The 72,089-nt window shown below is 37.7% G+C and overlaps 1 protein-coding gene and 1 non-coding gene across 2 annotated transcripts; both read left to right on the top strand.

Annotated features, from left to right (window-relative positions):
• Window positions 1–36,654: 36,654 nt before the first annotated feature.
• Hmgn5 (high mobility group nucleosome binding domain 5) lies at window positions 36,655–44,815 on the top strand. Its single transcript, XM_059250180.1, has 6 exons — window positions 36,655–36,821; window positions 38,573–38,596; window positions 39,124–39,153; window positions 39,400–39,456; window positions 41,641–41,778; window positions 43,597–44,815. Exons 1-6 carry the CDS (start codon window positions 36,807–36,809, stop codon window positions 44,242–44,244), a joined length of 912 nt encoding a protein of 303 aa, XP_059106163.1. The 5' UTR covers window positions 36,655–36,806; the 3' UTR covers window positions 44,245–44,815.
• LOC131900329 (U1 spliceosomal RNA) lies at window positions 40,193–40,356 on the top strand. Its single transcript, XR_009376226.1, has one exon. It is a non-coding gene; the product is annotated as a U1 spliceosomal RNA (small nuclear RNA).
• Window positions 44,816–72,089: the final 27,274 nt, after the last annotated feature.

The raw sequence follows: 72,089 nt of genomic DNA, 5'->3' as shown, positions 1-72,089 counted from the left end.
TCCAACTAATCAATTACCTGATCAGTAGATAAACAGAGAAATGGAAAAGTGCTAGAAGACTCCCTCTAGGATTTGGTGATGACTTTGTAGAAATGGGACTGAATGAAGAATCCGTAAAAGAATTGATGAGCTGAGTATCATTTTAAAAGATCCTGTCAAGAGATAAAAAGAATCCATGGACCAGGAGAAAATATTTACAAAGGATGCACTTGTTAAAAGACTTTAACTGGAGATATATGAAAAAGCACTCAAAAGTGAGCAGTGAAGTACAGCAATCCGATTTAAAGATAAGCCAAAGACTCTACCAGATACTTTATGAAAGAAGACACACAGATATCAACTAAGTGTGTGAAAAATATGTCATCAGACAAAATTAAAACAACAGTGAGTCATCACGACACACCAGTTACAATGACCCAAATCCACAACAGCGACAAAGGCAAATAAAGGCGGTCATTTGTGCCAGCTTAAAGACTGGGCGGTGGTGGCACACGCCTTCAATCCCAGCACTCGGGAGGCAGAGGCATGTGGATCTCTGTGAGTTCGAGGCCAGCCTGGTCTAAAGCCTTGGCTTCCAGGACAGCCAGAGCTGTTACACAGAGAAACCCTGTTTCACAAAACAAAACAGAAAAAAAGAGAAAAAGACTGTCATTCATTGGGAGAATGCAGCACAGGCACTTAAGATGATTTGTTTCTTAGAAAACTAAGCATACTTATATCATATGATCCAGCAACTGTGTTCCTTGGTATTTACTGACATGTCCATCAAGACCTGCCCATGAATGTTTATAGCAGTTTTGTACATAATTTCTAGCATGAGAAAACAACTAAGATGTCCTTCAATTGGTTCATGGATTAATTATGGTTCATCTGAAAAATGGAACGTTATTCAATACCAAAAATAAATGAGCTAACAGGACATGAAAATACATGGAGAAACTTCAATATATCCCACTGCATGAAAGAAGCCAGCCTCAGAGGACTTAGTGTTAAGGACTGAGTCTAAGCGAGGCCAAGGGAAAGGAAGACGGGATATTAGAGGAATATATCTGAAAGAGCCATTGAAACCTTAGTCCTTCTTCTCGTGCGCTTTAGTTGCTGACTGCCATGAGATGAGCAATTTCTCTGTCCCCCATGTCACCCCATATTATACTATCGCACCACAGTACCAAAGGCAAACAGTGATGGACTGACACCTGCCAAACTGTGATGTAGAATAAACTGCTGTTCTTTAGAAATCGGTGGTCTCAGATATTTTGTCATGTGTGTTAAGGTAAACAACACAGTAGCAAATATCTAATAATATATCTGTGCACTCCTGGGGCCAATTTGGTAAAAATAATTCAAGCAATTAATCCAACTCTAATTAAACTCACTGAGTCAAAAATAGCAAAAGGAGACATGAAAGTAGGAGAGACTAGGAAATGGAATTCACCCCCCCCCCCCATCTGCCATGTGGCGGCCCTCCCACCTCCGCCCCTTGCTACCTGTGGCAGGCAAGAGAGCTGGTCCCAGGGTCACCAATGAGCATGAGAGAACTAGTCCTGCCCCACAACAGCTGCAGCACACAGGAGAGTGGGCCCTACACCCGAGTCTGGGCAGCACACTAGAGCTGACCCTGTCGTGGGAGGGGGGTGCGCAGGTGAGCCAGCCCTGAGGGGGTGAGAGCAGGAGAGCTGACCCCCACCCCCACTGCTCCCCTCCATATAACCTCTAAAGCAATCAGGAAAGAGGGCCCTGAACCTTGCTTGGGCAAAACAGTAGAGCCGGCCCTAGCAATGTGAGTGAGGGGGACCAGAATCTGAGGGCGAGAGCAGGAGAACAGCCCTGCTCCTTGCTGTAGGCAGCATTGGCTGAGATAGCCAAGGCAGTGTTGGAGAACTCACGGGCGTAATGACAAAGAGGGAAAGCCAGCAAACTGACCAACCCAGCTACCACCTAGGCCCAGAACCATGGCTAGGAGTTGGTCTACCTCAATATCCACCGCATCTATGAACTGTTGGAGCATGCGAAGGAAACAGAACTACAGAGCCAAATAGCAGGTCTCTGTGACAAAGGACAACAGGATATCCAACAGACAGGAGCCCCAGTGAGAGCCCATTATAGGTGCTTAACCAGATGCCTCAAGCCAGAGCAATGACTCCAGGCAATGAGCATTTGCAAGTAAAGACAAATGGACTAAAGGGTAAAGTGTGTGACTCACAGCCCACACTAACTACAGCTTCAATGGCAAGAGTCTTCTTTTTTATTTTTGTTTTGTTAAGTTCTAGCTTTTCTTTTAAATTTGGTTTTGTTTTGGGGGGTACATTACAAGGGCAGAGGGCAAATGCAAGAAGACAGAAGATAAGTGGGATCAGAATGCACAATGTGAAATCCACAAAGAATCAATAAAAGTGAGAGAGAGAGAGAGAGAGAGAGAGAGAGAGAGAGAGAGAGAGAGAGAGGAAGAAATCGGGGTTCGGGGGGTAAAGTAGGGAAATAGAGTAATTCCGGGTGCATATAATCACAGTACACGAAGGCAGATAGATAGACAGACAGACAGATGACGATGAAGTTGTCTAAGAAAACATCTTGAGATAGTATGTCACAAAGTTCAGGCTGGCCAAAAACTCACTACACAGATAAGGCTGGCCTTAAACTCCTGGTCCCCCTGCTTCCATCTCCCAAGTGCTAGAATTATGGACATGTACAGACTACCATGTCAGGCTAAAAGACATTTTATAATGAAAAAATGGTTGATATTAACTCTATACTAAGTCTGCCTACATCCATATGGAATGGGATCATGTGGCACACATCCTATGAAGATAAAAGATACTATTACGAAAAGGTACTTTATAGAAAATAAACTTCTAATTTCTGTAGTATGAGACTGAAAATACACAATTTTCACAATGTTTATGATTTTCCGGGCAATGCGTAGCACTTTGCATGTGCATTCATTATTTCATTTAGCTCTTCATGACCACCTATGAAGCAGTTATAACTGGCAGAGTTGACAAAGGCTAAAATTGAAGCCACCATGGGAATCACTCACTCAAGGTTATGTAAATAGTAAGGAGAGAAGCACTGCTCAGAAACGCCTTATTCATTTAACGTTATATCTTAACTATGGTAGTATACTGCTTCTCTAAAGATGAAGATCATATTGTTTGCCTAGATTTATTTATCTTTATTTTATGTGTGTGTTTCCCTAAATGTATGTCTGTACACCGCATGTGTGCTTGGTGCCTGTGGAGGCCAGAAGAACAGGCCAGAATCCCTGAAGCTAGAGGGACAGACAGTTGTGAGCTGCCATGAGAACGCTCAAAATCAAATCCAGGTCTTTAATCACAGCAGCGAGTGCTCCCAACTACTGAGCTCTCTCTCTCTAGCTTCATATTTTATTTCTTTTGTTCTCTCATTTTTCCCTTTAATTTTGTTTAGTGTGCATGGGTGTTTTGCCTGCCTATACGTCTATGCACCGCCTGTGTGCACTGTCCTTGGAAGCCAGAAAATGGAGCTGGATCTCCTGAGACTGGAGTTACAGATGGTTGTGAGCTGCCGTGTGGGTGCTGAGGATAGAACCCTCGTCCTCTGTGAGAGCAGCCAGTGCTCTTTGCCACTGAACCACCACTCTAGCCCACTTATTTTATGTCTTAGTATTTCAACATACCCAGAAGAGCAGTTGCTCAAAAGGTATTTTCTAAATGTGGGTCAGTGAGATAGATGGTCAGAAGGTAAAGATCTTTGCTTCAAAGCTGGATGACCTGAGTTCAGTTCCCAGAACCCATATGGTGGAAGAAGCAACCTCAGAGAGTTGTCTTCCAATTTTCATACTCTCACTGTGCATGTGCACCACCCCCACCCCCACCCCCACCCAAAACAAACAAATAAATGTGATTTTTTGTTGGATGAATACTTGTATAAATAGACACATTTCAGCTGGGTTAAATGACTTACATGCCTTCCAAGCGTTTATGTGTGCTATAAGAAAGTATCATTATCAGTCTTGGAACTTGATTTGTATTTATTACTGCCATTCTACCCTTGACAGTTTATGGAAGTCTGTATAAATACACTAATGTCTTTCAAAATTAATCCTTGAAACTCTGGAAAGTAAACAAAAGGAGCTTTTAAAAAATAGCCCAGCAGATTTCTACATGTCCTTGAGTAAACAACTGAAAGATATGTAATGAACAAATAAATAATTTTCCTCCAATGACAGTTTCTCATTCTATTAGAAAATTATCTTAGATATGACAGTACTGGCACCATTTCCTAACTGAGGAATAACTATGGAAAAATTATTTCTTGTTTTTCAAGGTCTCTCAGTTCACCATCTTAATTGAACACCTACTATATTTCCAGGGATTTACAACCTCTAAGACAAAAAGAAAATGCTAAGTACAAAATTGTACTACGTGAGAACAAAAACCTAACAAAATAGGATCAAGCCAAAGCTGTGGGTGGGCACTCATTAAGACAAGGAGCCTCTGAGAAAGCTCATTTATTCAAAACAGAAGTTACTGCACAACTGCCACATGCCAGGCACTGTGCTGCTCATGAGACCAGTGCAGATGTGTTAACACAGGGTTCCCACAACTAAGATGACCGTGCTGCTCATGAGACCAGTGCAGATGTGTTAACACAGGGTTTCCACAACTAAGATGATCGTGCTGCTCATGAGACCAGTGCAGATGTGTTAACACAGGGTTCCCACAACTAAGATGACCGTGCTGCTCATGAGACCAGTGCAGATGTGTTAACACAGGGTTCCCACAACTAAGATGACCGTGCTGCTCATGAGACCAGTGCAGATGTGTTAACACAGGGTTTCCACAACTAAGATGACCGTGCTGCTCATGAGACCAGTGCAGATGTGTTAACACAGGGTTCCCACAACTAAGATGACCAGAGCTTTGTGGGAGTAAGTAATGAGAAACGAAAACAGTGGACTTAGGGAGTGTTGGAAAATAACGTATATAAAACAGACTACCTAAAAGAGTATGATAGTACAATAAAGGAAGAGTTTAAATCTTGAGGGAAATGGAGTACTTTATCCATTTAAAATGTTATTGATATGGTTTTTGTTTATTCTTATTTTATGTGCACTGGTGTTTTGCCTGCATGTAAGCCTGTGTGAGGGTGTTCGATCCTGGAGTTATAGACAGTTGTGAGCTGCCATGTGGGTATTGGGATTTGAACTTGAGTCCTCTGAAAGAGTAGTCAGTGCTTCTTAACAGCTGAGTCATCTCTCCAGCTCCCTGGTTTTATTTTTAAAAAGGTAATCAAATTGGCATAACCAGGTTTAGCAAAGAAAAAAAGAGAAAAATTCTGTCCTTATGTCCTCTGTTGACTGCTCTGAATTAGTGAATACTAAGAATATTTCTTTACGTATTTTCAAGGAAACAAAGGCGGTGTCATTATTATTTACCTCCTTCCTTTATACAAAGGGGTATGACATACATACTGTTCCTTTTTTTGCTTTTTTCCCCATCCACCTTTATAGTGTGAGCTCTTCCTATGTCATTTATATAGAGAGACAGAGAGTCCTCATTCTTTATTATACAGATTCATACTTTGTTGGAAGGATAAGCCACAATTTAACCAGTTCTCTATTGAAAGAACCAATTATTTCCAATGTCTTTCTTCTTCAAACAGTACAATCACAAATAGGTTTGTATTTATATATAGGTATACCTGTAGACATAAATTTTCAGTATAGTTATTTAATCAAAGGAAGGAATAATTTGTATTTTTTAAAAATATTGCCAAATTACTTTCCATAAGGATTGCATCCACTAAAATATATGAGTGCTTGTTTTCTGAAGGTGACTGGCAAAAATTCTCTCATTGTGGTCTAGTGTGTATTTCATTGCAACTGAAATTGAACATTTTTTTTTTGCTGTGGAATAATCCTTCTGTACACTGTGTGAATATATGTTGCTATGATTGGTTTAATAAACAAGCTGACTGGCCAATAGCTGAACATGATAAAGTTAGGTAGGAAAGCCAAATTGAGAATGATGGGATGAGGAAGGGCAGAGTTAAGGGAGCTACCAGCCAGACAAAGAACAAGTCAGACACACATAATGGAATAGAGGTAAAAGCAGCAGATAGATTGATAGAAATGGGTTAAATTGTAAGAGCTAGTTAATAACAAGCCTGAGCTATTGGCTTATCATTTATAATTTATATTAAGTCTCCAAGTCAGCTGTTTGAGAAGCAATTTCTAGATCCTATTTACCTGTCAATACATCCATGCTTATGTTCTCTCTCTCTCTCTCTCTCTCTCTCTCTCTCTCTCTCTCTCTCTCTCTTCCTCCCTCTCTGGAAAAATCCAAAGAAGTAAAGCAAAAGGACAAAAGTTACCAAAACAAAATGAACAAACAACAAAAGCACACATAAAAAATAAAAAAGTGGAGTCCATTTTGTGTTGGCCAACTACTTCTGAGCATGAAGCCTGACTTAGAGTGTGGTTGATATTTCTTTATAAATTGTGAATATTAATTCTATATATCAATTCCAAATACTTTCTATAGTTTTCAGTTGCCATTAAAGAAAGGATCTGGGGAATCCAGTGGAAGAGGTGGGGGAAGAATTGTTGGAGCAAGAGTGGTCAAGGATTCCACAAGAAAACCCACAGAACCAACTAACCTGGGCTCATAGGAGCTCACAGAGTCTGAACTAACAACCAGGGAGCCTGCATGGGACTGACCTAGGTCCTCTGGATATATGTTACAGTTGTGTAGCTTGGTCTTCTTGTGGGGCTCCTAACAGTGGGAGCAGGAGCTGTCTCTGACCCTTTCCTCCTACTGGATGGGCTTGTCCAGCCTTAATAGAAGAGGAAGAGGTGCATAGTTCTACTGCAACTTGAAATACCATGGCTTGCTGATATCCACGGGAGGCCTGCTTGTATCTGAAGAGAAACAGTGGAGTAGGAGTAGATGGGGCGGGAGCAAGGTGAGGGGGGAGAGGAACTGTGAAGAGAGGAGGGAGAGGAAACTTTGGGATATAAAAACAAACAAAACCCAAATAAATAAACAAAATTAAGATTTTTGGTTTTCCTTTTATATGAATTTTTAAACTATGGTTAAAAAGTCTTTCCTAGCCATCTATCATAAAGAAATTTACTGATATTTTCTCTTTGTCCTTTTATAGATTTCTATATAAAATTAAGAATTCATTATGGGTGTTCAACGTACCTTGTGACAATCTCCTTACAATCTATTCCATCCTTTGATTTTTTTAAATAATATTTAAGTAAAATTCCAGGTATCATGTCAGTACTTCAGTGTATCTAACTAAAAGAATGTATTTTTCCACATAACTACCATGTCATTATGACACTAACAAAAATGGACAATTCCATACTCTGTCTAATGTCAATACTATGTTTAAGTTTCCTAATTATGTAAAAGGGTTTTTTTTTTACAAATTTCTTTTCATCATCTCATTTGGTTCCTTGTTATGCTTACTTTATTATTTACTTTTACATCTGCCATCTTTCCTCCTGTTGTATTTGTGCTCTTGGTGACAGAGAGAGGAGACTAAGAAAGGGCCAGTGTCAGTCTTTGAAACTGGATTTAGAGCACTCTAAAGTTCAAAGGAAAAACAAGAGTTAAATAACCAGCATTTAGCTTTGTTCAGAACATCAAGCATGGGATTCCTAGCAATACTTTGTTTTTCCTAAATCTGAACTTTATGGCACTAATCTAGGATTCTTCAAACAGTTCTTTGTGAACATACTTATCAGTTCTCAATTTATACACATTGTTCCATTTGAAATGCTTTCTAACTGGAGGACGAACTCATCTGGGGGATGGATTATGATATGGAACAGTACAATGACCTTGAGCTGATGCGCTTGGAGTGTGGTGGTCAAGGTTTGGAAGGATTTGAGATGAAATGCTAAAAGAAAAGCAGGTGGCAAAACAAGCAGGACTTTCTGGGCAGTTCAAGTTTCGGAATTTTCTACTCAGAACACAAGACATCAATGAAACTTTTAAATTACAATTGTATTCCTTCAACTCAGGACCCTTCTGAATATTGTATGTGTGATTAACTAGCCAACATAAAATCGTACAAGGAAATGTAAGATGTTTGGCTCTCATTCATGTTTATGTGAGACAAAGTTAGATGAATTAAAATTGTATCTACTAATATAACTTTCAAGAATTTAAATTTTTCTATTTGAAAGAATGTACGTTGTATTTGTGGAAAAAGAAAATTCATTGATTCATTATATTTTTAGATGTAACTCGGTGCCATTCATTTTACTTCCTGGTTACCTAAGTCCTGTTTTCTGTGATAAAATGAAAACTAGAATTTCACCACCAGTAGTTGGTGCATTTATCAAGTCCCACTCATATAAATCTCCAATATATATATATATATATAATATATATATATATATATATATATAACTTACCATCTACCAAATGAAATTTAAAATATTAGCAAAAGTGACTTAGATAACCACAGTCCCTCCACCTAAGTTGCAATAACAAGAGTGTGTTGGGACTGAGAATGCTGCATCCATTTTCCTTATGCATTTCTCCCTCTTAAAATTTTCCTTGTGGTTAAAAGTGCTTGTCACCAAGCCCAAAGACATGCATCCAATAAGACCTGATTCTTTTAAGTTGTTTTTGTCCTCCACATATGCGCCATAAATTTGGCCTACACACACACACACACACACACACACACACACACACACACACACAAGCACAAACACATAAACTTTCCTTTTTTAAAAAAAAGTCCTTCTTAGAAAGAAGCATATTGTAGTATCAGGACTGAAATCAATCCGAATAAAATGACGCAGGTCTAGTGTAGCTTTTTAGTGTACTTCCGAGCCGCAGGTTTTCTTGACCTCAGTATCTTTCATCTACAAACTGAAAAGAGCGGCATCCACAGTGCAGAGTTGTGGGTTGAGCGAGACAGCATATATGAAACACACACTCAATGGAATTGTGCCATTTCATTGTGATACTTAACACAGTGGTAAATTTGAGTAGTTTGAGATATATTTGCATTTTCAGTGAAGTACTAGTTGATAATTCTTAGTAGTAGCCTATAACTTCATCAATGTTGTGTCACGTTGAAAATTGACAGTTTTTGAAAGGTCATTGGTTTTATTCTTTATGCTTTTAATGGATTAACATTATGTCAGACAGTTCACATTATTAAAGTTTGTCTAATTTTACTTTGTGTTAATAGATTCACATATTTACATACTGAATTTTAACTAAAGAAGAAAGATAATCTTAAGTGATTTTCCTCTTCCAAGCTACATAATCTTGAATATAAACTACAGTTATGCTAACAATTATCTATTTGTATTACTCTGGGTATTTTTACTCTAAAAAAATTGAGTGCCTATTCTATTTCACACCACTCATGAACCCAGTACATCAAAAATAGGCTTAAGAGCTGAAGGGACATTTTCCAGATACCATATGAACCAGTTCTCTTGGATTCCACATAATGTCTCCAATTTTCTTCCTCTTCTTGCTGTAATATTGCCTTCTCTGTCAAAATAAGCTATGGAATCCACTGCCTCTTAAGGCACCACTTGTTACTAATGACTATTGATGGCTCTTTCTGTTATAGGTACTCTTGGACATTTTTAGATGGCAATTGCTGATGTCCTTATCTGAGAGGGTTATATGGACTGAAGGTGACATTTCACATCCAGGATTTCTGATATTAATGTTCCTGACATGTCAGTTTCAGGCTTAAACACTATATCATGAAAATATATATGAGACAGCTCATCACATTTGCTTCATTTTAAACTCTTTTTTTCTTTCCTGGTAACCCTTTAGTACTAAAATACAAGTAACTATGAAATAGCTGAGTCACTGACTGGCTAATGTACATCTATGCTGCAATTGGGTTCATCTTTTTTAATGGAACTGACCTATTTATCTTTGAACACATCCTGAATTCTGCATCATTTGCTTCCCTAAGATTTCATTTCCAGGAGGTTATTTGGCTCCTTGAGTAGTTAGGCTCCTGGTATACCCACCAATCCTTCTAGTGTGTTCACAGATGTTGACAACTCAAATGGAGTAGAACTTGAGAGCATATGGAGACACCCTGCACTCGCTGCCAATTTTCTCTTCCTTGTAAGACATCTTTATGTTCATGCTACATTCAGAATATCCATAACCTCACTAAGCAATCAATTTTTGTAAGAATGGGAAAATGAACACTTCACAGTTTCACATGCCAAATAGTCCTAGATTTTGTGACATCCTGCTCTGGCACAATGTCCAGACTGTGAATTAACCTCTGCTAGGAATTAGCACTCTTTTGCAAGACAAGAATTCTTCCTTCAGTTCCTACTCCTATCTAGAGAGAAACAGAAGCTCTGGGTCCTTTGATTTTTTCGAGAACTTCCCAATGATTTTAAAGTAGCCGCATGTTTAAAAACTTTGGTTCATTAATAAATCAATCTTACAGTGGCCTGATAAGGAATTGCTCTTTCTTCATTCTTATAAGGATGTATTCAAAAATAAAGATGCAGACAGTACAAGGCTTTTCATAAGGAAGGAAAAGGCCCACTTCCAAAGAATTGGCTTCAGAAATAATAAAATTATTTTATCCATGCTTTCATAGGTGTCATTATATTTATAAACTCTTAGACATAAACTCACTGTACAAGATATACTTCATTTCTGTCAAGTCTTTAAATATAGATGATCGCTTTAAATTATTGCCACATTAAATTGGATGCAAAAATGCACCTGTCATTTCTTTTCTACAAGACCAGGAGGCCTAAAGTCTGGAAGAGTACTCATCAACCATCTTGAAATTCCTGGAATTGTACTTGTGTACTGAAATGGTATTTCATCTGGGAGTTTCCTACAGTTTCTCATTTCATAAAATTACATGCTAGGTCAAGCTTATTGAATCTCTATTCTTAACACACCCCAGATTTAAGATATATAGATATCAAAGACTCCAGCCAAATACTAAAGAATGAAGGATTAAAAAAGGTTAGCCATGTCTTGTCTCAACACTTTTACTCGACGTCCTGCTACCTGTATACCATCAATGTCTAATCAAATCTTTTGTGATTTGAAAATTCTTAGAGTCATGAGAGTCTAGTTTTGAATTTGTGGTTTATACAGCCTAGAGGTTACCTAGAACACTTTGTTTAAACACTTAACTGGATAGAAAAAATATAGTTCTTCCTAAAAATCTAGGCAATGGCCGGGCAGTGATGGTGCACACCTTTAATCCCAGCACTCAGGAGGCAGAGCTAGGTGGATCTCTGTGAGTTCGAGGCCAGCCTGGTCTACAGAGCGAGATCCAGGACAGGCACCAAAACTACACAAAGAAACCCTGTCTTGAAAAACCAAAACGAAACAAACAAACAAACCTAGGCGATAGGGAAGATGAGCCTTTCACTTTGAGCATGGTAGGTGAGATAATCACTTACTTGTAGGTTCTTCCCACAAATCTGTTATCTGGTTTTTGAAACATGATGTATTTGTTCATTAACTCTGTGTTCTTGGTATTACAGATTGTTTTCAGATAGACTGCTGAATTTGGAGGTCCTTTGCAACATGCAGAAGTTTTACAGTAGATTTAATGACCTCAATCATCCTTGGCAAACAAAACAAAAGAAAATTAGTTCTAAGGTATTTCCTCTTCTAAAATACAACCACTGCTTGGCACTCACAAATAAGTACATACTGACATTCTCTGAAAAATCAAATGTGTAAAAATATCAGATTTTCTAGTTTCTTTGTGCAGGCCGATGAAAATCTTGACACAATACAGGACTTTTAGTAACAATACTTTTAAATTACATCATTCTTTCACTAAATTTTTTTTAACACTTATTGAAACTTTTTCATACAATATATTCTGATCACAGTTTCCCCCACCATAACTTCTCCCAGATACTACCTACCTTAATTAAAATCTTAATCACACTGGGAGGACATTATTTTGAACTATACATTATAAACTATGAAGATATCTTAGAGGGCTACAAATGGTGTTTTCATAAAATGAATTAAAATAACATAGTGTCTTTCATGGGATAGTTTCTTTTTCCTGTTTGTTGAAGACCTGAGATGACAGAAATGCATATATACATCTTTGCTACCACTCTTAGAACTATGACGTGGATTTAAGCCTATTAAAGACAGTCAGGATCATCTCTACCTATTTATTCCCAGAAACATGTAATTCTAAAAGTAGCATTCAGTTTCTACTCCAAGACAAGCAAGAAGTGAGAGACAGTGAAGACTATGTCAGGACACGGTGACCAAAGAGTTGTGCTGCCAATGGTAACTCCCATGGTTATTTGGGATCTTGATGGTCATGTATTTGGGCTGGCTGGGGCCTGGACTTTTCTGAGGCTTTTTGCATGAGTCCTTCTCGAAGAGCATACCATGAAACTACTATCTTTCTTTTGTGTGTGGGTGAGGGTTTTTTTTTTTTTGTTTTGTTTTGTTTTGTTATGTTTTTTGTTTTTATTTTAGACAAGGTCTTACATATCCAACAAAAGCTGGCCTCACATTTGTTATGTAGTTGAGGTTGACCTTGAACTCCTGATTCCCCTGCCTTGATCTCCCAAGTGCTGGGATAACAGGCACTTACAAGGTTTTACCCCGGGCCTTGTTTTATGCAGTACTGGAGAAAGAAAGTAGGGCCTCTTACATTGCAGGCAAGCACTCTGTTGACTGAGATACACACCTCAGCTCCAGAACTAGTACTTTTCTATAGCTCTTTTAAATTGGCTACAAGTTAGCCAGCGTCCTTATTTTTCTAGTGCTCTGATAAAAGTAATGCTTTTATTTAGCACTACTGATCTATTTAATGCAGGTATGTAACCTATTGCCTTTTCATTAGATGTTTTGGAAAAGCGAAAATGTGTTTTTTCTGTGAAGTGTCCTTTTAAACTAATAAAAGTAAATCATTATCTTCTTTAGTTAATGCAATTTGGAGACACATAACTAATAAATACAATGATTATTGGTTTTTTTTCCCATTCATGTTCCATCTGTTGATAGTAACAGAAAAAAAAACTAGGACATACCTCAAATTGAAAATAAAAAAAAGTTTAGAGATCTTAAATTTTGAATTGTATTAAGTGATGCTGGAGAAGAAGAAATAGAGATTGAGAATTGTTTGTATGTCTTCAGAACTTTGGGTAAGCTGGTGTATGTAAAACAATGAGAATTTTGTTAAGGATCTATTATCAGTCTGCAGCTGGAATAATACTCTAGTACTTTAAAAGGCAAAATTATCCATAATCAATGCTATACACACCACAGCAGGGTTGATTCAGCTCATCTCAATGGCTTATATGGGGGAAATATAATGAGTTCAATTTTGAATACGATGAGATTGAGATGTCTGTGACTCATTCAAGTAGAGATGTCAAGTAGGTAATTGTGAATATGTGGAACTGGAGTCAGAAATAGAGAGAACAGAGAATCAGATTCATCAGCTAATATATGGTAATTGAGGCATGGACATAAATGGAATCAGCCCAAGGGGGAGAAAAACAGAGATTTTAAAATATAATATGGTCCACACTGAAATCATTGGTAACTCCGATGTTCAATGTCTGATAAAGGATGAATCAAAATCCAGTGCCCTTGCTACTACATCAGGCTGTCTCCCAGACAGTAACTGTCTTGATTTTAGTATTTCAATAAAATTTTCAATGAAACACTTGTTATTTGTCAGACAATATTGTAGACACATCAGTAAACCAAACTGACAAGCTCCAAACAGTAGGAAAACTTGTAGTCTCGTGAATTTCTTTATAATGAAACATGGGCAGCATTTATTAGTTTGGCTGCTAGCAAAAAGGGCTATAGTGGCCACATTATGAAACAAGGGTTCTGGACATTTTTGCTAAAAGCCTCTGGACTTCAGTCGCCCCCATTTATTATTATAAAGAATTCCCGGATGGTATCTAATTGTCTCCTTTTCCACACTCTAGCTTCTCTGTTTAGTGTTGCATGTGATTTAACTTTTCTAAACATTTGGTAGTCATCTTGAAATAAATAATACCCCAGTCCAGAAGTTAGGGAGGCATTATTAACCTTGGGACGAAGTAGAGTAAAAGGGTGTCTCAGAAAACAGAATGTAAGGCATTCATAATGAAATATTTAATGTTATAGACCCAAATTCAGATAAGTAGACAAAGAATTCTCAGTTCTTAGATTGACAAGCTGTAACAAAGACGGTGTGGCCTTGATTTGATAAGACCAGCATGTGTCGTGAAAGGGAAAAATAACGGAGAAGGAAGTCAAACTCACACAATAGTCTTTTAGAGTCTATATCTTTTGTCTTGTTAACTCGGACTTAGTTTCTTTTTCCATCAGGTGATAAATCTATGGGAGTCAGACTACATAATAAATGCATTCAACTAAAATCTGGTGATAAAATTTTAGACTTCCTCAGTCAGCATTTTTGAGAGAAAGCGGATCACTAGTGGGAAGGGCTTAGGAACCCTTAAAGACAGCTTTTCTGATGTTGCTTAAGATGGTTTTAATTATGTATGGCTTCTGCTGCTTTTGTACATTCCTGACATTTTATACCAATGCAAAGACTGAATTTAAACAAATATGAAACTCCAGAGCTTTATGTAGCAATCCAATGGCACTTATAACATAATTTCAGTTCCCAATGATTGATTTCTTTAGTTGTTGCTGATATTCTTGGATGCTGAAAATTAGAAGCCTGCACAATGTACTGTCTCAGGTGTCAGAAGAATATTATTGTGTCAATCAGTGAATCTTGAATAAAGGTCCCATGAGAATATCAGAATTAGGTTTTTATTTTGAAATAAGAATACATCCTGCCTTTATGTCGAGTAATAAAACACAAATATGCATTAGAGTTTCAACACTTAGGTGTGTTAGAAAGGTTGAAAATGATAAACATGTTTAACATTTTTACTTTGTGCCACAGATATATCTAAACAAACTACCAGTAAAATCAATAGTGATTTTTTCATAATAGTATTATTTCCAAAATTAAAAAACAAACAAACAAACAAAAAACTTGGACTGGAGAGTTGTGCACACTTGTTGCTCTTACAGAGGGTCTGAGAATGGTTCCTAGCATCCACATGGCAACTCCCAACAGCCTATCAGTCCAGTTTCTAGGATTTCAACATCCTCTTCTGACCCTCACTCTCTCCTGCACACAAATGGTATGAATACACACACACACACACACACACACACACACACACACACACACACACACGAACATTAAATAAATAAATAAATAAATAAATAGATAGATAGATAAATAAATAAATATTTTTAAAAAGAATCTCCAAAAACCTGAATAAGAACCCTCAACCAAAGCCATTATACTTGACTAGAACTTGATTTAGAAATGGGGAATACTAAGAAGATCTAGTATAACAAGCTTAGAATCTTAGTGATTTCTTGGGGAGCTAAAGCATGAGAATAGGAAACTCAAGATGTGCTCCACATAAAATAAGTTCAAGACTAACCTAGGCAACTTAGTGAGAGCCAGCTACCAGTTAACAACAACAAGAAGAACAACAAAAAGCAGAGGTCTGGATATGTAGCGCAGTGGTAGACCCCTTGCTTAACATATGTAAGGTTCAGGTTCAATACACAGAGGCAGAAAGAAATGAGGGGAAGTTTTTCACAGGGTTACAAGATGCTATTCTGGTTACTATTCTACATAACCACTCAAATTTCCAACTCACTCATTATGTTTACAATTCTGAATTAGTGTGAGGAATCTGTAAAGGACAGAGCTGAGATGAAGTGTTTCTGCTCCAGTGTCTGGGGCCTCAGCTGGCATGACTCAATGGTTCAATCATCTGAAGCCCTACTAGCATGCATGGCAGTTGCCACTATCAGCTGTTCTTTCAGCTGGAATACAAGTTCAAAACTTTCTCAAGTAGCTCCTTGAATTTCATCACAGCCTGATCACTGGGTCCTAAAAGTACAAGCCTAGAGAGACTTGAAGTAAAAGCTTTAGCATATTTTGTGTCCCAGAGTTACAAGTCCAAGAGCATTACTTTGCTGCTATCACAGTTCCACTCAGACTGAAGAGAAGGAACACGGACTGTCCACCTCTGAATGGAAGAGTTGTCAACACCATATTTTGTGTTACTATTTTCCTGTCATTGTTATTATTATTTTGGACATGGTCTTATTATATAGCCTTAGCTGACCTAGAACTTAATATGCACGTCCAGCTTGCCTCAAATGCATGAGAATCATGCTTCTGCCTCACAAGTGCTGGGGTTACAGTTGTGACCACTATGCCCCTTTTCAAAGTCACATTTCTCTTCTTTTCCTCCCTCCAAACACTTCCATATATCCCTCCTCTCTCTCTTCAAATTCATGGTCCCTTTTTCACTATTATTGCATGCATATATGCATTTCCACATACATATGTATCCCTAAATATGTACCTTTTCAGTACATATAGTGTTACTGTGTGTACATTTTTAGGGCTGACCATTTCAAACCATGTTAGCCGTTGGCATGCTTTTTCCTGGGGAAAACCATCTCCTGCTCCCAGTTTTCCTCAGTTGCTTATAATTCTTTGTGTGGAGTTGAGACCTCATGGGCTTTTCCTTGTCCACTTTGGCATGTCCACTGATGTCATCCTTGTTCAGCACATGTTTGGACAGTCATGTTAGTGAGATTTTATTGGTATAGTTTCTGACGTTACCAGATGAAAATGTGGTACATCAACACTATGAAATACTATTTATCTGTACAGAAAAAAAAATGAAATGATGAACTTTGCAGGTAAATGGAAGGAACTAGAAAAGATCAAATTGATTGAGGTAACCCTGACCCTGAAAGACAAAAGTCCAATGTTCTCTCTTGTTGGAGGCGGCTCTTAGCTCCAAATCTTGAGATGCGAGTACACAGCCTGTAGCAACTACAGAAACAAGGAAGGTAAAACGGGACCATTTCAAGGATAGGGAGTTGGAGTGCAATACAGAGGGGAATAGCAGGGTGCAAGTAATCTTATTATGGAAATGGGGAAAAGGGGTACTCCTTAGGGAGGAAGGGGAAGGTAAATACTCAAAGTCACACTTTTAAAAGAGCATAGAGGACTAGATACCAACAAGCTAGAAAATACAATTGTCTACAGTCTCCTCACTGTCTACAGTAATGAACACCCTTCCCCCACGCAAAATACACTGATCCCCTCCTCCAAGACTCCAAAGTCCATTGACATTTTGGCAGCATTCCAACTGCCAGATCTCATTATCTAAATAGAGGCCAGGTGAGATGAAGATCCTCAATTTTGATTCTTTGAGTTTACTTCCTTGAGACCTTCCTGACAAGAAAAAATAAAGCTAAAAATAATTGTTCTGTGCACCCAACATGCAATTGCAGAGTCTGGCTGACCTTAGAGTACTAGCTTAACAGATGTGAAGTCTTGGGTTCAGTGCCCATTCCTACATAAACTAGGCACAGATGTAATTCTAGCAGTCAGGATGGAGAGGCAGAAGGATTAGAAGTTACAGCTATCCTCGGGTAGCTACATAGCAAGTTCCAGGACAGCCTGGGATACATGAAAGCCTGGTTCAAAACATTGCTATCCTCCTATTTGCAGCTAATTCAATTGAATCATTTTTCTCAGACTGCTTCTTCCTGTAAGAGTCTGAGAGCTCAGAACACCCCATTTTGTGATAGCTCTATGTTTCAGTACACTTGATGCATAATTCCTTGAAAACTTTGGTCATCTTTCTATGCACAGTTTATAATCCACTCACTTAGACAACAGTCATAACCAAAGGAGATTTCTTTAGCATCCTTTCACTCAGGTTCCCTGTGAGAACTCTGTGGGAATACCCTCATAGACTGCTTAGAAATCCCATTGTTCAGGAAAAAAAAGATCTATAAAGTCCTTAAGATCTTTAGAAGGACTTTTGTCTGCATAAAAGGTATTAAGAGACACTAGGCCACCTCTTCCTGAGGTTTAACAAAAGATCCTGTAATACTATCCTCATTTCCATCTTTCCCTAAAATCCTTTCTTATCTGAAAATCACTGTCTGCAGATGGTGAGAAAGAGAAACATTATTTTCAAACTCACCCTGTCCTGGGTTCTTTATAATAAGATTTCATTCTTTATCTCATATCTCTCCTTCTGGATTGTATCATCTGGGGCAAAAAATCAAGGTGGTACTTCCAATACTTTACCTACGTTATTTCCATAGCTACAACATCAAGTTTGCAAGATATATAGCATATTTTCCGTGTTAGCGTAGAGCTGTGTTACTAGGCTCCTGCTGATGCAGTACCAGAGGCTACCTTTCCTTTAACTTATCATTTTCCTTGACTCCTTCGTAAACAGCCTTTTCAAAGATTTGTAGGATTTTTCTGCTACTCTCTTCTATTTCCTTCCATCTTCTGGTTACTGCTCGGTCCTAAAGCTAAAGGCGTATATTTTCATGCTTTGTTACAGCAACATTTCACTTACAAGTAAAAGAATTCTATTCAAAGTAACTATGGCTGAGTGCAAAATCACTCAAAACTTAGACTCAAAACAACCATTTGAGTATGCCTAATAATTCTGTGCATGAAGAATATAGCAAGGAAATGATAGGATTGCTTTTTTCAAAGATTTATTTTTATTCTATGAGTGCATGTTTTGGTTGCACTTATGTAAATGCACTCCATATGTGCAGTGCTTGCAGAGGCCAGGAAACGGTGTAAGGTCCCACAGAACTGGAGTTACAGAAGGTTGTGAGCCACCCTGTGAGTGCTGGAAACCAAATCTGGGTCTTCTGCAAGCACAGCCAGTGTTTGTAACTGCTGAGCCATGTCTCCAGTTCCAGAATTGATTGTTATTTGTTCTCAAATGCCTATGGCCTTACCTGGAAATATGCAAAAACTAGGGGTATAACCATTTCAAGGCTTATACATTTGCATATATAGGCAGTGTTGCTAGCTATTTTCTGGGCTCTCAACTGAAGTTGTTGACTATGGCTCATACATGTGGAATTGAAGGACATATTTTCATTTAGAGAGACTGATTAGAAGATGACTATGGTTATCTTTCTGCAAAGTCAGTTATCACAACTCAGAACTATCAAATTAATAGTTAAAAAATCAAGTCTGGTGCAATAGGCATAATTTAAGGGAAAATTCAACTTCAAAATATGCATATACTAGCAATCCAGCACCTCTAAATAGACACACTGCCATGCAAATCTGGATGACACAGGGTGGCAGACACCACTTAAACTCAGGAGACCCTGTATCCTGAAAATGTTATAATCCTTTACCAGTGGCTGGAAATAATAATTCATCAGATATTAGTAACTAGCAGGTAGTTACAAATAATCTTGTATGAGACACTCTGAATAAAACCCAAGCTGTAGAATGTATTGGCAATCCAGTCTATAAACGATTAGTTGACAATGTCTACTCAGAAAATCTATACACCATTCTTTGCCTCTACACATTAGTAGATGGCCTTTGAAGAAAATGATAGTACATTTTCTGAGATTTCTGTTGATCTTATATCTGGAACTATAATCTTTAAAAAAACAATAAATGTTCCTGGATTAAAGACTATCTAGCAAGCTGCTGATATACATTAACCAAGGTTCATGTACAGTTGAGAACTAAGATCACCTTGATAAAAGCAATTTTCAACAAGCTTTTTCCACTTACTACCAAAACAGAGAGAGGCATTGTTTACATAATTGCCTTATGCTTATAACAATAAATATTAAAATGTATTCCCTTAAGGTTTAGTTTGCATATTTTAATAACAAACCAAAACATTTAGGTATACTAACAAGTTAAACATGTATTTCAAACCAAGGAAATGAAGTTTATTTATAAATTAATTTTGAATGAATGGAAGAGTCATTTTTTAATTCCTATGTGAAATGTTGTGCCTAGGACTGGAGAGATGGTTCAGCGATTAAGAGCACTTGCTGCTCTTCCAGAGGATTTGTATTTGATTCCCAACACTCACATAACAGCTTACAACTGTCTGTAACTCCATTCCCAAGGTATCTGATAACCTTTACTGGTCTTTGTGGCCACCAGGCATACACATACACAGTACACAGACATGCAGGCAGGCAAAAGACATATACCCATATAAGTTTTAAAATGTGCCTTTATTACAAGTATATTTATCTATTTTGACATTTCTTTTGCTCTTGGGAATTGAATTGAGGGCCTCATGCATTCTAGGCAAATATTCTACAATAAAGCTATAAACCATGTTATTTTTTTTAACTATTAAAAAAATTGTATATGATCTGTCCTGCCTGCAAGACATGCTGAGGCAGTGGTAGCACAGAACTTGTGGGAGTGAGCAATCCCTGACTGGTCCAGTTGTGACCCATGCCAGAGAGCGAACCCACCCCTGACACTGCCTGGATGGCCAGGAACCAGAGGCAAGAGAGCCTAGAGACCCTGAATAGAATGAGAACCGACTGGGAAAAAAGGCAATGAAATGATTCCTGATGGTATTCTGTTTTACTCAGATCAGTGTCTAGTCCAGTTGTCATCAGAGAGGCTTCATCCAGCAGCTGATGGGAGCAGATGCAGAGACCCACAGCCAAACCCCAGGCAGAGCCAGGGGAAACACACAGACGACGGGGAGGAAGGACTGTAGGAGAAAGAGTGGCTGAGGACACCAGGAAACACGACCGCAGGATCAACTAAGCAGGGCTCGTAGAAGCCCACAGAGACTGAAGCAGCAATCATGGAGCCTGCATGGGTCTGCGCTAGGTCCTGTGCATAAACCTTACGGTTGTCCAGCTTGGTGTTCTTGTGGGACTCCCAATAATGGGAGTGGGTGGTAATCTCTGACTTTTGCCTGCGTTTGGCATCGTTTTCCTCCTACTGGGTTGCCATGTCCCGCTGTGATACGAGGGTTTGTGCCTAATCTTACCGTATCTTATTAGGGCATATTCGGTGGATAACTGTGGGAGGCCTGCGGGAGGCCTGCGGGAGGCCTGATTTTTTTTTTTTTTTTTTTAAGGAAAACAGGAGGAGTTGGTCTGTGGGAGTGGGGGAGAAGAGGGAAGTGCTGTGGCTGCCGGAGCTGGAGAAAACTTCTGCTACAGGGAGGGACTGGGAGGAGTGGAGGGAGGAGAAACTATACTTGGATACAATGTATGAGAGAAGAATACAAGTTTTTTTAAAAAACTGTGTCTGGAAAGATAGTTCAGTTGGTAGTGTTTGCCTTGCAAGTATGAGGGCCTGGCACACTGGTGTGTGCCTGGAGTCTCAGTGTTAGCAAGATGGCAGGTGGAGAAAAGTCAGTCTTTGGAGACTTCAGGGCCAGTTAGCCTGGAGTACCTGGTGAAGCTACATGCTAATGTGGTACCCTGGCCCTAAACAAAACAGTGAAAATCAGCTGAGCACAAATACCTGAGGTTGTCCCCAGTACTCAACATGCACACCATGCACACACACACACACACACACACACACACACACACACACACACTGATAAATACTCATAGGTGAGTTAAATAGTAACCAGGAGAGATAAAATTATCCTACAGTCTTTGCTTACTTACTTAGTTAGCTATCACTTGACTTCTCTGTCAGTCACCTTTGCTTCATCCTATCACAGACTGAGACCCTCTGTGTGGATCTCTTATTCAACTCTCCACAGTCAAAAGCATAGGTCATGGACATCCTATTTTGGAACCTATACTTCTAGAGGAACTGGATGCATAGACATAACTTATTGAGAAGCAATACCTTGGTCCTTTCATTAAGACACCCCTACAGGGGAATGGGGGTGGGTGTGTGGAGCTCAGTATTAGCACTGCATCAGGATTAGCATGCATGGAGACAAACTGAATTCCCAGGTTATCCAAACAAAAAGACATTGCCGGAAAAAAATAAGTAACTATTTTTAGAAGGAAATGATTACAGAAGCATTTTTTAAATCAATCATATTACTGCTTTATCTAGTAGTGTCAATTTTACATATTTGTCCAGGCAGTAAATGCCTTTTAAGAACATTTTATATGGCTTAGTTGATAAACTCTTTATGTAATCCCACAGACATGTAGGCCTCACATTGGAGACATGATCTCACATAGCCTGGGATAGCCCCAAACTTGCTATGTAGTGAAGCCTGGCCTTGAATTCCTGATAGCCCTGTCAACACTTTCTAAGTACATGGATGTCCGCCCCCATGCCTAACAATGACAGAATATTTTAGATACCCTATCTATTGGAGGGTGTAGAAAAACAGGCCTCTCTTTCTTTCTCTTGTTTTCGGAGAGTCACTCATGCATAATGTTTTGATATGTGCCTAGACGGGAAGATTTAGTGGCAGGCATCACTTCACTACTAACAATGATATATAATTTTAAAATTTAAGAGTTGTTTATTTTGGGTGTGAAGTTTATTGTTGCAAGCTTCTAATCACAGCATACAGAAGCAGAGTTAGGAAGATCACTCATGTGTGACCCAGACTCAAAATTAGAATGATGTGTTTAAGTCTGAAAAAATACCATTTAATATTTCTGAACCTTGATTGACCACAAAAACTGATATCATAAAGAAAAAAAAAAAACAGATAAGGGAGATGACTGAACTGATCAGGTTTTCTACATCTTTGTTAACTGTTGGTTTTTTGTTTTTTGTTTTTTGTTTTGTGTGTGTGTGTGTGTATTTTTTTTTCTTTTTTGAGACAAGGTCTCATCATATAACTGGCTGGCCTTCAACTCAGAGATCCACATGCCACTACCTCCTGAATGCTGGGATTAAAAGAAGTGCACCACCATGTATGACCATCCTTGTTGACTTTTTGTCTAATAGTTCTGCCAATTGTAAAAAGGGCAAGTTGAATCTCTCAACTCTGCTTTTTTTTTTTTTTTTTTTTTTTTGGTTTTTCGAGACAGGGTTTCTCTGTGTAGCTTTGCGCCTCTCCTGGAACTCACTTGGTAGCCCAGGCTGGCCTCGAACTCACAGAGATCCGCCTGGCTCTGCCTCCCGAGTGCTGGGATTAAAGGCTCGCGCCACCACCGCCCGGCTCAACTCTGCTTTGAGTAAAGTCTTTTGAGTTCTTCTTTATTCTCTGTGCTTGCTTCTTGTTTTGATCTTGGGAGTCTTTTATTTGCTGAATACATATTTAGAATCATTAGCTTCCTAATAAATTGATTGTTTATCATATATAACTTCCTCCTATCCTCAGTAATTTCTTTGCTCCAAACTGGATGAAATATTTTGGATACTTTTTAAAATAAAGATTTATTTTTAAAAGTTCTCTTCCATCATTTTACTTTCAATTTACCCATGTCCTTGAATTTGAAATAAATTTCTTATAGAGTCATTTTTCTTAGATCCACTCTGCCAATTTCTGCTTTTCATTTATGTATTTAAACTATTCTCATTTGAGGTCATTATTGAAATGTTAGAGCTAAGGCCAACCATTTTATTATATTTTATCTGTTTTTTTTTTCAGGTTCTTATTCCATTACTTGATTTTCTTGCCTTTACTGATTATTTGAATAATTTTAGTATGCTATCCTGAGTTAATATTTTGTTTATTTTATATAATTTTAATAAAGGTTTCTATAGGTATGAGTGTGTGTGTGTGTGTGTGTGTGTGTGTGTGTTAACAGTCTACTTTCAACATTTTACCTGTTTGAGTGAAAAATGAAAACCATATTTTCTTTAAAATTATTTTATTTTCCACACTTTTACACATACGATAATTGTATAATTTTTGTTTCAATCACCAATTATAGTCTACAAAATTCATAAAAAGTAAGGAATCCAGAGACACTGTCTTCATGGTATAGCCATCGGAAAGTTACTCCTGTAAGTAATCTTTCACATATATCCTGTGCACAACCCAACGAAACTCCTTGGTTCAGAAGAAAGAGGGGCCATGGATGGAGAGGCGAGAGAGAAGGGGAAGGAAGGAGCATAAAAGTAGAAGAGGGACGAGTTGAGAAGAGGAAGGGACCAATGGGAATGGGAAAACAGCAGGAGTAGGCAATGGAGGCAAGTATCATCAAAATGCATTGTATACATCAGTATGATGGCACATCCTTTAATCCCAGCACTTGGGACACAAAGGCAGGTGCATCTATGTGACTTTGAGGCCAGCCTGTACTACATACAAACTCCAGGCCAGGAAGAGCTACATAGTGAGACCCTGTCTCAAAAACTACATTATATGCACATAAGCAAATGCCATGATAAAACCTATCTTTAAGTATAATTAATTGATACAAAGTTAAAAATATAATACTAGGAAAGACAATTCTGATGTGGGTGGTCACACTTCTTTTTTAAAAATTTCATTAAGACGTTATTCAGACAAGACCTGGTGGTGAACATCTGTAATCTAATCTCAGTACTTGAAAGACAGAGGTGTAGTATCTTGATATTAAGCCTGCCCTACATAGCAAGTTGGAGGACAGTCTGCACCAAAAAGTAGAAGTGAGAAATAGAGGTGCAGCTCGGGCACAGGGCACAGAGTGCTTGCTCAGCATACATAAGGCCTTAGTACCAATCTAGGACTTAAAAATGATGTCGTCAATTCTTCTAACCAAAGGACAGAATAACTTGAGAAATGGAAGCATGCCATAGCATTATTTCTAGTAAACTCAAGTTCATTATTTAAGTCAGTTTCTATGGAATATGCATAAACACTAGTTTTTGATTTTACTCTGTGTTGGATATAAACCTATTCATAGGGTCATTGTCAATATATTCATTAATTTTTGGTGTTTCATGAACATCTACTGTATATTCGTGGTCCTTTTAATAAAATGTATAATGGAAAATCAGTTTACTAAAATTCCAAATTTTTTTTATATTTAAATTTTTAATTGACACATTGAAGTGAATTGACATCAGAAACAAAGAACCAGCACTACTCAAATCAAACGATAATAGTTTGAATTTTTCATAGCATTGCAATTATGTGTCATACATATAAAGTGGGTATTCCACAATTTTGCCTGTTTTGGCTAGTCAACATCTTATATAAAGAGGCTGAATTATTCCACACATCAGCTGGCTGATCCATACCTGTCTTTACTTGCCTAACCTGGTAGCTGTCAAGGACACATTTTCTATTCTTCCTGGGCATTCATAAACTACTTCTCAACCCAAAACAGTTCTTGTGCAAGGATCTACCTGACAGCAAAATTTTTTTTTTGTTTCTCTTTGCTGAAGAATGAAAAAAAGCCATCCAGCTGGCAATGACTGAGAAATTCATATCCTAAGTGGATACTAGAATTGTGCAGTTATATAAAAATCATACACAGTTGCATGGAATCCAGGGAGCAATATTGGTGGTTTGAATAAAGCAATACTGCCAGAGTATGGCCATTTCAACACTGGCGGCCTACAAGAAAATTGGGGAGAATATATTGGCAAAATAAAATAGCTATACACTTGTTTTCATGTGTATCATGAAGGATAATTATATCAAAATGTTTTAACAGATATTACTTTCTTATAGTGAGTAAAAAGTATACCGGCCATTCACTTATTTGGAATGCTCATTTCTTTTATTTTGCCCCTTTCTCCCCAAAAAGTCCTTTCTTGAGCCCACTTCTAGACTGTATTAATTACTTCTTATTCTTATTGCCGTATTATTTTGCACATATATCCATTATATCAAACATCAGATTATATTGTAATTTGCCATATTTGTAGGCATTCCGATCTCTACCAAATTGTGAGATTCTTAAGGATCAGAGTCAAGTCTTTATATTCCTGGTGCTTACTAAAGTTGCTAGACCTTGATAAGTGCTCAGTGAATATCTGTGGAATGAATAGACATGAATTACAGCCGTGGTCAGGATAATTACATTCTGCAAGCATTGATCGTCTATTTCTCAGTTGGAGGCAAGATGGTACTAGAACCCAGGGAGAATGAAAAATTTAAAACTGTCAGACAGTAAGCCAAACATAATTAACTCACTATCAAATTAATTACATTAGCAAAATTTTATAGACTGAATTTTCTTATAACAGTAGATTTCTGAAACAATATTCGAAAGCAGAACTTCCAAAAAAACAAACAACAACAAAAATATGAGAAGAACTGAAATGTAGTGGAAAGAGTTGAGGCTCTGGAGTCAAACTGATCTTAGCTTGAATTCTATTTTTTTCTATTACTAACTGAATCATTGTTAATTGAGAATCAGAAATAATTCATATGAATTATAATAGTAACTAATTCATAGCAGCCCCTTAGAAATTGAAACTATTATTATTATTTATTATTATTTTAATATGAATGAAACTAGGAAGTGCATTACTAATAATCTTCTAGTAATAACTTTATGAGTTATAAGCCTAAATTACTAAAGTAGAATTTTCTGCTTTCCCTCTGTTCTTACTCACATTCCAATCATCTTTCATGAAAGCACTGTGATTATTACCTGGCCAACACATGCCAAGAACCAGTCTAAAGCACAGCTGCTCTCTCTCTCTCTCTCTCTCTCTCTCTCTCTCTCTCTCTCTCTCTCTCTCTCTCTCGTTCCTGGTATAGATCTTCCTAACACGAGGAAATACATCATTTTCTGATTCACACTTTCTTAGTGGCAAGCAGATAATTGTTTATAATTAAAAAGCTTTTTCATCCAATTTCTTCTGGTTAGAGTAAATCACAACACTGTCAAGCCAGGAAAGTACTTAATTAAGCTCAAGAGGTGACAATGAGTCTGTGTATTTTGTTGGAAAAAAATATAGACCAAAGGTTGAAGTGAGATACCCAGTTTCAAGTCTTAACTTTGAAAATAACTCAAGTGAAAATCTCCAGTGACTTCATCACTATGGACATCAGCTTCCTGCATGTGGATCACAAATTCTAAACTGAGACACTAAATTTAAAGTTTGGAAAAATAAAACTATACCCTATTACTCCATTAACCCAAATGGGGTGTTCAGAGAACTGAACAAACATTTCCATAGAAAGACTGGTATGCTAGCTAGGTTATGCCAGTGCACATCTGTAATTCCATAACTTGTGGTGAGGCAGGAGGACCATGAATTAGAAGCCAGCATGTGACAATCAGAGCTATCCTGTCTCAAAAAAAGGAGAGAGGGAGAGAGAGAGAAGAAAAAAAGAAGAAAGAAACACCACTCCTTCCACTCCCAAACAAGTGAAACTCCATAAGTTCTAAAGGGAAACATGAATAGGGAAATTATTTGAGAAGTAAATATAACAAATCCTGAAGAAAAAGTAATAAGACTATGTAAAACCAAAGTCTTTTGTTAGAAAAAAAAATACAAATATCAAAAGTTCAAGAGACCACATGATCTTACTCATATATGGAAACTAAAAAAGTTTATCTCTGTTGTGAATGGAATGGGCCCATATATTTGAATGCTTGGTCTGCAGTTGGTGGAATAGTTTGGGAAGGATTAGAAGTATGGTCATGTTGGAAGAGGTGTGTCACTGGGGGTTTTCTTTAAGATTTCAAAAGCCCACGCTATTCCCAGTTAGCGCGCTCTCTCTCTCTGCCACATGCTTATGAATCAACACTCAAGATGAAGTCCTCAGCTACTTCTCCAGTGCCATGCCTGCCTGCCTGCTGCCATGCTCCCCACCATGATGGTCATGGACTCTACTATCCTCTGGAACTGTGAGCCCCAAATTAAATGCTTTCTTTATAAGTTGCCTTTGTCGTGGTGTTTTGCCATGGCAATAAAAAAGTAACAAAATAATCTCACAGAAGTTGAAAGTACAGTAGTAGATAGCAGCTCTGGGGAGAAGAGGGACTAAGAAGGTCTAAAGCAGTGGTTCTCAACCTTCCTAATGCTGCAGCCCTTCAATACAGTTCCTCGAGTTGTTCTAATCCCCAGCCATAAAATTATTTCTTTGCTAATTCATAACTCCAATTTTGATACTGTTAATGAATCAAAATGAAAATATCTGACATGCAGGATATTTGGTATGCAATCCCCAAAGGGGTCACAACTCACAGATTGAGAACTGCTGGTCTAGAGAGAGATTTGATAATAGTTACCAACCTATACTTAGGAGTAACAAGCGTTACCGTTTAAAAGCATGACAGGGCAACTATAGCTTACAATATCTTGCCTTTATAAGCTCCAAATCCCTAAAAGAAAGGAGTTTGAAGTTTTCTAACACCACACACACACACACACACACACACACACACACACACTTTGTGTTTATGTTTTGAATTATCATGCTGAACCTCATAAATACTTAGATAATTGTGTGTGAATTAAAAATGTGAAATAACTCACAGATGAAAGAAAAAAATGCAATAGAAGAATAAAGAATATGTAAAGAACATGGTCAAACAACCCTCACAAAATAAATAGGAATGGCCACCAAACATACAAAAGATGTTACATTTCACACAATGACTTGCAAATCAAAAGGAGAGCCTCACCTCTCTGAGTCACAAAATAGAATTCTTTCAAATCCATTAAATGGCGCTCATGGTAAGGGAAGTGGGCACACTCCTGCCTGGCCCCTCCTCAGCCTTTGGCCTAGCAAAGGTCAGTCTTCCAGTTTGGCTCATTTCCGTCTTCTCCTTGCAATCTCTTTGTTTGTTACACAAGTTCTAACAACTTGTGTGAGCAACTGCTTGAGGGGAACAGATGGGAAGATTTAGAGAAATTCTTCAAATGGAAACAAAGCAAAAGTCATAATTTAAGGACAGTTTCCTGTCATGTTACAGATGAAATTGAGATGGTAAAATATGATAAGAATATACCTACTGTGGGCAAAAGTTAGGGCAAACTCACAAAACAATGGCTTCTGCTTTAAGAGTTAAACAAGCATTCATAGTTTTCATTAAGCAAAACACTTACAGACTAAATACATTTCATCATTTTTAAAAAGTCTCCGGCATGGGCCTTAACCTGGAGAAATTAAGCCCCTAAAGGCACCTCATTTGAACTAGATGATAATGCAAAAAGGACCAAGGGAATAATTAGATTTCCCCTTTAATCAGAAGCAGAAACTCGTCTGCATTAGGAGTGTACTAAACAGAATATAATCCAACAAGTAGAATATTTAATGAACATTTCTTTAAAAGATTGTCTTATTTCCACTTACCCAATTTAACCCTAAAAACAAGGAGTTCTAAGGATGTATTTAATTTCCTTGAAACAATGAAAACATAATTCTAGACGGATAGTATTGTCATTATAATATGTGGGAATTGAGCATAACTATTTGCGTGGACAGTTATTCACTTCAATATAAAATATAATTTCTTAGCTTTTAAGTAACTGAGAAGAAGGAAACGTGATTGTTTTAAAACAAAAGAAGCAAGCATAAACCAGCTTATAAAAACAAGCTTAAGCAAACAAACAGGGAGATGGTTCAGAGGGTAAAAATCACTTGCTGTGTAAGCCTGGTGCCCTGAGTTCAATCCTCAGAATCCGTCCGTCGTGGAAGAAGACGACGCCTGACTCTCAAGTTGCCCTCTGACCTCATGCTCCCTGTGGGATGTGTCCACAGTCTTACACACACACACACACACACACACACACACACACACACACACACTACTAGCTGATTTTCAAATAAAATTGCAAATGACCTTTCTCATTGGCCAGAAGTTCTGCTTGTAAGTGAAAATAAACTCTACTTTCAAATAGGAAGCCGAGGGCATTTGTTAATTGCTGTTTTTTTTTTTTTTGTAAGAATAACCTGCATTGATGAGGCTTCTAAGGAGCCAGAAGAAGCCCCAAACATTAAACCACATTAAACCATATAACGCCAAATATAATTTCTTTAAAGTCAGCCTTACCTCAGTGACCCATAATAGTTGGAACTGCAAAATGTGAAAATTTTATTATTTGTGTGAGAAACTGTGTGTGTGTGTGTGTGCGTGTGTGTGCGTGCGCGCGCTCCATGAATGTGTGTGTAAAGGGCAGAGCCTGACGTTGGATATCTTCATTAGCCTCTAGGCATCTTACTTCCTTTTTGGAGAGGAAAGGGTTTATTTCCATTGACCGGTTATAGTCCATCACTGAGAGAAGAGAAGGAACTCAGGTTCCCACTGTTGAAAGAGAAACTAGGGAGAAATGCTGCTTGCTGGCTCACAGGTTCAGGTTTAACTAGCTTTCTTACAACCTGGGACCACCTGCCAAGGGAATGTGTACCTGACTTTTTGAATAGGTTCTCTCACGGAATCTGGAGCCTCAGTTCTGCTATGGTAGCTGGCCAGTGAGTTTCAGGGAGCTATCTATCCCTCCCAACCACCAGTGCCTTGAGTGCTGTGGTTACAAGTGAGTACAAATGGCCTGGATTGTACATGGGTACTGGGGAACTGAACCCAAGGCCCCATGCTTTCAAAGCAGCCACTTGGTACTAAATGAGGCATGTTTGCTCTCCGCAGATTTCTCTTAGGAGGTCAATTTATTCAGTGATTATTCTCTTTTGCTGCACTTTCCCTTTGACTGAAAATTCTGGAGTACTTGTTTATATATTACGAATATATTTTGGGTTTTTTTTAAGAATCTCATACAATTAAATCATTATATTCACCCTCCTTCGCGTAACTCTTCCCAGATCCACCCCTTTTCCTTTCTTTCTCAACCTTGTGTGTTTTTCCCCCCATCAAGGCCAACTGTATTGCCCAAATATTCTTGGATGTGCGGCCTTCCAGTGGAACACAGTCAACTTATCAAAGTAATACACAATATTATAAATAGCATAGACTTTCTTAGAAATCCAAGAAGTCCACTTCAGTTATATGATATCATCAGTGTGTACCTTTATACATTAAGGATTTTTGAAATTCTAGTTTTACCTTTGTCCTATCCCATTTTAAATATATGTAAACTGAAAATATCTGCAAATAATGGCTCTTATGTTTTTAATAGTTTATGACAAAATAAAACAATACATAGGGTTATGTTTGACTTAATAAAAAATTGTCTGTTAAGTCAGTAGCTGTGATGCCAGAAACTGGAAAAGAAGAAAAAAAATCCACACATGACACAAAGTTAGAAAATCTATTACTGTGAATGTCTTTTTAAAGCAGCATTTAACTTTAGCCTCTAGTTAAAATGGCATCAGGTTACTTGATTGAATATTTATTCTTAGAGAAGACATTGATTTCACACACACAATCTATTCTACGGGTTACTGTTCTCTCAGTGGAGAAAGATTGTTTCTAATCAGGTCTCACTGGTGTCTGAGGCTCTGAGAAACAGATCCTTCCTTGAAAATAAGCTCTACTTTCAGATATTCAAATAGGAAGCCAAAGGCATTTGTCAATTGCTGTTTTTTTTATAAGAGTAACCTGCCTTGATGAGGCTTCTAAGGAGCCAGAAGAAGCCCCAAACATTAAATCACATTAAACCATATAACGCCTTACCTCAGTGACCCATAATAGTTATACAGTTTATAGAAGCGCTTCAACCAACATCTTAGTACTTTATAAGCTGTGCATTAATGTCTACAAGACAGAAAGTAAAACATTTCAAAATTAAGATTGAAAACATCTTGTATTTTATGCAAGAAAACATAGCTATTGCCTATACTAAAATGAATATAAAGCTTAGTAGGAAAATTCAGTTACTTTGCCGGAAAATTGCTGAGATGAGATTTTAGGTGTTCTTCCCACAGAAAAGGGCACCTATCCTGTTGATAGATGTGCAAATTTGTTTGACTGTAATAATCATTTTAGTGAGTGTGCATATAAGCACACTTGTACACTTTAAGTAAAAATAATTATTTAAAAAATTAAATAGTGGCTTATTTAAGTAAACTAATGGATGAATTAAGGAAGGTAAAAGCTCATTTCAAATAAAGGAGAGCACCTATTAGAAGTTGGAAATCTTCAAATGACTTCTGGCCAGTGAGAGAAGCCGTTTGCAATTTTATTTGAAAACCATTCTGCTGGTAAATGACAGAGGAAGACATGAGAAGATGCTTGGTGAAAACTTTTATTCATGGAAATTATCAGTGTGGAGAGAGAGAGAACACAAAATCACTACGTGTTCTTTTTTGAAATAGTTAACAACTGGTAGGAGGATTTCATTTCAGGATCATAGAGGAATGAGGGATCCAGTAGACAGACAGAAAACATATCAGAAGTGGCTGTGGGCAGAGGTACTTCTTGAGTTTTGAACTCACTGAGATTTAGCAAAATTTGTGTTTATTGAACATGCCCTGTAATTCATTAACATTTCTGTTGAGGTTGTTTAACTGCTACCACCAAAACTACAAATAAAATCTTCAAAACAAAAGTGAAAAAAAAAATCAAAACCAAATCCTGCTCCACTTCTAATAGATGACCTCAGGCAAGTCATTTAAACTGTCTGGGCTTGAGTTTACTGATCTGTATTACAAGAGTATTGAACTAGAAAATCTCTAGTCTCTTCGAAACTTTAATGTATGAAAGTCTACAATGTTGTTTATTTAAATATTAGAAGCATTTTCCTACCATTTTCTTTCCATTTTTCTACCACTAGAAGTACATCTTCAAAAGTCATCCTGTGGGGGTCACTCAGAAATCAGTGTTTTATTAGTCTTGAATCTGGAGAAAGGAAGCTTTAGGTTCTCATGACTATAGTGTTTCAAGATTCAGTCTCAAGAAAGGGCTACCAGTAAGCTAACTAAACTCAAAAATGAGTGCTTTAATGTATTGGAGTCATTTAGGCTTAACGTTTATTTTACCAATAAAAACACCAACCAGTATATTCAAAACGTTCTTTTGGTTGTAGTAGGATTTACATTATTATGTGGTAATAATTTAAGCAATTTTCAAATGTTTTTCACTTTTTAGCATATAGCAGGAGTGATTAATGGTAGCCAAGTTTCACCAAAGTTAGTGATATTTTAACATGGAAAAGACAATATTTACTACCAATCAGTACCTTTGTCATTCCCTTGCATGTATAACCATGTGTTGAGAACATTTTTATTATGCATCATATATATATATATATATATATATACAAACCGAATATGCAGAACATCTGAAGATCTTTTTGTCCCTCTTAACTCCCTAACATCCCTTGTCTCATAAGCACATAATGTTAATATTTTATTTTATATTCTCTGTGGCAAACATTTTTAATGTTGATATATTTAATCTGTAAAATTTACATCTTCCGATGCCATTCCCCACTGGTTACTGAATGGACATGCTACAGTTACTCTAAATTGTGACAGTCATAGTAGGCATATTTAAATAGCCAAGGGAAATTATCCTGTGGATAATTGCCAGGCAATCAGTATTCATAGCTTTTAATAAAAAAGAGAAACAAGCTAGTGTAATTTTAAAAATAAGTGATCCATTAAAAAGTCTCACATTGACCATTACATAAAGATAAAATTCTGACTCTGTAATAATTTATCAGTTTTAGAAAAATAATTTGTAAATATAGTAAAGTTTGCAGCAGATACCTGGCATCTGATGCACTGAAAAATATTTAGGCAAGAAAAACAAGTCTATACAAGTGTGAGGGCTGGAGGGGTAGCGTAGTGGTAAAGTGCTTGCCTTCTCTGAATGAGGCCCATCTCCAACATCACAAGTTTGAGTCAAATTCCAGTCAAAGTTGAGCAGGCCAGGCAGGTTGTTGCACGTCTTTAATACGAGCACTCAAGAGGCAGAGGCAGGTGGGTCTCTGTGAGTTCCAAGCCAGCTTCATGTAAGTAGCGTTTCAGGTCAGGCAGGCTACATAGTGAGACCCGATTTCACTAAAAAAAAAAAAAAAAAAAAAAAAAAAAAAAAAAAAGCAGGTTTGCTTATGCAACATGGTGGTTCAATCTAAATTATATACTATGGGCAAGAGGGAGGGTTTGGTGGGCTGAAATGATTAGCAAACACTTGCTGGGCTGGGACTGTATATTTTGTAGGTGACACTGTAAGATGTGGAGCTTCAGACTGGGATAAAAATGTCAGGAAGGCCAAGAGCTAAAGCAAGTTGGCTGGTACAAAGGACACCCACCTTGTTGCCTACTAGAAAGAAAGATGGGGGTCGGATGAAGAACTTGGGCAGTCTGAAAGAGTAAATCAGTTTGAACAGGTTGGGCTCCCGAGGAGGAAAGACTGATCAAAGCAGATAACAGCTGCCAAACATGTAAGGTGCTAGAGCTCAGTTCTGATAGGGGTTTCACCTTGCCTCGGATTTGAGATTTCCGTCCCTGAGCTCATCCGGACCACTTGTTTCAATTTACTGGGACTGAGCAGTCTGTTCCCTCAACAAGAACAAACTTTGTCTGCTTCGGCATTTGTTACAGTGTAACAATCTTCACAAGGGTTCAGAGCCAGACATCACTGCTCCAACAAAAGCCTTCTTCAAATACCTCAGTTTAAAAAAGAGCTTTTCCACCCCCACCCGGCACCATCGCCTCCGCTGGATTATTAAATATAAACTTCACCTTTCATATAATACATGCAACTTTGATTTGCAGATACGTATGCATCTGTTTTCTCAATCCTACAGAGCTACAAAAATCCTTAAGGGCAGAAACTGTGCACTGCAACTTTGCATGCCACAAGGGTTTGCATTTTTATAAGCTAGTCTACAAAAACAAAAATCCTACCCACAAAATAATGGTAAATAAGAATTTGTTGAATGAATGCATTCCAGTGCTAACACGTTTTCATTCTCTTCATTTTTCCCTTATCCTTATGAGACAATTCTTATATTGAAACCAATTTTCTCTCAGAAAATTAAATTACTGAAACATACCTAGGTTCTTCCCACAAAGCTTTCACCATAAAGGTAACTAAAAAGCACATCTAGAGCCTGGTCAGATGGCACGTAACTGCAGGTGAAGGAAGCAGATTTAAATGTGCCTTTCTGATTTGTCTACTTGAATAAGAAAGCAATGTGAAGTTAGGGGCGTAGGTTCAGTAGGTCTTAGTGTAAGTGGTTTGTTTAACTCCACATGCAAAATGCTAGGAAAGAAGGGGCAAAACTCAGAGTGAAAGGCTCTGTCAGGGTGCAGTTTAGACTGAACAAGTAATTTGGCATTGTGTAGATCAGAGAGCAGTCATGTTTGTTTGGTTTTTGTCTGTTTGTGGCAGGATGTGTACGTAGCCTAGAATGGCTTGGATCTCAATATCTCACTGTCACATTGCCACTCCCAATCCTGATTAGAATTCTCTTAAATGGGCATATATATTTTTATTTCATGTGTGCTGGTGTTTTGTCTGCATGTATATCTGTGTGAGGGTGTCAGATCTTGGAGTTACAGACAGTTGTGAGTTGCCGTGTGTGTGTGTGTGTGTGTGTGTGTGTGTGTGTGTGTGTGCTGGGAATTGAACCTGAGTCCTTTGGAAGAACAGTCAGTGCTCTTAACTGATGAGTCATCTGAGTCTGTTTTTTTCTTTAAGTTACATAAATAGAATTGGAGGTCTCACTAGGTAATAATAGACAGGGTTTCACTAGGTAGCTCTGGCTTGTTTGATATGTAAACCAGGCTGGCCTTGATCTCACAGAGGTCCACAGGCTTCTGCCTCCCAATTGCTGGGATTAAAGGCGTGCAGCACCAGGCCAGGGCCTAAATTCTTAAGTGACCTTTAAAAGGTTAATTTCCTTTTTTGATTGGCCTTTCAGTTTAGGGAATGTAGACTGTTGTTGAAGCACATTTAAATACAAATAGCTCTTTCAACAAGCAAAGCAAACCACGTGTCAAAAAAGGCTGCAGGGACCTGTGTGCTTACTTCCAGTACCAATTAGCAGCCCTCAGCACTCTGTTTTATCCATAATTATTCCTAGCCATCTTATTTTTTACTTTCTCCAAACGTTTAGGTCTTAGACTCTGACACCAGAAGACAAATGGACGATTCTCAAAACAGAAAGCTGCTACTTAAACACTGCCTGAGACTAGAATAGGTTTAGGGGTCACTTCTGTGAACAAAATAAAATAAAAATAAAAATAAGGAGACACCTCAAGTGTCAGTAATGAAGATAAGGAATGGTTTTGTTTTGGTTTATATATAATCTTAAACATCACCTTTGAATTACGAAACCATTAAAAAGCCAATGATTTTCTTCTGGGTAGAAATCTGCTATTACAGACTTCCCGCGTGGCCCCATTCAATTCTTGGTGAACTCCCTCCAGTTGGCGTAATGGCTCTTTTAGAAGGTAGGCGGCCTGCAGGGGCCTCCTGCTCTTCCAGGTCCCAGATTTATTGCTACTCTCCACCTGCGGGAGGCGCGCAGTTTTGGCACCCTTCTAAAGCCAGGACCACAGTTCGGCTTTGGCGGGAAGTTCTCGCGACCAGAAGTGTTCCCACTTTTTTCCCCGATCTCTAAATGGGTGCTCCTGTCACTTCAACCTTACCCTCTTGCCAACTGGGAAATACCAGAGCTCTGGCTCAATCTAGTCTCAAAAGGGCCCGCCACCACGCGCGAAGAAGGAAGGGGGGATCGGAGATCGTGGAAAAAAAAAAAAACCCAACTGTTTGAGCTTTCGCCTGTAGTTATAACATAAAAGGGTGAAAAGGCAAGAAAACTGGATTTCCTGCTGGTCACGTTGGAGCCCTAGGCGTCTGCTAAGTGCATGGACTCCGGCACCCCAGAGGCAGTCAAAGCCGGCAGCGTAGGAGAGCTTCGGGCAAGTTCGCGGGCCACGCCTTCCGAACCGGCCACCTCCTCTCATTGGCCTGACAGCCTGTCACTCCAACCTGGCTCCCACTTCGGCTAACCATTCACGTAGTTTGGTTGCGTCTTGGCGTGTTTAATGTTGCCAATAACGAGAGATTTTTTTTAGGGGGAGGGGGGACGCGAGAACATATCGTGCCGCAATTAGTTCATTGAAAACTCAGTCGCTCGCGGAGCGGTCAGACGGAGACTCCTCTCGGCATTTTTCCCTCCTGCCTAAGGATCTCCTGCGGAGAGCTGCAACAATGCCCAAAAGAAAGGTAAGTGAAATGGGAAGATAGACGGGTGATTAGCTGCCGAAATACATATTTCCTACGGCAGAGATTTCTATCTTTTTGAAAGAGCATTTCGGTTTCTAGTTTGGTTTTTGTGATGTTCTGAATGGAAGGCGAGGGAAAGGTAGCGAGCCGTCTGTGTTTGGTTTCGGAAGGTCTCGTATGCAACTGGTAGTTCACTTTTGGCTTGTTTTGTTTAAGGGAGAGAATCGTTTGAGAGGTGTCTCCATGCTGAATTACAAACAGCCATAGCGCTGTGCTGTCGCTTCCTACCCCACCCCCCTTCCTCCGCTTACCCTATTGGAGAACTCTTCTCCCAACCATACTTCCAGCGCCAGCTTCCTCCTCTACCTCCAGTTTTTCTCCGGGAACCGTCCCGTTTGGGGGAACGAAAGCCCCGGCTTTCTCTTGTTTTTGCCTTTGTTCTTTCCGTTTTCTTTTTTCCTTTTTTCCCCCTCTTCCCTCCTCCACTTCTTGTCATGCCAGATGGCTATGCAATGGTAATCCTGTGCCATTAGGCGGCGCAGACTTCAAACTGTCCTAGAGAAGGGAGAGATTCACCGCTGTAATTAGAAACTTTAGATCTGAGAGATTTGGCACTCTCGGAACTCTCTAGTTAAAGGTGGAAAGGTGATTAGAGAGCCGCGTCCGAAAAACTCCAGCCAGCGTCGGATGGTGGGGCGGCGTGGGATTCGTTCACTTCAGACACTGGGGAGTTGATCTGAGTGAGCTACCAAGGGCTACAGGTCTTCTGTAAACCTTCACTTCAAAATTCCTGTCTCTGCATAGATAGGAAATAAGTTGACGATCAGTATTTGTGTTTATTTTTTTTCTCCCGAGTCTCTTACAACTAAAATGGAGCGCTGTTTCATTGCTTGGTGAAATCGTAAAACACTGTGTTAATGTAAAAGCCTTATAATTGTTTATATATTCTTGTGAATCCGTCCGCCTTCCGTATTCCTGGAACATAGAAACGACACTGAATTCCTCAGTGCTCCAGGCTGTATGAATCGTTGAAATAATAGCCTGGTAGTTCCCAGGGTAAAGGGCTACTCAGATACCGAAAGCAATTGTTTCTAATCACCACCCCCTTTCCCGAGGCTCCCGCCGGGCTCTTTTCGGCTTGTGCAATGGATCTTGCTTTTTTGCAGAGCTGACAGCAACCTAGTAGCAGGTAGTGGCGGGAAGTTTTAAAATCCTCCGCCTGCTTCTCGGAATAAAACGTTGACGTTAGAACAAAGACGTTCGTCCTTGAAAGTATGGTGGGGTTGTTGTTTTGTATGCAGAACTTGGGGAGGAAAATAGTCCATAATCAGTAGAGCAGGTCAGATAGACACAATTGCATAGCAAACATAAGGCAAGAGAGGGAAATTGCAAGAAGCTCCGCCTTCGTTCGTCCCGCCCCAACCCTTGTTTTGGCTTTAACATTAGAGCAGGTGGATTTCAAAATAAAAATGATTTGTTTTTAAGAGACGTTGTTTACACAAAAAGGTTACGCTGACTCTTTGTAAACCGGTCTTGAGCATGAACTTGCATCTTGGTGTACGTTTCATATTTCCCATACAGCAGATGTAGAATAGCTGCTAGAAAAAAACACGTGGCTGCTGGAGCGGGAACCCAGGAAAGAAGTCACAAGTGGCTAAAGTTGTAATTATAATCCATCGGCGATATTTTCTGGTGTATGTGGTTATATTGATTACCCTATTTCTCTTTTGTATTTTTCTCCCTCTACATAGGCTGCAGGTGATGCCAGTCAGGAGGTGAGTGTCTTTAGTTTGTGAGTTTCCCTGAAAAAAAAAATACACCCATTTTAGAAACTAAAGACATATAACTAGGTAAAAGTTAATCTGGTGGTTATATTTGTACCAAATGAGTACTAATGTTGTGTATGCCAGTGCTCTGTCAAAAATACATTAATGAAAATGACAGACTTTTTGGAATTTAGGGTCCTACTGTGCTTGTTATAACATGCGGGGAGCACCTTCTTAGGCTTAAATTCTGCTTTGTCAGTTGGTGAGCAAAAAGGTGTATTTTCCTTTTAAAATGTGCTCCTCGATAACAGCAACTTCCCTGATTTAGCTCAGTGAAAGAGGCTTGTCATGGGATTTTATTCTCTTTACCATATGAAAGGGGGGGATCAGATATGTCTACCATGATATTCCTTAACCAAATTTATAATCATTTCCTTAATAGCAATATTCACAGTGTTACACCAAATATTTTCTCAATAAAAATAATTCTAGATTTGTACATCCATAATTCTTTTGCCCTTTTTTTCCACTTCCAGCCAAAGAGAAGATCAGCCCGACTGTCTGCTGTAAGTGGTCTCTGTAAAAGGCTGCCCATGTATCATGGAATGGAGGTTTTTAGAATCAGGGGATCCTACATAATATTATCTTTAATATGAGGCTTATTTGGAAGGGTTATGGGAGAAACTTTACACATTAAAGAAAAGGGTTTATTTTAGTTCCTAGTGCTTAGTTTAAATCATACTCATAGATTTCATTGCTAGTGCTCTTTTTTCAAATATGATGATTTCTTCCTCTTTTCTTATATAATGCAGATGCCTGTGCCCTTTACACCACCAGAGTTGAAACCTAAAAGAGCATCGACTCCAAGGGTAAATATTCAAATTCTAAGGTTGAAGAAAATGTGTGTTTTTTTTAAAGAAATAAATTATGAGAGTGCACACAACTGATCCTTTTGTTTTCTTCATAGTTTGCTTAACCAGAAATATAATGTACCATACAGTACATATAACTCTACTGGGTGGTGAATATTTGTATATGTTTGGGGATTGGTAGCTGGGTCTTAGCATTTTTATTTGGTAGTTACAACATAATACTGTAAATGTAAAATAAAAAATGTTGGTGGATAGACATGTTAAATGTATGTGCCTTTGAGATTTAATCTCTAAAACACCAATATTCCTGGGAAAACAGGCTGTAAACTGCAGTAACCCAATAGTGCATTATAATAATAGCAGCAACTAATATTTGGTACTACTTCAGGAAGTGATTTCATGTATGTTGCTTTAAATGGAGTCAAATGACTTTATATAGACGTCTGTGCTTGGATGTTATAGCTAATGACAGGCTGAAAGAGAAATAAAGTCAATATTAAGTTAACTCTTAATTGCTTTATTACACAATTTTTTCTAACACTTGGTTGAATGACAAAAATCAGAAAAAATTAAAGCTATAAAGAATGTTTGATGAGAACAAACATGTTCTTCCATGACTTCTGTTTCAGCACCTGTCTCCAGGTTCCTGCCCCGACTTCCCTAGATGATAGACTATAAATACATCCTTCCCCTGACCAAAAAATAAAATAAAATAAAGCACCACAGTATTTGACTACTTACCCGGCAGGGGGGCTACCATGGTCACTAAAGTGGTTTTCCCAGGGAGAGGCTCATCCTTTGCACTCCGGATGCGCTGAACCCTGCCATTTCCCCAAGCATGGGAAATGTGACTGCATCATTTGAGGTAGTGGGGAGGCTGCGTTTGTGCCCTCCCCTGGAAAATAAAAGAATTTTTGAGATCATCTAATCATTTTCTGACTGAAGACACAACAAACAATGACCATTTCTGTAAATGCTTTTGATATGTTTTTAATTAAAAAATTCTTAAGTGCTGTTTAACTGTCTTGATCAATCGAATTACATATTGATGCGGCACTAGCTGCGGAACTGTTCTTCTGCAAGTTGCTCAGAGAGGGAGGGGAAGGACAGGGAAAAAGCATAGGAATAAATCAGAGTGGGTACTATGTAGTCATGCTCTTTAAAATTATTTATATTTCTCAGACCTCTGCTTCTCATTTGTTAACAGAATAATAGCTTTTGTGTATGGTGCAGTATATAATTCTGAACACAATTCCATAGGATTTTCCCAAATGACTCTTATAATGTATCTCTGTGTGATGAGTGGTATTATCTTTTTATATATGAAAACACGGGATCTGAGAGAGAGTTATACTTTGCCTCAAGAAAACACCAGATAAGTGGAAGACAGAATTCAAATAGATTTCTCCTGCATCTTAAATAAATGATCTTCCTACTGTGTATACACTTAAGCAAAGACCTTTCCTATAGCAAAAAAAAAAAAGTTCAAGGAAATGTATAGCTTACACATATAAATAGCTGCATCCCATGATCTCTTCTAAATGTGTCTAAATTGATGTTCTCACCAACATGACATTTCTCTTAATTGCTACCAATGGAGACTTTATAATTAACACAACCCTATTGCTAATGATTAGACTAGACAGCAATAAATTGACTTTTGGTAAGAGACATTCAATTTATCAGTCTAACTTGATGCTGGGAATTGGACGTTGGTGGGCACGAGTGAACACTAACTTGTTATTTCTCAATGCAGGCAGCACAAAAGCAGATTTCTTTAATTTATATCAGGGTAAAAGAATTCAATTTTTTCTTTCTTTCTTTTTTTTTTTTTTGGTTTTGGTTTTCCCAAGCAGGGTTTCTCTGTGTAGTTTTGGAGCCTGTCCTGGAACTCACTCTGTAGACCAGGCTGGCCTCGAACTCACAGAGATCCGCCTGCCTCTGCCTCCCAAGTGATGAGATTAAAGGCACGTGCCACCACCGCCCAGCTAAGAATTCATTTTTAATGTTGCTTTAGGGGTAACTCTGAAAGAGTTATGTGTTAATTTTATTGTTATCAGACTTGTGTACAGTATGGTAAAGCTGTCCTTAAATTATTTCATCAGCTGTTAATGTAACTTTAGTGGTTTAATTAACATAGCAGCTAAATTGTGTATTTTTATTATTTTTGTTGCTGGACAGAAAGTGAAGACCACAAATGTTGTTGTGGAAGAAAACAAAGATGCAGCTGCCATAACAATTCCTGAACCCAAGCCAGAAGATGTTAAAGAAGAGTGCAACATGGAAAATGCCGAAAACGGAGAAGCCCAAATGATGGAGGTATCTTGAAACGTTAACAGCTCTATCTTCTCGAAAACTTAACATTGCAAGTGAAAAGCAGTCTTCGTTGCCTTTTAGTTTAAACACAGAAATAGTAAATGAGTCGTGGTTCTGTGGTATAATGGCATCTAAATAGAGAATGAACTGAAACTGGGAGCCTTGCAGGAAGTGCTACAGAAGTAGTTGGTTACCATTGCTATTGCTTTACCCATGCCGGTAAACAGGACTTCCCACAGCTATAACTCTCGTATTAAATATAGGCCAAACTTCAATTCCTTTGGTCAACACATGGACTATTTGTAACTTCTTTTCCCAGAAAAAGACTATTTATTTCCTCTGTGGGTGGTAAAACAAACTATCCTAGGATTTTTTTTTTCCAGACAGGGTCTCATAGCCCAGGATGGCCTCAAACTCATTGTATCGTCAAGTCATTGTATCAATGACCTGGAACTTCTGATCCTCCTTGCCTCCAGCTCCTAAGTGCTATGATTACAGGTCTGCACCACCACACATACCTAATTTATGCCAGGCTGGGGATCCAACTTAGAGCTTTATGCACGCAAGCACTCTATCAATGTGTTACATGGCCAGCTATGTATTGTGTTTTTAATAGATTTTGCTTTATATATTTAATATATCCTACACTTGAGGTATTCTAGTAAAATACCTAAAATAAGATGTCAAATCAAACATATACATATATGTAAACTCTAAGTAATCATACAAGATTTTTTAGTATTTTTTTTTTGTTTTTTAAAGCACAAATGTGCCAGTAGGCAGAGGCAAGTGGATCTTTGTGACATAGAGGCCAGCCTGGCCAACAGGAGTGGCAGGAGTTAGATGCAGGACAGCAGAGCTACATAATGAGATGCTATCTCAAACATACACGCACACACAAAAGCACAAATGTAAACTGCACTTGGTGGTTCATGCCTGTTACCCTAGGACCTTAAGGCTTTATTGCTTTGAAGAGACACCATGACCGCAGCAACTTGTATAAAAGAAAGCATTTAATTAGGGCTGGCTTACGGTTTCTGGTTTCTGAGGTTTAGACCATTATCATCATGATGAGAGCATGGCAGCACACCAGCAGATATGGTGCTGGAGAAGTAGCTGACTGTTCTACATCCAGGAAATAGTAGTAGTGGTAGTATCTGAGGGTTCTACGCAGGCAGCAGGAAGAGAATGACCCTGGGCTTGGCTTGGGCTTCTCAAACCTCAAAGCCCACCACTTTAGTGGCCACCACAAGGCCACACCTACTCCAATAAGGCCAATACCTCCTATTCTTTCTCAAGTAGTGCCACTCTCTGATGACCAAGCATTCAAATATATGAGCCTATGGTGGCCATTCTTATTCAAACCACCACACACAGTATTTGGTAGGTGCAAGCTGGAGATTCACTGTGAGTTCAAGGACAGCCTTTTCTCAAAAGAAAAAACAGCATTATTTTCCCAAGGAGTTCTTTATCTCCACATGTTTTACTTACTGAAAATTTATGACACAGAATAAATACACATCGTTTGTTTATTTACTTTGTTTCATCAAATTAGTAATGAAAATTGTTCATATAGACAAGCTTTACTGAACTGATTAAGTTAATATTGGTTAAGACATCTATTTGTGGTGCTTGGTATCAAGATGCTGTACTTGTATATTGTTTAGAATATTTTCCTTATATCCTGGTTTTTCCATAGGAAAACTGCTTTCTGGCAAAAGAAATTTAATTTGGCTTTTCATGAAACAGAGATCAGCTGATCCAACATGTGAGAGAAAATAGCTCTAAATTTGCAATCTTATTTTCCCTCGTTCTATCTAGGCACCCGTTCCTAAAATGGAAGCTGAGGAAGTAAAGGAACAGATGAATGAAGACACTGAAGAAGACGGAGGAGAAAAGAAAGAAGCAGAAGCAGCAGAAGGAAAGGAGGAGGAGCTAGAAGAAAATGTCCAAAATATCGAGAAGGATGAAACTGGAAAAGAGGACAAAGATGATGGTGAGGAGGTGAAAGATGGAGAAAGGGAAGAAGTCCTGGAAGAGAAAATCGATGCGGCAGAAAGTGAGGCTGCAAAGGAGGACAAGGATGCTGAAGAGAAAGGAGACGATAAGGAAGAAGACGACAAAGAGGAAGGGGAAGGGAAGAAGGAAGAAGAGAAAGATGACAAAGAAGAGGAGGCTGAAGCGGAGGAAGAAGTGAAAGAACAGGAGGAGAAAGAAGAAGCGGAAGGCAGAAAATTCGAAGGAGAAAAAGAAGAGGAAACTAAGGAAGACGGGAAGGAAGGCCAGAGTGAGGAAGAGGGCAAGGAGAAAGATGACGGGAAAGACGAAGATAGAAAGGAGGAAGGAGGAGAAGAAAAAGAGGTTGCAGGGGAAGGAAATGATGAAAACAAGGTGGAGGCTGAAAAAGAAGCTGAAAACCAAGATTTCCAACAAGATGAAGAAGAAGAGGGGTCTCTGCACATTGTCTAAAACTGCCCTATGTGATGTCATCATTCGGTAACATGTACCTTCCTGTTGTAATGTTAATAGAGATAAATATTTTTATCAGATATTTTATAAACAGTGCTTTTCTTTAGCATCATTCAATCTTGGAACATCATCATTCAGGTTATTAGTTGCAAAATACCTAACATGACACCTTTATACATTTGTGATTACGGTAGTGCAAAACATAAAATGTATACTTGCAACTTTGTGAATTTCACTGTGTGTAAGTTATATATTAAATCTTTGAGTTTCAATTTTATTCTTATACGTGATAATTTTGCAACGTAGGAGAATTCCAAAAGAAAGAGTTTGGTACAACTTTGCTGTAGTTCTGTAGGTTGCTTTTATAAAGAAGGTCAACTATTTTCAGGTAATGTTAAGAGTTAGAATTGCCATTACCAAATATAACTGTATTAGTAGCTTGGAAAGAATATAAAATCTTAATTTCATTTTTGAATAAATTTGAATGTTTATTTCAGGAGGGCAGTTTTGATTATATGTGTATGCACAAAGTTTTGCTGGGTTTATCATAATAAAAAAGTTCCACAAAGATCATTATGGTTTGTGATATTTCAAAAACTGTAGTTTAGTAGGATGTTAAAATCCTTGATTTTTCTCCCATTCTGTGTTCAGAAAAACATTTGAGGGTTTTTTTTATTGAAATACAATTAATAAAAGCATAAAACTTGAGGCCAGCCTGGTCTCCAAAGCGAGTTCCAGGAAAGGCGCAAACTACACAGAGAAACCCTGTCTCAAAAAAAAATCATAAAACTCAGCATTTTAATCATTCCAAAGTATGCAGTGCGTTGATTTATGTATCATTCTTTTTTTTTTTTTTTTTCCGAGACAGGGTTTCTCTGTGTAGCTTTGCGCCTTTTCCTGGAACTCACTTGGTAGCCCAGGCTGGCCTCGAACTCACAGAGATCCGCCTGGCTCTGCCTCCCAAGTGCTGGGATTAAGGGCGTGTGCCACCACTGCCCGGCGTATCATTCATTTTTATATCTTAAGGCTATCCCATTCAGTCAAAGCATATTTTATTTTTTCATGAGTATTTATATTGCTTCTAAACTGTATCAGTTACAAATCTGCCATGAACACTTATGGCTGTTTGTGTTACCGTATGATCAGTGATTTCCTTTGATATGTTACTTCTGCGCAAAGCACATTACAAAAGTGCTGTGCGTTTTTGTTGAGGGTTTAGGAGTTGAAGGTAGAGGCAGGAGGATCAAGAGTTCATTGGCCATCATTATTAGACAATGACAGCAAACATCCTGCCAGAACACCCCACATACAAGTGGTTGTCACAGTAACACTCCCAGTTTTCTCTATAAGGACGTCCCAGGGGATTTGACGGAATGATGGTAAAAGGTAAGTTTTCTTTTCATGTGAACCCCTATGCTCTCTGCAAAGCAGCCAGCTTCACCTTATAATATTAAGTGCATAAAGCATTTACATAACAAGAACAGGGTATACAACACTAGAGTTGTTCTTTCATTCTATTATACTCAAATAAACTTACTTCCTGAGGTCTTAATTTTGTCCACTGATGTTTGAATTGTATGTCATATTCTCTACACCATCAAAATTTTGCTTTATACATTTTGTTACAAGTCTCAAGAGCAGCAAAACTGAAAAGAGGTAGAGTAGAAGGAGTGCTGGCTGATTCACAGAGAAAGTATCATTGGAGGTGAAGGTAAAAAATACGATACAAATCGATAGTAAAATGGTCGCATCTAAAGATTCGGAGAAATAACCCAAGTATAAAAAGGCGTTCTATAGGGCTCCCCATAGAGAAAAGTTGTTCATGGATACCACTTAATGCTTCTTTAGTAATAGGGGGCGTCTTTGTTTATTTCACCAGCAACACAAGGTTTTCATAAGATACTAACAGCAGAAACAACATAGTGCTGAAATTTTATCTAAAGTTTTGCAGCATGACTTTAAAGTTTTCCCCACCGATAAGTATGATATAGGAAGGAATACATACCAGAATCAAAGTTTTCTTAGAGGAATAAAAATTAAAATGCCACTGCCCATGTTCCAGTGGATGGCCACACACCCATGGCCATATGGGTAGGACTAATTGGAATCAGTGGATTATTTATAAAGAGGTTATAAAGTTGGGAGGAGGAAGGCATTGTGGGGGGGGGGGACCTGGGAGGAAATGGAAGTAGCATGAGAGTGCATATAGTCAAAATACATTTTATACATTCATGAATTGCTCAAAGAATAACATTGTATATGTATATAAAACAATAAAACTAAATTTAACAAAATTAACAGGTTCCCTGTAACTAGATGCATTAAGCTAACTTTATCTCCCTATGACCAAGTACCTAAATGAAACAAGGTAGTGAATAAAGGATTTCTTTGGTGTACAGTTCAGAAGAGGGAGTCCATGAGCATGGGAATCAATTACGACTAAAATGGAGTAGTTTATGACTGTGGGAGCTTGCTCACATGGTACCCACCCGTAAGCAGAAAGCTCAGGTCTAAGGGGCCTGGCCTATAAGCCTCAGGGCCTGCCCTCCACAACCTCCATCTTCAGCTAGGCTCTACCTCCGTAAGGTTCTACAATCTCAACAACAGGATAATCATCTAGGTGTCATACTCAAACCCATGAATCTTTTAGGAACATTTCCCATTAATCCCATAGCAGTAAATAGCTTGTAATTCAGTTTATTGAAGTAAATTGAAAAAAAGAACAATTATACATAATTTTTAGGAGTGTGCCTGCTACCTGATATAGGTATGTATAATTGTATTTATATAAATGTAGCCTACTGAGTTGTATTTGTCTGTTGTTTGTGTTCATATGGCTTCAGGGCTGAGTACTTTGTATTGGACAGCCAGTTATCAAAAGGGGATCATAACAGAAAACCACAGCTGGACACAATGCAAAGATCAATGGATTGTGGGGAGCTCAGCCTCAGTAGATAAATTATCAGTCCGTTGAAAACATCGTAGTTAGGAAGATATAGACAGGACACAAATAATGTATGTCATAACTGGAGTCTAATATAAACTATAATAAAATGGATGTTATTAATGACTTTCTGTAACAACAGATAAATTTGAGAAATTTTTTTTTTTTTTTTTTTTTTTTGGTTTTTCGAGACAGGGTTTCTCTGTGTAGCTTTGCACCTTTCCTGGAACTCACTTGGTAGCCCAGGCTGGCCTCGAACTCACAGAGATCCGCCTGGCTCTGCCTCCCGAGTGCTGGGATTAAGGGCGTGTGCCACCACCGCCCGGCTGAGAAAAAAATTTTAAAAGCAGGTTTGATAATCCTCAATCAGTAATATTTTTGTCTTAAAAGAATTAAATATTTGAAGATGTTAATGAAGCACTTTTGCAAAATTTAAAAAAAAAAATCCTTTTAAAACAAGTTGTTTAATATCAGAAGTGGAGAAAAAACCCACCAAATCTGCTGTGGCTTAGCCACACCTACGTTAAAAATTAAATCTGTACCGAGCAGGTAAATGGCTTATTTGAATGGCTTTCTTAGAATACAGAGGTTTTTTACTATGATATTTACATGATGGATAAAATTCATTCTAATCATAAAAAGCACATGTGCTTACTTGTACAAGAACTACACAAGATGGGCCTTTCCATATTCCACCAGGGATGGGGAAGCGGTTCATGAGGCCACACCCCACCCTTCCCTGAAGAGCCATTAGCAGATATAATGGCTACTGGAAGAGGAGAAGTCATTTTCTTCAGTGCTGTAGCCCGTGCTCCAGTAAATAACCTCTCACCTGTGTCCTGTGTTCATGCGAGCCACTGTAATTAAACACAGTGAGACGGGGGTGGGGGGGGTGGGGGGGGGTGGGGGGGGTGGGGTGGGGTTGGGGGGGGAAGGGGGGTGAGGCAGGAGGAGAGAGACCAAAAGGAAAGAGGTGAACTTTGGTGGAAAGAAGTTTGGCAAGAGTGGGTGGAGGATGAGAGAGGAGAATGGAGAAATGTGTATGTTCAAAATACTTTAAATACTTGTATGAAATTATTAAAGACTAAATACCAAAAAGAAAAAGGAATTATTTGACTGTTTAAAAAGTCATTAATAATAATAATTCATCTAGGGAGGGTTAGGGATGTTAGAGTGGACCTGGGAAGAGTTAGGGTGAGAAGAAGGGGTATGAATATAATTGATATGAATATAATTGAAGAACACTGTATATATATATATATATATATATATATTCTCAAATAATTAATAATATATTTAAATGATATCAATTGTATTTCATAAATATGATAGTGTTTCAAATTATATTGGCTTCTTACAGAATAAAATAGTAAGTAGCTGAAAGGCCAATTTTACACAAAGTAATAGTTTCCCAACATTGTCCTTTTAAGTTGATCATTCTGATTGGTAAATGTCTTTGCTTTAAAATGTTTCCTATATGGGCTGGAGAGATGGCTCAGAAGTTGAGAGCACTGGCTGCTCTTCCACAGGACCTGGGTTCAATTCCCAGTACCCACATGGTGGCTCACAACTGTCTGTCATTCCAAGATCTGACACTTTCACACAGACAGACGTACAAGCAGGCAAAACACCAATGCACATAAAATAGAAATAAATAAATCATTTAAAAAATAAAACATTTCCCATAAATACCATCTTTCTAATTATACCAAGAATCACATAGCAGTATAGATCAAAGAGGTTTTCCTTCCTTCAAAAAGATAAACACTGAAATTTAAGTAGTCCTAGGAACCAAAATTATGATTTACTGTATGTGTACTTGACAACCTCTGCCTTTAATCACTTTTAACTAGATTATTCAATCCAGGCTTGTTGAAATATTCTAAAGAGCATCAATGAACTATGATATTTGTAGAAACCGAGTTTCTGATTATATAATGGGAATTGATATGTGTATATGTTTTTTCTACAATAGAAAGAAGAAATTGTGAAGTAAGGAGGTGTGTAAATTTGAAATACTTTAAAGTAGCTTATAAAGCTATTTTCAAGTAAGGTAAGGAATTTCAAGCAGAAGTTAAATGATTTCTTCAATTTTTAGCATTCATTGTTTCCCAGGTGTCAGATCCTGTTCTGAGCAGCTTACACAGATTACACTCTTTTTTTTTTTTTTTTTAAAGCGTTTGGATTTCCCTTTGAGGCAGATGTTAGCATCATTTCCACTTTATAGATGAGGAAACTAAAGTAGAAAATCTTAATCAAATTAATTAGTAGCAAATCCATGATTTCTAGGATTTGGACTAGGTTATGTCCTCTCTCAAATATATTAAATCCACAAGCCATTCTGCCCATTAGAATTTTGGAATTGTGTATTTATTTGTAGAAAAAAGAACTTAGAAATGAGAAAGGGCAAGTCACTTGTCAGTGTTACAACTTAAAATATTTTAATGTATATAATAACAGATAATAATAAATAATAAGCTATATTAGTTATTTTCATGTCATGTGACCAAAATTGTTAACATAAACAAGTTAGTGGAGGAATTACTTGTTCAGATTTACAGTATTAGACAGTCTCAGTCCATCATGGTAGACAAGGCACGGCCATAGTGATGGTGGTAGGGGTGTGTGCAGCAATCTCCTATACTATATCAGAACAAGTTTAAGAGAAAGAGGTCAGAACCAGGAGCTGGCTTAGAAACAGCTGAGATCCTCTCCAGTGACCTACTTCGACTAACAAGAGTCCACTTTCTAATGGTTCTACAGCCTTCCAAAATACCATTACCAGCTACAAGACAAGCACTCAAATCATGAGGCTGTTGGGAACACTTCAGATTCAAACCAGAATATATGCCTAGCTTGGGCTTCTTTACAGCAAAGGGGTTTCAGGACGCCAACTTTTCCATGGTAGATGACTTCCTCCAGAATTCCAAGAGACCCAAATACTAGACCTAGGGTAAAAAGACACTAATTCCATTTATTAGTCAAAATCAACTCAAAATGCCAGTCTGAATTCAAAGAAAAGCAAGTTGGTAAACACAAGAATCTGAAAAGTCGTGATCATTGAGCAATTATCGTTGAGTGTTAGCTATCACAGTTCACTTTCTCTGTTCTGTACAACTCCTACTGCACAGATGTTGAGTCTCCTGGATCATTCCTAATGAAAATAGTATTTTCTCTCTTATTTCGTTTCTCTATTTTTCTTCTTCCAAGGACACACTTTTTTTCATTTTTTTAAAATGGATATGCGTGTTTCGCCTACATGCATGTTTGTGCACCTCCTGCATACAGTGCATGGGGAGGCCAGAGAGGATGTTAAGACTGGAGTTACAGATAGTTGTGAGCCACCATGTCAGTGTTGTGAATCAAACCTGGGTCCTCTTGGGGAAGAGAAAGCACTCAACAATTGAGCCATCACTCCAGCCTCCAAGGACACACTTTAAGCTGGAGTCTTCTGATACGTAGGGAAATGTATCATCCACTTGCTCCTTCCAACCTGGTCATTGGAAAAAATTTATTTTTAATTTCTGTTTAATTTTTATATCCTAAACTCTTTCCTATTCTGTATTTTTCTACTTTTCTCATCATTCTGCTCCTGCCCATTGATACTTTTTTCTTCTCCTTTTCTTGGTATTAATTTTACAACAGTTTTCTACTGCTTTTTTGTCCTCTGGCTTTCATAGTAACATCATTTTCATAAGTACATCGTGACTTTTAAAATAAATGTAAATTAATATTATGTGTGGGTATTTCACCAGCATGTATAGCTGGGCAACACTTGTGTGCTTGGTTTCAGCAGAAGCCAGAAAAGGAAGTTGGATCCCTCGGGAACTGGAATTAAAGATAGTTGTAATCATAGATATGCTGATAACAAAACATGGATTGTCTAGAACAGTGGTTCTCAACTTGTGGGTCTCAATACCTTTGGGGTTTTGAACGACCCTTTCACAGAGGTCATCTAAGACCATCCTGCATATCAGATATTACATTACAACTCACAACAGTAGCAAAATTACAGTTAGGAAGTAGCAATGAAAATAATTTTATTGTTGAGGGTCATGACGAACTGTATTAAAGGGTTGAGCGTTAGGAAGGTTGAGAACCACTGCTCTAGAAGAACAAAATGATCTTAACAACTGAGCCATATCTCCAGCCCCAAGTGCCTCATAACTTAAGAACCAGGTACTAAAACAGAGTGAGTGGAGTTGGCCAATTAGTGGCATGGGATATTTGTAGGAAGTTGGACAATTCATGAACAATATTAAATTATCAATATTACACTACATGGACCCCCATCTATCTATTTATCTATCTATCGTCTATCTATCTACCTACCTATCTACCTGTCCATCCATCCATCCATCCACCCACCCACCCATCCATCCATCCATCCATCCATCCATCCATCCATCCATCCATCCATCCATCCATCCATCCATCCATCTATCTATCTATCTATCTATCTATCTATCTATCTATCTATCTATCTATCTATCTACCTGTCATCTCTCTTTAAAAATTACTTTACTGTTTTTTATGTGTATGATACATGTATATCTGTGCATTGTTTACATGCAGTGTTCAAGGAAGCCAGAAGAGGGCGACATCAGATCCCTTGAAACTAGAATTACATAGAGCTGTGAGCTGCCCTGTGGGTGCTGGAAATTGAACCTGGGTTTTCTGGAAAAGCAGCCAGAGCTCTCAACTGCTGAGCCATCTCTCCAGCCCAACCTTTTTCTTTCTCTACTGAATTTCTCTAAAGATGAATCATCGAAACTTCTGACTGGATACGTAACCCTGGATATAGACACAGTCAAATATTCATTACAGAAGAAGAGAAAATATGAGAAATGTTTCCTTAAGCTTTTAGTGAGCACACCACAGAATGTAACTGCAGAAACCACAATGACTTGGATGTCAGTAGTTGATACGATCATATAGCACAACAGTCATATGTGCAGTTAATTTGTCTAACATGTCTGTATCCTGACCAAGAACAGGGATGTAGAGTAGAGCGTTCCTGCATTAGTTAGTGTTCTTCATAGAAATTCCTATAAAGTGATATGTGCGTGCAAAACCAAGCAATAAAAAGAACTGGTTCATATATTACAAAGATAATTAAGTTCAAATCTGCAGCAAGACTCAGAAGAGCTAATTGTGCAGTTTGAATCAAAAGAGTGGCAAATAGAGACCTAGAATATTTGATGATACATAGGAAACTGGAAGGTAGTTTTTTGGAGAATCCCCTCTCATTCACAGAAGCCATTTTGTTGGTGTTCTTCAATTCAGACCACTTTAATAGAAGGCTCAACAAACATCAAGTGATTAGTGATTTTTGTCCCCATTTCCTGGAACAATGAGTATATGTGCTCTAATGGAAACCCAGCTTCCATGTGACAAGTTACCCCGAGGTAATCACACTATAGGGAAGTTCACATGTGGAGGTATGTGTCTGGCTGATCTTCAGTGATTCTAATCAGTCTATAGGAGGTGATAGACTTGTAAATGAAGAAGACATTTTAAAAGAATCAATCAGCCAGTAATGTGTTCATGTGGCTATATCACTACTTCCTGTCATGATCAGACTGTAGTAACATGTGAGCTTTCAAGTGGCTTCCACCTTAGCAGATTCCTGGATACTCATGCAATCTTCAGAGATAATAGTTTTTCTATTTTAAGTCATTGAAAGGACCATAGAAAATATGACATGTTCATATTCTGTCTCATACATGCACACACACATGCACACACATGCACACACACAAGCACAGCAAATGATACTGAGTAGTAAAAGACATTTCAATAACAAAAGTGGGATCTTGAAAGTAATGAACCATACCTTTAAAATTATGATAAAATGTGACTTCAAGCCTGGAATTCTATATCAAGACAATTTATGAATCAAGTACAATTAGAATGTTTTTATACATATACAGTCTCAAAAATTGTATTTCTATCTACTCTGCCCGAAAGGTAATGAAGCAAAGATGTTTCACTATGCCAAGTGTAGAAAGGTTTGTGTAAAAATTATGAAATTTTAGGTTCTATCTGCTAGAATGGTTTCATAGTGCCACTTTTTAGGAGGAATTTTAATGAGTTGTGTGACAAGTGGAACATTTTAGAGTAATTTTTAAGTTGGAAGTTAAAGAATGGGTTGTCTGGGATCATCAATTCTGATATTGTCTTCTTACCTATGTCTTAAGATCGGAAGAAAATATCTTGTGTCCATTTTCATATTCCGTTTTTCCATCTAAATATATAACAAACAAATTTTCCCTCTACAAGTATGTGAGGAAATCCAACCTATAGACAACAGAGAAGTGAACATTTAGGAAAAATAGTCCTAAAGAAAGTGTTTGTGAAATCAGACTTGGAAACAGTCTTACATCTGGATTTTCCGCAATGTCAGATTAACACTCATTACCCGAGGAAGCAGTAGTGAAGAGGGCTTGAGAATATAAAAATATTTGAGTATTTACAAGAAACTGAATTTATTCACATTTAAAAGAACATTAGATGAAGACGCAAACTCCAACCATCTAGTGAAACACAGGAAAGGACCGAGAAAATCGAGAAAGACGAGCCGAAAGAGATGGATAATCTAGAATAAGTAAGTGCAGTCAGCTCATATTTATGATTCCAGAAATTACACTGTCTTTTATTATCAGTTAACATTCCTCATTGTGAGACTGCCATTTTACTCCCAATACCTGTTTGTGTGTGTGCTATGTGTTAACCTGGAAAGACTAAGTGAGCAATGGAAACTTTAGGTTGTAAGGTCTCTTGGTGTTTCAGAATTCCAATGAGAGAAAGACACACTATTCAAAATGGAAGATAAATCATTTTATATAAAACTCCCCAAACAGTTAACATTGAAACAAATTCAAATTTTAATGGCTAAATCTAATCAGACACAAACAATATAACGAACCATTTGAATGCAAACATATTGAATACGTTTACTGATCACATGAATAATCAAAGTATAAAAATAAAATGCAAACCATAATCTTTCACATGTTCCTTCATGTAAATAATCACTAAAGTAGAAATTGATGGTTTCCAATGACATAGTTTTGGATGGTTTGGTTTCATTTGTTTCGTTTAAGTACAACTTACATGTATAAATGTACAGAAGTTGTAATTGAATTCATGTTTTCCCATACTGAACACACCCAAATCAAGAAACACCATCATAATCATCTACAAAGCACCTCTGAGGCTCCTTTTCTGTCATTATCCACTCTCTGACAAAGGGAACCCCACTCCTGACTTTTCACAGCATAGTTTAATTTGATCTAATTTTCCATTTCTAAATGCACATTATCATAATGCACTGCCACTTTGGTATCTGAATTCTTTCATTCTGCATCAAGCTTATGAGATTCAATCATATTTTTCTGTGAAGTGGTAGTTTGGCCAGTATGCGTACATATAAAATTCAGTTGTGTGAACGTGCCTAATTTATTCATTAAATTGTTGATAGTATAGGTACTTTACAGCTTGGAGTTTATATGAATAAAGCCTCTATGAATATTTTTGTGCATGTTTCTGGTGACCACAGGCATGAGTTTCTGTTGAGTGTATAGCAAAGAGTGGAATTGCTGAGGTGTGGGTCATGTATAAATCATGCCAACTAATTTTCTAAAGAGGCTTTCGCTAATTTGCACTTCCAAGTGGCATAGTGTATGTTAGATGAACCAAACTGAATTGCTATGTACTGAGTTAATAAACCTAAAATTCTCAATGAAAAAGATTAATCTAGGGAGAAATAGAAGTTATAACAAGATACTGCTATGTGAGTAACCCAACACTCATTTTAACTCTATTATTCTTTTCTTACCTCTAATATAGAAGCTAGAAAGGCTAACAGGAACATTCCCAAGTTATTTTGCAGTTAGGGGAGTCATGTACTAAGTTCTGGACAATATGTCCTAATAAGCCTGTTGTTTCTCTTCTTACTTTATAAGGAATATGTTACTATGAAGACACAGAAAGCATCTTGCATAAGACACAGTCTTCTCACTTCCTAAAATAAACACTATTCATATATTTAATATATGAATATATTAAATTGGTATATTGTCAATATACCAATCAATCATTAATATTCCAAAGGAAATACAACTATAATAAATGAAAAACCAATAGATATCACATTTCTAGAATATCTACTTTGTTTTAAGTTCTGGTAAATGGGATGGCAGTAAGAGGCGGGGCAGGGAGGGAAGAAAGGAGAAGAGTATAGCTGATTAGAAATCCAACTAACTGGCTTCCCATTGTAGGTTTGAGTTGGCTGGAGGAGATATCCCACTATTCTCCCCAAACTTCTTAATTTCCCTAAGCAATTACAAATACTTGATGTTATCAACACTCTAAAATAAGTGATTTAAAAAATCAACATTATAGCATCATTTTCAAGCAAATAAACATCACTATTAGAAGCTTTCAATTTGAATGCCATTGTTTTTATATTTTTATTTCATGATTTGATTTGATTGTGTGAGTCATAAATATATAAAAGTCACTTTTATTTTAAGATGTTTTAACAATATTTTATTAATTTATTTTTACTTTATGTGCATTGGTATTTTGCCTGAACATTTGTCTGTGTGAGGTTGTTGGATCCCTGGAACTGGAGTTACAGACAGTTGTGAGCTGTCATGTGGGTGCTGGGAATGAATCCAGGTCCTCTGGAAGAACAGTCAGTGCTCTTAACTACTGAACCATCTCTCCAGCCCCTTAAGACTTATTTTTATTTTGTTTATGTATGAGTGTGTGTCTGCAAGTATATCTGTGCACCACATGCATGTGTGGTGTATATGCAGGTCAGAAGATGGCAGCAGATCCAGTGGAACTGTAGTTACAGATAATTGTCAGCTGCCGTATGGATACTGGGAACTCAATCCAGGTCCTCTACAAGAGCAGCAAGTGCTCTTAACCATTGAGCAATCGCTTGAGTCCCTGTTTTTTATATTTAAGCTGAGTAATCATAATTTATTCTAAAACTAAGGGACTATGAAATACTTTTGTTCCTGTTTTTTAAAACATGGCCTATGTAAGACATTACATAATTAATTAAATTATTACTCTGAGATAAGTCTTAATACCCACATATTGATTATAAATAATATAGAAAGGTTCTGTACATGCTTCGTTTGCTGACTGGCCCTTAAGTATGTCCAAGTTCTAATTCCTGGAACCTTGTAATATTGCCTTACATGGTAAAAGAAACTTTGATAGACATGATTCACTAGATGATCATAATATGGTGATATCATCTTGGAATACTTTCACATGTCTAGATACAAAAGTGTCCTTATTTGAAGGAAGCAGAGGAAAACAAGACTAGAAAAAAAACAAGGTGAAAAGATCATGGAAATAGATTGGATGATGTATTTTGATGGCAGAGGAATGTCATACCAGCCGAGGAATACAGATGGCCAGTGGGAGCCAAAAAGAAAAGAGACAGGAATCCAGGTGTAGCATAGTAGAAGAGTGACTGTCTAGCATGTTAGGACGTTCAGTGTTCCATCCCCAATACATAATCACATACAAACCTGGCAAAAAACACATTCTGCATTCAGAACCTTCAGAAGGAAGCAAAATTGTACCAACACCTTGATTTACCTTGATACAGCTTTTTCTGGACTTCTGGACTCCAGGATTATAAAGAGAATAAAGTATCGTTTTTAAGTAATTAAATATTTGCCATTTTGCCTCAGCAGCAACATAAAACTAAATGTACTCAGTTTTTCTCTATGACAACATCTTGGAAAAATCTAATACAGTGTAATAACTAATATATTTACATTGATGAATTCAAACTACAAAACATTTCCATCATTGGGTAGATCCCTTATTATATCACTTACTGCTGTGAAACTGTAGCAAAAAAAAAAAATACCAAGAGAACAACTTAGTGGAGTAATTATTTATTTTGGCTCACAGTTTCAGAGGATTCAATCAATGGCCCTTTGACCCTGTTGTGATTTGAAGGTGAATGGCCCCCACAGGCTCATGTTTGAACACTTAGTCACAGGGAGTAGAATTCTTTGAAAAGATTATAAAGATTAGGAGTTGTGGCCTTGTTGGAGGAAATGTGTCACTGGAGTAGGGCTTTGATGTTTCAAAAGCCCATGCCAGGCCCAGTCTCTGTCTCTCTTCTTACAGATCAGGATGTAGCTGTCCACTTCTACTCTAGTGCCATGTGTGTCACCATACTTTTGCCATTTTTCACACCATGAGATAATGGACTAACCGCTGAAACTGTAAGCAAGCTCCCAATGAAATTCTTTCTTTCTAGTTTCCTTGATCATGCTTTCTCTTCTCAACAATAGAACAATGACAAAGATAGACCTATGTGTGTGGCAGAGGCATGCTCTTTATGTTGCAGCACACAAGAATCAAAGACAGATGCATGTGATAGTGCCAAGGTTGACATACAGCCTTCAAGAGCATATTCCTAGTGATGTAATTTCCTCCTCTTCACCATCTCACAATAAGTCTATCAAAAATTAATCCATCTGTCACATCAGAGCCCTCATAACATAGTCATCTTTGGAAATAACAGACAAGGCACAGCCAAAGGTGTGCTCTATTAATCTCTGAGGTATCTCTCAATCAAATAAAAGCAACAGATGAGTTTAATTTAACATCACACTCATATTGCTCTTCTATAGCTGCACTCACTTCCCTCCTAACTGTATATCCTCTTTAGCCTTTGCCTAGCAGTAATCTGTTATCTACTTCCATAATATTGTCATTTGAAGAACATTACATACATGCAATTATATGATAAAGAGAAAGTTTGAATTGGTATTGAAAATAAATCACCATAATTCAAGCTGTTGCCTGAATTAGTAATTCATACTTTTTTATTGCCAAATAGTATTCCATAGCAAGAATTTTTCCAGGGAAGAAAATCTGGGTTGCTTTCAGGTTTGTCCTGCTCTTAGTGAAGCTTTTATGAAAAATCATGTGCTTGGTTTAGAATGAGTGTAAGTTTACTTTAACTATTCTGTTAAGTATGTAGTGGGCCATCTGTAGTTTTATGTTTCCCTTCTAATAATGACTATTACTTCATGTATTTTTTTTACCACCTAAACATGACTTTTAGTAAAAGTCTCTTTGTGTCTTTTGCCCATTTTCAATTAAATTGGATATTTGAAGTTTTTGTTTATTTTGAGTTTTTATGTTTTACAGAATTCTTTTGTTTGCTTGCTTTTTGAGACAGGGTTTCTTTGTGTATCCCTGGCTGTCCTGGAACTCACTCTGTAGACCAGGCTGGCCTCGAATTCAGAGATTCACCTGCCTCTGCCTCCAGAGTTCTGGGATTAAAGGCGTGCACAGAGTTCTTAATATACTCAAGACACAAGGACTTCAGTGGAGAAGGGGAGAGAAGTATCAAACAACTTACTTTTCCCCAATTAACCTGTCTCCCAGCCTCTGATCACACCTCAAGGAGTTCAACTGTTTTTAGATTACACATTCAGGGCCTATCTTACTTCGTGCAGTATAGTGTCCCCCAAGTTCATCTACATCGCTGTAAAGGCACATGTCCTCTTCATCAAAGCTGAATAATATTTCTAAGCATGTATATATATATATATATATATATATATATATATATATATCATATAGAGTATAATGTAATATAAAACTTTTCTTTATCCATTCAACCTATGATAAATAACTAGGTTGCTCACATATCTTAGCTATTATGACTACTACTCCAATGAACATGGAGTGCAGATAGCTTTTCAGAATACCGATTTTGATACATTGGTACATACACCTAGAAATAGACTTACTAGATTGTATGGTGACTCTTTATTTTCTCAAAATTTCTGTTTTCTGTATTAGGCAGTATTAAGTTAAAATCCTGTCAATATTACACAAGTATTCTCTTTTTCTATATCTCCAAGAAAACTTGTCTTATTTTTAATAATATCAGTTCTTATAATTATGAGACAATCATATCTCTTGTGATTTATTTTTGAGAAAGGCTTTCTCTGTGTAGCTTTGGAGCCTGTCCTGGAACTCACTCTGTAGACCAGGCTGGCCTTGAACTCACAGAGATCTGACTGCCTCTGCCTCCCCAGCGCTAGGATTAAAGGTGTGCATTACCACATGTGGCTCTCTTGTCATTTTCAAATTACTGTTTGATCATACAAAATACCATTCTTACTTTGAAGCTACATATAATTCACTATGCTACATTGTCACAACCCCTGTTTAGACTTCTTCCTCCTTACTCAGAGTCCCCTTTCTACTTTCATATCTTACATACATACTATGTGCACACATGTCTCTAGAATTTTAGATTCTCAATTGAGAGAAAATATGATAGTTTTGTTTTTAAATTTAAGCCAGGCATGGTGGTGCACACCTTTAAGCCCAGCACTTGGGAGACAGAGACGGGTGGATCTCTGTGAGTTTGAGGCCAGTCTGGTCTACAGAGCAAGTTCCAGGACAGTCAAGGCTACACAGAGAACCCTGTCTTGAACCCCCCCAAAAAAAACTTTAAACATTTAATGCATTTATACAGTGTATTTTGATCATATCCATGTACCATTAACTTCCTTCAACTCTGCTGTCTCCCATCCTGTCACCTTCCCAACTGCATGTCCTCTCTTTTTGTTATTAATAAGCCCATGAGTCCAATTAGTACTGCCTATGTGTGCATGGGGATGGGCCCATCCACTGGGGCATAGAGAACACGTTCCATCCAACTTCCCACAAATGTTCTCATTTTATTTTTATTTACGGCTGCATGGAATTCTGTCATGCATCTGTTTATTTTCTTTACTTGTCTGTTGATTGACGTTTATGCTGACTCTATGTATTAGCTATTGTGATAGTGTAACAATAAATATGGATAGGCAAGTATCTCTGGGTGTGCTGCCTTAGAACCCTTTGAATACATACCAAGGGATGTTATAGCTGGATCATATCATATCACAGTCTCATTTTAAGTTATTTTCAGGAACCTCAACTTATTTCCATACAGACTGTACCAGTTTACAATTCCACCAATAGTGTATAAGGGAACATTTTCGTCCTGTAATTTAACGTTTTAGAGATATGCATTTTTGCTCTGAGCCCACTCTGAGTAGATTGTACACTAAGGGTTTAGTTAATTATTTTAATAATATATTAAATAAGTTGCTCTTTGTTCACTGAGCATTAAGGAAACATTTGTCCCAAATCAACTGAATGTAAAGGCATAGGGTTATGTGTAAGCTTTCTACCTTCTTCATTCCAATTAGTCTGATTTCTGGCAACTTTTCACCTTTTTTTTTTTGATCTTTTAGGGAAATAGGTGGTGTTTAGAAAAGGCCTCACTCTGTAGTCTAGATATCCTTTCATATCACAATTCTCCTGCCTCTACCCACCACATACTGGAATTACAGGTATATCCGACCACACTGGGCAATATATTTGTTTTTGTGCCAGTACATTTATATTCTGGTTTCCAGGCCCACTCCCCATTTGAGACAATGGGTATTACTGTGTTGATCAAGATATATTTGAATTCATGGCTCTCCTGCCTCTACTGCTTGAGTGTTGGGATTATAGCGCATGTGTGAGGATACCTGGCTTATTAGTACACCTTTTAGTCAGTATTTTTAGTCATGCAATATGATGTATCAATCTTTTTGCTCAAGATTACATTTTCTTTTGTTTTGTAGTTTTATATATATTTTAGAATTATTTTCTATCACCATAAAATGGTATTTGGTTTTTCATAAGGATTACATTGAATCTGTAGATCTTCGAAGAAGTATGTAACAACGTTTTAACAATACTAATTCTAGTAGAAGGATGCGTGATGTTGACAGGCACAGTGGCACACACCTTTAATCCCAGCACCAGGAGGCAGAGGGAGGCAGATCTCTGAGTTCAAGGCCAGCCTGGTCTACACAGTGAGCTCCAGGACAGCGGGAGCTACACGGAGAAACCCTGTCTCAAAATAAATAAATTTGGGGCTGGAGAGATGGCACAGTGGTTAAGAGTACTGGCTGCTCTTCCCGAGGACCCGGGTTCAATTCCCAGCACCTATTTGGCCACTGACAACTCTCTGACTCAAGTTCCAGTGGATCCAACACCCTCATACAGATATACATGCAGGTAAAACACTAACGCACTTTTAAACTCCCATTTCAGAAAGTCTACTGTTAGTATAAAGAAACTTTATTGACTTCTTGCTATGTTTTTTAGAGTTTTTTATGTATAAAAGCACGTAATCAGGAAACACTTCATCTCTTCTTTTCCTATATGTGTATCTTCTACTTCTTTATTTTTAAATTTTTAAAGACTTATTTATTTATGAGTGCTTTGGCTGCACGTGTATATGTACACCACATATGTGTCTAGTGCTTGTGGAGGTCAGAAAAGGGGGTTCAAGTCCCTGGAACTGGAGTTACTAATAACTGTAAACCACCATGTGGATGCTGATAACTGAACTCAGGTCCTCTGCAAGAGATCAAGTGTTCTTAAACACTGAGTCATCTCTTCAGCCCTGAATATCTTCTACTTTGAAAAATATTATTAGCTGGGTGGTGGTGGTGCACGTCTTTAATCCCAGCACTCAGGAGGTAGAGCCAGGGAGATCTCTGTGAGTTCAAGGCCAGCCTGGTCTACAGAGTGAGTTCCAGGACAGATGCAAAGCTACACAGAGAAACCCTGTCTTGAAAAAACAAAAATTATTATTATTATTATTATTATTATTATTATTATTATTATCCTTATTCCTCTTCCTCCTCTTTCTCTTCTCCCTATCTCAAGTTCTCACAGTTCTCTTTTGATTACTATTTTCCTCAGATAACTTTTTTTCATTCTGTTACTCTAACTCTGTGTATATTTAAAGCCAAAGCAAGTCACTTGTAGGGAGCTTATTGTTTGATCTTTTTTTTTAATCCAGTCAATCTTTTTGTTTTGTTTTGTTTTTCGAGACAGGGTTTCTCTGTATAGTTTTGGTGCCTGTCCTGGATCTTGCTCTGTAGCCCAGGCTAGCCCTGAACTCACAGTGATCCACCTGGCTCTGCCTCCTGAATGCTGGGATTAAAGGCATGCGCCGCCACTGCCCGGCTTCCAGCCAATCTTTTGATTAGAGATATTTTGTTTGTTTGTTTTTCCAGACAGGGTTTTTCTGTGTAGCCCTGGCTGTCCTGGATCTCACTCTGTAGACCAAGCTGGCCTCGAACTCACAGAGATCTGCCTATCTCTGCCTCCCGAGTGCTGGGATTAAAGGTGTGGGCCACCGTGCCGGGCGGTGGTGGCGCACGCCTTTAATCCCAGCACTCGGGAGGCAGAGCCAGGCGGATCTCTGTGAGTTCGAGGCCAGCCTGGGCTACCAAGTGAGTTCCAGGAGAGGCGCAAAGCTACACAGAGAAACCCTGTCTCGAAAAAAAAAAACAAAAAAAAAAAACAAAAAAAAAAACAAACAAAGGTGTGGGCCACCACTGCCCAGCTTGATTAGAGATTTTAATACATTTATATTTAACCCTTAATAAATACTCAATATTCACGTTTTGTTAAAGATGTACTGGCTTTTGGTCATTCCTCCTGAATCTCTTAGCAAATTGCTGTATTTGTGAGTTCAGAGCCGGACAAGGATGTAGCCCAGCACTTCTGGGAGCAGACTGGTTCTGTAGTTGAACCCACAGGCAATCAGTGCATCTACTAACTCCATGTTGATCTGCATCCCCAAAACAACACCCTCAGGTTTTGAGCTTCACTGGAATCTCACAACTTCTTATTTGAATTCCAAGACTCTAACGAAGACAGTTGTCTGGGACTGGATACAGAACTGGTACTGTGGCAGCTACACACAGGTGACTTCCTATTGTGACATTTGGCTGACATCTTTCATTTAATTTCTTCTATCGGAAATGTGTAATGTTTAGAGTTTAGAACATGTGTGCTTCATTAGATTAGTATCTAGTTTTTTTTTCATTAGATACTAAGTGAAGTGAATGTAAATAACATTGTTCTAAATTTCAATTTCATATGTCAATATGTTTGTTGATAATGTACATCAACTGCTTTAAAAAAAACCATATGAAGTCTGTTCACTGTAATATATACTGTGAAGTCAGGAATATATTCATCATAGAGGGCACCCATACAGCTATTGCATTATTTTGCTTTATTATATAATTTACTTGAACATTTCCTAAATCTTCATGGAGAGAAAATAGAAAAAAAATGAAAAGTTGTTCTTGTTAAAATTACAGGCATATTCAGAAACTTCACATCTTCATAAGATAGAAGCTAACAGAATTAAATATTCTAAAATCGTTTTACCTCTTCACAGCTAATTATGCATACAACACATTTGCTTAAATGTGCATAAAGAAAAATCAATGTTCTATTCATGTTCAGCAACTAATTTTAAAATATTTTCAGTCACTTGTTTGACAAAGCACAATTATGGGTGGGCTTCTTTTGTTTTCACTGATGAGCAAATTTGAAATTAATAGCTTTTATTGACAATTATTTTTGAAATATTCAAACAGTAGACAAAAATGACTACATATATTAAAACATCAAAAAGTCACTAAATTCTTTATGCTTACATATTTATTCTATGTGTGAATTTTCATTCATTGGTTATGGCATCTTATTTTAAACAGCTTTGAGGAATAAAATGAGTATGAGAATACACACCACAAAGGTATTTAAAGTTTCATGAATTCTGGAATAAATTCACTTGATTACATTTTAAATGTGGAAGGGTTCTCAGCACTGAGAGAAAAGCAGGAGGCATTTAGTGCAATACGCTTATTTACAGGTGAGAAAACTGGTGTCCTCTGAGATAATTTAGAATATTTACGATGCTATAGCTCTTCAGTGGCAAAATTGGGCACTTTAACCCAAAGCATTTTAGTCTCAGCCCTTCTCACAGTTAACCATAATTGTAATGAATAAATGATTAAGCAAGTTTTCAAACCAATCTTAAGGTAATTCATCTAAACTATAATTTCCCACACAATTAGATGCATCATGTAGTTCATTTGATTCAGTAACTGGACAGATAGACTTGAGTGGTCATCCTGAAATTTAATATACTCACAGAACAAACATAATAGGTATTAATTCATCATCAGCCACATATCTTAAGTAAATTAAAATTTCAGAAACATTAATTTTCTGCCTTCAATGCGAAGTGAAGGAATGAAACAATTTTTCACTAATTCAGAGGGAAAACCTTCTCTCTGAAATGACTAGATAACTATGGCAAGCATTGCTCCAAATACTAAATGGCCAATTGCTATAGTGCTCCACCTTCATGTCACATATATAGGTCTTCACACCGTTGACTATTATCTGTTTCAATAATAAAATAATGCCTCTTCTCCTATCAGCAAACTATATCATTTGCCATATACCTGCCTACTGAGTTTGAAATTTGGGTTATAGATTTATTATTTATCCATAAAGACATTTCACAGACTTCCTTAGTAATTTTTAATTAGTTATCATGCTGGGTAGCCACTGTGACATAATGCTTTATGAAGATGAGGAAATGATTTCAGCATTGAAAAAAAATCCATTAACCAAACAAATTTGAACAGAACTTTCATGCTTGAAAGAAGAGAAAATTGATCCTTGAATTTGAAGTAACATGCTATTTGAGAACTGTGTGGTTTCACTGATTTTAATAACTTTATGGAGAAGAAAATTAAAAATTTCCGGCCTTACAAGTCTTCAAAAATAATGAAGGTAGTTTGATGAAAATAAATACAGTGTTTATAAAATCCCAAGGACATTTTATTGAGTATTTAAAGTGCCTCAGGATCTTTGCCATATTAACTTTCTCAATGTTCCTAAAAAATATGTGACTGATAGCATTTGACTAGTGTTTTGCATCCTCGGGGATTAGTGAAAACACAAGGGTACTTCTTACCTTTATTTTAGATTTCATTTAGCTTGCTTTCTTTTATATTATAGCTTTAATTATGTAAAAACATGTGAATTACTTAAAACTCTACTTGTTCCAAGTGTTGCCTTAAGTGATGTTTAGGGGAAGGAATAAACAACTATTAAGGAAATAACTCATTATTAACATACACACAGAGACACACACACACATGCACGTATGCATACACACACACATCATTCTCAACATCTCCATTGCCATTAGTGTCAAAAATTCTCAGAGGGATGTGAAGTCTACAATACTTGACCTACTCATTTTTATGTAAGTGAACTGAGGCTCACTGAGCTTAGGAGACTTGTCTAACATAGCAGAAATAACAAATTTCTGAGTATGGACTAGAATCGAGTGTTTTCAATAATAAATATAGCATTCTTGAACTGTCACTCAGTTCTCCTAATGATTCTTACTGTTTGTTCAACCAACTACAGGTAGGCTTTGAGAAAAGTGTGTATGGACACATTTCAATTATCCCCCATATGGCTAAATCTGTGGCAATTTGTTTTTAATCCTTGGCCACCTGCATGGGCAAGAAAAAAAGGAACAGAATACACTTAATAATTTCAAGGCTGGTAAGCCAGGTGGGAAAGGAAATAACAAAATTCATGCAGTGTCTTAGGAATATGATTTGGGAAAAGGTCAGTCTAAAAGGGAAACTGCAAGCAAGGCCCGTGAGAATAAAATTGGCTTCACAGTAAGACTAAGGAGAGAGCCACAGGTGACCGGATGACAAGGGAATAGAAGCCTATGGAATGCTATGTGCACTCCATGGGACTTGCTCCGTGAAAGCCTGCTGTTATTGGTTTACAGTCAATTAGAAGTTAGAAGCAAAGCTTAATTATGGTTGCTATGTTCGCTTCCAAGCAGAATTATATTATGATTAGGCAAATAGAATTGCTGCAAAAGAAATTGTAGGCTAACTCTCCTAATTCCCAGCTTCAGTGAGCAAATTAAAGGAAGCATAAATGCTATGCTAAATCTTCAAGCAAGATTCTTTGTCTTAAAATATTTTTGGTCATCATTTTTGCTACTATGCTCATAGAATAAAGTCATTTTGATATTTCCTAAAAGAAATAAAATTAGAGTAGCAAATAATCATGAATCCATTTATTAATTCAATGAACATTAGTTTTTATGTGTCAGAGAATGTATAAATGCAGGTCCACAACGATATATATGATAACAGATAAAAAAGCTAACTCAAAGTGACATGAAGACCATCTTTTCCTTTTAATCAACTAAATCTATTTGTATCCTATTTCTGCCCTTTCCTATTTGAATGGCATCAGAGAGGCCAACTAATCTCTCGAAATCATAGCTCTAACAAGAAAACTAATCTTCGAGCATTATTGTGAGAAGTAAATTACACAAGCATAAAACATATCTAGCATCATGCTTTACACACTGTGGGGAAAAGAATGATAACAAAATATCTTCTAACAGAAATGATTGGGGGCTTCCTGGTTGACCACTGAGATATGAGTTTCTTTGTATTTCTCCCTCCATGGACCTGCCAATGGCCATACCTTTCCTATCATGATCGACTGTTTTCCTTCACTATATGACCCAGAAGAAATCCAGACTCCCTTAAACTGCTTCTTGTTAGATACTTGGTAACAGTGACGAGAACGGGTAACTAATGCAGACTATTGGTTCTAAACAGCGCAGCTATTGTTATGACAAACCTAGCCATGTGGTTTGCAGGCCTTTGGAGCTAACTCATGAGAGGAATGTAGACCAATTTGGAACTGAAAGCTAAGGAAATCCCAGAATGTTGTAAGCAGGGTTTCGATGGGAGATTCTGGTAGAAGTGCAGGAAAACAGTGAAGGCCAGGTGCATCAAGTTTCCAGAGAGGAAAAAGAACTCCGAGAAATTCAGCTAAAGGTCATTTATCTTATATTTAGGCAAAACATCTGGATTATTCCACTCCTGTCCTGAAGCTTTGAGTGAGACTGAATTTAAAAGTGATGAGTAAATTGTTTGGAAGAGGCTAGTGAAAGACAATCCAGCATGCAGACAATGCTAGAGTCAGACAATATAGCAGACCTTTATCTATTCATTTCGTGATGGTTATAGTGAGAATTCATATAAAAAGCAGAGCAGTAATAAATGTGTAGCTTGTCAAAGGCAAGAACATGAACAAGGTAAAAGTTGTAGACATGGCAGAAAGGCAGGTACACCACAAGGTGGCTATAAACTGTTGAAGACATTGAGATCATTCGAAAGACAAACCTGTAGGGCATGTGATGCAAGGCTTTAATCCCAGTACTTGGGAAGCAGAGGCAGACAGATCTCTGTGAGTTCCATGGCAGCCAGAGCTACATAATGAAACCCTGTCACAAGAGAAAGGTGGAGTTGGAGGAAGAGACCTTGTACCCTACACCGTGACAATAGAAATTAGGTCTTGAGAGAAAAATTCCATTTATTGTAGGATCTAGGAATACCAAATTATAAGTTCATCTTGAAAGGAAAGTCCCTGAAAAAAAATCTCAGAAAGTAAAGCCTCCAGGGCACACTGCCACATAGGGGAATATTTTACGTGGTTGAGCTGTGGAAGCACACAAAGGCTGCTCCAGATGTGATCCATAGAAATCAGGCTGCATGCTGAGATGGCAGCACTTGGTGTCTTCCATGTAGTCCGAAGTTTGCGAGCATGTAGGATGCAAGGGTGATGGAGACCATGAGACTTGCACTGAGGCTCGAGAAAGCCACTGAGGTCAGTTGACATCTAACAGGGTCTAACTCCCTTCCTGGAGCTCCCGAGCCATCTGCACATGAAGTTGTGAAGGGAAAGGCCTACGCCGCAGTGGACACCTCAAGACGCTGGAGGTGGCAGGACTGAGGAGCATTTACCAAGAAAAGCTGCAAGCACTGAGTAGAGTTGGCCCAAGAGAGGCCACAGTTGTCACAGGTGACAGGGCTTTGAGTGGTAGGGCTACCCAAACCTGTTGAAGTCCAGATGATGCTGTCACAAAAGCCAGATTCTAGGCAAGGAGCTGCATGATTTGCTTTTGGTCCTGTTAATTTTTCAATAGTGCTTTGATCTGTTGTTACCATTTTAAAAAATTTTTTATTATTTATTTTTGGACTGGAAAGATGGCTCAGAGGTTAAGAACCCTGGCAGCTCTACCAGAGGACCTGAGTTCAATTCCCAGCAACCACATGGTGACTCACAACTATCTATAAAGTGATCTGTTGCCCTCTTCTGGCATACAGGAATACATGCAGGCAGAACAATGTATACATAATAAATACATAAATCTTTAAAAAAATATTATTTATTTTTATTTTATGAACATTAGTATTTTGCCTGCATTTATATCTGTGTGAGGTTGTCAGATCCCTGGAACTGGAGTTAAGAGACAGTTGTGAGCTGCCATGTGGGTGCTGGGAATTGAACTTGGGTCCTTTGGAAGAGTAGTCAGTTCTCTTAACCTCAGAGCCTCCAGCCCTATTGTTACCTATAAAGAGGTATAATATATATATATATTATAAAATATATATTATATATTATAAAAATTTCATCTTAGAAGAAAAATTGTTACCCTGGATCATTGTAAAGTAGAAGTATATAACCTGGCTTTTTAAAAAAATAATATAAAATAAAACATTGTAGGAGTCTTAGAAAACACTTTGGACTTTTAAACACTGTTAGAACAATAAGATTATTTGGGCTTTTGAAGTTGGACTGAATGCATTTTTCCTTATGAGATGACCATGGGGGTGTCAGAGATTTAATGCTATTGTTTGAATATACAGTATCCTCCATGAATTTGAATATTGGGGCTCGAATCTGTTATGCTGTTTTAGAAGCTTGTGGATCCATTAGGAAGTGAGGCCTCAATGAAAGAAGAGGAATATTTGGGGAAACAAGTCTTGAGGTTCACAACTTAGCCCTGCTTCTGTTCCTTTCTCTGCTTTGTGGTTAGTTACTGAGAGGTGAACAAGCCACTTGATGCTGCCACCACCATGGACTCAGCTGCTGGCATGCCTTCCCTTAAACCATGAGATGGAGTGAAACTGTTTTCAGTTCAGCTGCTTTTTGTTAGTTATTTTTCACAGTGATGATTAAATCTACTCTCCCAGCATTCCATATGAAATAAGGATTCTTTGATGAGTAGTGAGAGATCTCTGTTTCAGTGCCCCAGGTTACAAATAAAGATTCTGATCGTTTCATCTTTGTCTTTCTCACTTAGATAGTCCTAAAACAGTCACTAATTAAAACAATTACTAATTAAAAACTAGACATGGAACTCTTAATTGCAATTGTATTTATAATATCCTAACGGGCACTTATAATGAAGAGTTCTGCAATTTATGAATGATTTATCTCATAAAATTTTATACTAACTACTGTTGGCATTGCTTTGGATGAAGTAGTCTTGAATTTGGAGGCTATATTCATGATAAAGCTCCTTTCTAAGTCTTGTGTTTGACTGACTCAGGAAGCAGAAAGATAGCAACTTTTAAACTTAATCATAGGCGACATACAGGATTTCTTTTAATAACCGCCTATGGCTTCATTTTTCATAAATTTGACAGATTTTTGTCAGATATATGTATTTTACAGAAGATGTTTCAAATTGGTGTTATTAAAATATTGATAATCTTGTTTCCTCAAGTCATATTCCTTTGCTGATTCCTTGAAAGTCATTTAGAAAGTACAGTTTAAATTTGTAAGTTTTGTTATGTTGATTTTTAAAAATAAATGATTTGGTACTATTATGCTGCTTCTTAATAACTTTTATTAGTACTTATTAATTATACCAATTAATTGGTTTTACACTGGGATATTTCTACACATGTGTAAAACAATTCATTTTTCATACAAATCCGCTTTTTTCACCCCTGTACCCAGTACCCCTAATAATCGCTCTTCTAGTTTCTAGTTAATATTTTATTTATTTATATTTCTTTTTAAAAGACTTTTATTATTTTTAGTTATGTGAATGTGGGGGGTCAGTTATGATGATTAGAGGTACCTGTAGAGGTCAAAGGAGCCATGTCCCTGGAACTGAAATTACAGGTGGTTGTCAACTGCTGGATGTGGGTTCTGGGAACAAAACTTGAAGCACACATTCTTAGCCACTGAGGTATCTTGCCATCCTCTCTTCATAGGTTTCTTAAAGTTAGGTAGAAGTGATGAATGTACCACATCCCCAGGAAGTGAGTTTTTGCCAAGGTGAAAGTAGTCTCCTCTCAGCATATTATTTCCTCTGTCTTCACTCTTGTTTACAATGTGAATAAACACAGTGTACACTGGAAAGTTGGTTTACCATGTTCTCCGTAGTCTCAATACACAAATGCTTGCCTGCCTAACAAAGGCAGACATCCTTGAGTAGCCAATTTCTAACGTGATGACTCCCACATGGTAAAGTCTGGAGATAAGGTAGGCTATTATCTCACTGGATTTGGAGGACTACAAAGTGTAATTAATAATGACTGTTTAGACAGTACTGACAGTGGATGCTTTAAAATAGACTTACAAATGAATTAAAGTGTTAGGTTGGTTGTTTATTACAATTTGTTTTTCTGATAGTTATATCATAGAACAATAGCAGTATATCAATTCTATAAAATACCTCTTTCATTTATTTTCTTAATCTCTTTATATACTTATTGGCTTAGAGATATCCAAAGACATTTTATTATTCTGTTCTTTTTATAAACTAACTAAAGTTTGTATTTTAATGTGCTACCTCTAGGTGGGGATCATGTCTGAGTATTCTTACGTGTTTACTATGTTAATCAATTTACCACTTTATATGATGGAACAACTTTGTAGGATAAGGTAAAACCTGAGAAGGCCGACATACTAGGAGAAATCAACAGCACTATCTTTTTGAATTTATATACACACATATTCATTTAGATTGTTACACACGCTGTATATGCATAGACATATCTCACTACATTTCACAGATCTTGAATATAGGTAACCACATGAGTGGTGTCTGCTTGATATGTATAAAATCACAGATAACATACACAAAATTATTTAATCTGTTAAATCATAAAATGATGAATGTTTGATATAAAATATTCTTGATTATGTATAAAAGAAATTCAAAAGATTCTTTCCCTACTCTTTTTTTCTACAAAATGCTCCTTTTTTTGTAAAGACAGAGTCTTTCTTCATTGCCCTGACTGTCCTGGAACTCGCTCTGTAGACCAGGCTGGCCTTGAACTCATAGAGATCCTCCTGCCTCTGCCTCCCAAGTACTGGGATTAAAGGCATGTGCTACCACACCTGGCTGCAATTTTCTCTTCTTTGGAGAGTGTATACCAAATCTGCTAATTCTGATCCAGGTTTTAAAGATGACAGACTATAAAGTGTTTCCTCTTCAGATGTGTCCTCTGCTTGGGAAATATTTTACTATTAGAGTACTATTACTTTAATTTTACTAAGCTAACATGCAGCCTGTGGTGGTTTGAATGAGAAATGTTTCATGTGGTTTTCAGTAACTGAAACACTTGGTGCTCAGCTGGTGGTACGGTTAGGGGAGGTTTATACGCTGTAACCCTGATGGAGGATTATGGCACTGGGGGCAGGTTTTGAGATTATATAGCCTCATCCTACTTCTAGTTTTCTCTTTTTGAAAATTTATTTATTTATTTATTCATTTTACATTCCAGCTGCAGTTTCCCCTCCCTCCTGTCCTCCCAACCCCTCCTCCCAACCCCCCTCTATTCCCACTGCCTAAGCACTCTCCCTCTGTTTTTGTGCAGGAAAGGGCAGGTCTCCCATGAGTATCAACAAAGCATGGCATATCAAGTTTCAGTAAGACTAAGCACCTCCCCATGTATTAAGACTGGGCAAGGTCACCCAGAATGAGGAGTAGGGTCCCAAAAGCCAGTAAAAGAGTCAGAGACAGCCCCAATTCCCCACTGTTAGGAGTCCCACAAAAGGACCAAGCTACACAACTGTCACATATGTGCAGAATGCCTAGGTCAGTCCC

Source organism: Peromyscus eremicus, chromosome X (assembly GCF_949786415.1).
Source record: "Peromyscus eremicus chromosome X, PerEre_H2_v1, whole genome shotgun sequence".
Lineage (NCBI taxonomy): Eukaryota > Metazoa > Chordata > Mammalia > Rodentia > Cricetidae > Peromyscus > Peromyscus eremicus.
The sequence above is the reverse complement of the archived record's forward strand: the minus strand, read 5'-3'. Positions and strand labels throughout refer to the sequence as shown.

Excerpts from the sequence above, each read along its gene's own strand:
- Hmgn5 (XM_059250180.1), top strand. Across the intron at positions 39,154-39,399 it reads GATCAGCCCGACTGTCTGCT|ATGCCTGTGCCCTTTACACC; the intron begins GTAAGTGGTCTC and ends TATATAATGCAG. Across the intron at positions 39,457-41,640 it reads AAAGAGCATCGACTCCAAGG|AAAGTGAAGACCACAAATGT; the intron begins GTAAATATTCAA and ends GTTGCTGGACAG.